The sequence below is a fragment of the Miscanthus floridulus genome, chromosome 16 (assembly GCF_019320115.1).
Source record: "Miscanthus floridulus cultivar M001 chromosome 16, ASM1932011v1, whole genome shotgun sequence".
Lineage (NCBI taxonomy): Eukaryota > Viridiplantae > Streptophyta > Magnoliopsida > Poales > Poaceae > Miscanthus > Miscanthus floridulus.
Window position 1 is genome coordinate 114,934,737 of NC_089595.1, and position 72,089 is coordinate 115,006,825.

General features: G+C 43.6%; 3 protein-coding genes and 1 pseudogene across 5 annotated transcripts; 2 read left to right on the forward strand and 2 right to left on the reverse strand.

Annotated features, from left to right (window-relative positions):
- The first annotated feature begins 5,408 nt into the window (after positions 1-5,408).
- On the forward strand, positions 5,409-6,611 carry LOC136513196 (uncharacterized). The gene has a single exon (XM_066507184.1). The coding sequence runs from the start codon at positions 5,529-5,531 to the stop codon at positions 6,246-6,248; it is 720 nt and encodes a 239-aa protein (XP_066363281.1). The 5' UTR covers positions 5,409-5,528; the 3' UTR covers positions 6,249-6,611.
- A 2,487-nt stretch (positions 6,612-9,098) lies between these two features.
- On the reverse strand, positions 9,099-13,247 carry LOC136513718 (protease Do-like 1, chloroplastic). The gene is made up of 8 exons (XM_066507671.1): positions 12,418-13,247; positions 12,169-12,291; positions 11,214-11,385; positions 10,658-10,695; positions 10,366-10,564; positions 10,063-10,215; positions 9,526-9,660; positions 9,099-9,416 (listed from the first exon to the last, which is right to left on the reverse strand). The coding sequence occupies exons 1-8, from the start codon at positions 13,059-13,061 to the stop codon at positions 9,339-9,341; spliced, it is 1,542 nt and encodes a 513-aa protein (XP_066363768.1). The 5' UTR covers positions 13,062-13,247; the 3' UTR covers positions 9,099-9,338.
- Positions 13,248-20,246: 6,999 nt separating this feature from the next.
- LOC136513719 (probable sodium/metabolite cotransporter BASS4, chloroplastic) lies at positions 20,247-32,606 on the forward strand. 3 transcript variants are annotated; one of them, XM_066507672.1, is made up of 14 exons: positions 20,248-20,803; positions 20,912-20,993; positions 26,745-26,852; positions 26,931-26,998; positions 27,267-27,345; positions 27,483-27,541; positions 27,649-27,717; positions 28,549-28,662; positions 29,475-29,496; positions 29,586-29,653; positions 30,351-30,436; positions 30,970-31,099; positions 32,203-32,304; positions 32,387-32,606. In XM_066507672.1, exons 1-14 carry the CDS (start codon positions 20,630-20,632, stop codon positions 32,453-32,455), a joined length of 1,230 nt encoding a protein of 409 aa, XP_066363769.1. In that variant the 5' UTR covers positions 20,248-20,629; the 3' UTR covers positions 32,456-32,606. The 3 variants fall into 3 exon arrangements, 2 of the variants coding, with proteins under 2 accessions (XP_066363769.1, XP_066363770.1); XR_010773432.1 differs by lacking the exons at positions 32,203-32,304; positions 32,387-32,606 and having other exon boundaries at positions 20,247-20,803; positions 30,351-30,562; XM_066507673.1 differs by lacking the exons at positions 26,745-26,852; positions 26,931-26,998 and having other exon boundaries at positions 20,673-20,803.
- A 1,850-nt stretch (positions 32,607-34,456) lies between these two features.
- On the reverse strand, positions 34,457-40,659 carry LOC136511335 (uncharacterized; annotated as a pseudogene).
- Positions 40,660-72,089: the final 31,430 nt, after the last annotated feature.

The window sequence follows — 72,089 nt, forward strand, 5'->3', positions numbered from 1 at the left end:
ATGAATGGCGTGTCTAAATCCTCAAGGTTGTGCGGGGAATAGCCCAGCTGCTCCCAATTGATAGCCCGACCTCTCGGCATTCTACTACCAACAGCATTGGAAAAGAACTCTAGTGCAACTTTAGATTTGTCCTGCTGAGTGACGGCGAGCCCCTCATCACTTTGGATTGTGCTAATATAATTTTTCTTATGTCTAGTGTTAGCGTGTAGCTGAAAAAACTTGGTATTAGTGTCCCCTTTTCTAATCCAAGTCAGCCGGGAATGCTGTCTGGCTCTTGCCCTTTGAATGGCAGCGAGGCCTAAAGATTTCATCTTCAGGTATCTTTTAAATTCCAACTCTTCCGTCGTCAGCATGCGTCTTTCTTATGCTTTCTCAAGTTCTAATAGGATCAAGTGAAGAATGGCGTCTCTTAGTTTCCAATCACTGAGTTGTGTTCGCCTCCATATTTTAAGGGCTCTTGCTGTGCGCAAAAGTTTGACATGCATACGCAGCATCGGGTCCTGAGAGCTTACTGGTTGCTCCCATGCCACCTGGACCGTTTGTGTAAATTCCGGCATGTGTATCCAGTGCGCCTCAAAACGGAAACCTCGGTAGAAGTCCAAATCCGTATCTCCCTGAAGAAATAATGGGCAATGATCAGAGCCCAATGATGCTAAAGCCTGGAGGTCAGTTCTTGGAAAGATTTCCAACCATTCGATTGATGCTAGGAAATGATCAATTTTCGTCATCGTTGGGTTTTGTTGGTCGTTGCACCATGTGAATCGCCTCCCTTTCAACTCCAGAGGTGCTAGCTGCAAATTGTCTATTGTATTTTTAAATCTGTTGAGCATTCGGATGTTGACCCTATCGTTGTTTTTGTCTTCAGCTCTATAAATGAGGTTAAAGTCCCCTATGATAAGCCATGCTGTCCTTATATGTTGCCTGAGGTCTGTAATCTCTTGAAGGAACGCAATTTTTTCTTGATCGTTCTGTGGCCCATACACACCCGTCAAACACCAGGTTACGTTCTCTTCTAGCATCGTGATTTCAGCAGACACAGAATGGTTCGTTGTCTGCAAAGGTGACATACTGAAGAATTGGTTAGACACTGCCATTAGGATACCTCCCGCTGCCCCTATCGATGGGAGAAAACTGCAATTTCGAGCCAAAACTGGACCCACGGTTTCTACAAGGAGACTCTGAGTCCAGCTTTCTATCTTAGTTTCCTGAAGGCATACAATAGTCGCATTGGATGCGCTAATGAGATTGCGCACACTTGCCCGCTTCACCCCATCGTTGAGGCCTCTAACATTCCAACACAAGACAGAGCAATTTTTCTGCGACATTAACCACCATTAGCAACTAAAGCATAGACCAAGTTCCTGACATACATGGACCGAAGGCAGCGAGGCCAGCAGGTCCCTAATATTCGAAATAGAACCGCATGGGGTTTGCCGAAGGCAACAGAGCCAGCAGGCCATAGTCTCCCCCGTCGGTCAATAAACTGAAAGATCCTTGAGATGATCGACACATCCGTAGTGCGAGTCTGTTCCGATGATCTGCATAACATGGGCATACAAACCCCTTGACAGCCACGCAGGGCCCGAACTAAAGCGACATGAGAGTCCCAGGCCACCGATGCCCAGGATGAGATGCCAGTAAGAGATGTCATTTAGAGAAACCGCCCCTACTGTTTCCCGAGGCAAAGTGCCTCAGGCCACCTCCATGCGTGTTGCTGGTCCTTGCTTCCTGGGGTTGCCCCCCTTCTTCATCTTCTTAGCACCGTGCTCCACCAGAACCTGAAGGGCCTCCATACTCTTCTTGGTTAGTGGTTGATCGAGGTGCTGCGAGAACGACTCAATGTTAGGAATATTTGCAGCCTGATTGTCTGGAGAAAGTTCTCCCAATTTCTTGACCAGCAAGTCCTGAGCTATTTGTATAGTATCTTTTCCAATTCTGGACTGCGCTTTGGCTGTAAGACGCACACTCTTCCGCTTGGTGACTGAGGATGCAACTCTGTGGCTTTTAAATTTTGGTTGGGGATGTGGGTTGTTTAGTGTAGCAGGGTCTGGTAGTAGAGGCTGGTCTACCTCTGTAGAGATGGATGCAAGAAAGAGGTCTACAGGGCAGTTGTTCAGCAAGCCATTTTCATTTCCTGATTGAACATGTTCGTCAACTATAGGAGTTTGGTTCTGTATGTCATGGTTTGCATTTTCAGCATGTTCAGGTCGAGGTGTTGTCAAACTGTCTAAAAGTGGCGTGACAAGTTGCAGTGCTACTTCACTTGGGCCAGGATTAATGTTGATCAAGCTGTTTAAATCCCCCAATACTTCCTGCCCCTCTACTAAAACAGTTGAGTCTATGAGTGACGGTGAGGGAGTTGTGGAGCCATCTACTTGTGACGTGTTAAAAAACTTAGTTGTATTCATAGGACTATCTGAAGGTGGACTAGTGACAACATTGATATCCTCCATTTCTGCAACTGTTCCGGAGCGGAAAGAACTCACCAGCAGATCTTGGAGCGGTTCAGCACTGGCCATAGCCCCCTTGTCTTGGACCAGGATGTCCCCTGACTTGCGCTCCTTCAGCAACTCTTGGTCAGCTGTCTTGGTTGCCTTCTTGCCATGTTCACCTTGATCAACATGAATGAGGAACTCATGAAGCATAGGATCAAAATTATCTGTTGGGTTATCATGGCTCGGAACGTCAAGGATTTGGAAAGGAGGCTCACTTGCAACTTTAATGGATTCTCCCAAAAATGAAACAAGCGGTTCAGCGAAGGAGACATGCTTCATGTTCTTACTTGCTTTTGTTGTAGTCGTTGCAGGTGCCACCTTCTTCTTGTACATAAACCTCCTGGGCTCCTCCCAAAGCCTTGACCGGTAGGAGCCTCCTCCGCGCGGCGCAGGCCCACGGAAGTTGGTGCTGTAGCAGTCCGCAACTCCATTGCGGCAGCGAGTGACACGGCCCCAGGCTGAGACGCTTCTGTGTCGGCGGTTGTTGCCGCCACGGCCGTCGTGGTCTTCATCCCTTCTGTGGTTGCGATGCTCTTGGCGCCCACGGTCTCTGCCATGGCGTCCCCAGGCCTCTCCCAGGGAGTCTGGCTCACCATACCTCCAGAGAAACTCCCTGCGCCTCTTGCGGTTTGGGGGCCTCCCTGTCCACCATCCCCATTGATGAAGGACAGATCCTCGACCACCACCAGGTGGGGGAAGACCTTGTAGGACAGGGCATGCTTGAGCCCGGTTGGCGGTTCGTGGTGGACCTGCACGTAGATGCGAGGGGTGTCCACAGGTGGCTGCTCAGCATCCGGGTCGGTGATGGTCAGCCACAACGTCTTCGGGATCTTATTCGGGTCTGCGCACCAGGCCCACACATCGTACGTCCTTGTCCTCTCCCGGCGCCGAGTGTGCTCCTCAACGTAGTGGATGGCGCATGATTGCCCCAGGATCAGGGCAGGGGATGCCCTCGATGCGGATGTTGACATGGAACTCCAGCTGCGCATCCTCTGCTTCCCTGGCTTCATTCCAAGTAGCGAAGTTGAAGACCCTTCCACCATCCTCGATGCTGTGCTGCCGAGTCGCCCTCTGCCTGAAACGCTCCTCAGAGAAGATGACCAAATACTGCTCTGGGTAGTGCTTGACTACTTGGAAGTCCTCAAAGGCCAGGCCAAGCTTGGACCTGAGGGCGTCACCGACGTGGTATGGCTCCGTGTCATGGCTATTCCCTTGGAGCCAGCACACTGCCGCCTTGCCGACCAGCGCATCCCTGCGCCTCTTGATGCCCCCCGTGGCGGTGACGAACACCTGCGCACCATCAGGACGCGCCCTGGGATCGCCGGGGTATGCCGCCATCGCCGCTGGTGCTGGTTCACCGCGTGCCGCCTCCAAGTAGGAGCAGCCCGTGTCTCTGGTTGAGGTGTGGTTGCTAGGAGGTGGTGTTGGAGAGGAGAGCTGCGGGAATGAAAGTTTGCTTGTAGGTGCTGGTTGTTTTACACGGTGCTCCGATAGCTTGCGTGAGCACCCGCTGGCATGGTGCCCTCTTCCTCTGCAATGCCAACAGCAGGTTGGTGAACGACAGTCACGCACAACATGGTCTGAAGCTAAGCAATTGAAACATTTACCACGGGCATGCAGTTTGAATTTTTCGATTCCCCGAAGTGTCACTGGTCGCTGGCTTGCTCCTTCCGACGAACTTGAATATTGCTGTTCCTTCCTCCACCAGTACGGCCCCTTAACTTCTGTCCAGGTTTCCGGGCGTGCTCTGCTCTGGGTCTCGTCCTTCCATGGACCGGGCGGAGGGGATGCATTTGTGGATTCCAGCACCCATTTTTCTTTCTCTACCCTGGTGTATTTCTTTGGCTTGCTAGCTCCGAGGATTGAAGAAGGAGTTCCTTTTGCGGAGGTGTTGCAGCGCTCCCGCTCAGCCTGCGGACGTTGATTGCTACCCTCAGTGCCTTTGCTCTTGTTCTTCAGAGTAGCTCCTATCTCCCCTTCCTGGCAATTCAGACTAGGTGTACTGTTCCGGTCTTCAACATTGGAGCCGTTCTGGTTGCTCAGCTTGGAGATTGAATGCTTTGGTCCGATTTCAGTCGTGTCGCAGAGCTTCGCAGTCTTCTGTGCTGGTTGATTGCTACCTGAAGTGTCCTGACGAGCTTCATCTTTGCTACCTCTGGACTTTGAATCTCGCACCGTTGCCGCTGCTTGGGCCGCGGGCTGGGCGAGTGCCTGAGCAGCCCCGGCCATTGGATCTTGAAGTAGGTATCTGATGTCGCTCGCTAGCTCCTCCAGAATCTGAGCTTCACCCACATCTTCAATGATGCGGTTGGGGAGGCTTGAATCCGCCATGACAGGCTCTTCTGAAGAGCTACTGTTCTCCTCTGCATCGAGCGAGATCTCCGCCATCTGTGGTGTAGAGGCGGCATTGAAGCCACTGGGAGGTAGATCGGAGCTGGCCGCGCACGGATCTGGCGTCGATTTGGGCTGGTTTGCATGCGGAGAGGAGATCTGGGGGATTGGGGGTGAGTCGCCCTCGTTGGGGCAACGGGGGCTGGGTGGGGGTTCGGGCATTGCCTTGGGTTTTTTTTTTGTTTCTTTGTCATTTGTTATTCTGAATTCACGTAACAATCCTACGCGTTTAATGTTTATGCATTGCCATGTGCGGTGAATCAGCGATGTGCGATATGTACTCGTAGCGACTTCGTGCCGATTCTTTTTTCCCAGATCCGTTCCGTTGGCGTTGTTGATGCACTCTCGATCGCACTAGCCAAAGCGCGTAACCACGTCCATGTGTCCATCCCACGGAAAGTTAACGTATGCCCGATGCTGCGATCAGCGATTCAGCGGTCAAGATTATCCCGTCAGCTGATCGCATCCAGGGCGTCTCGATGCGATCGAGCGCCAATCGCCGCGTATAAAAAGCGAGCCCCCCGGCGCCGAGGAGCGTCCAGCCACCGCACCCTTCCGAACATGGGACGCGGCAGTGGCCTGCTGCTGAGTCGTCGTCGTCGTCCGAGCACGGAGACCGAACGCGAGCAGCACTAGCAGAGCATGCTTTGGGAGCGCAGCAGGATCGTCATGGACGACGGCGGTGGCGTTGACGACTTCACCTTCGCCGCCGCCCAGCCGCCTCCTCGTCTACTATCTGCAGGCAGCGGCGGCGGTTGCATGGGCCCGCCGCTGCTGTACCCAGTCTTCGGCCGGCCGAGGTCCCCGCCGCGGGCTGCTCCGGCCCCGGAGCCAGAGACGGCCACCGCGCGGGTGCCGCTAGGACGGCTTCTGCTCGTGGACAGGGATCCGTCGCCACCGCCGCCGCCAGCGCCCGCGGACGACGTCGACGACGACGAAGGCCTCGACTCGGTGCCGGTGGAGATGTTCTCCCCCTGGTCCCCCGGGTGGTCGGCCGCGGCGGCGTCCTCCTCCCCGGCGCGGTGCAAGAAGAGCGGCTCCACGGGGTCCGTGCTCCGCTGGCGGCCCCGGCTCGCCGTCGGGCGTAGCCAGAGCGACGGCAAGGAGAAGTTCGTCTTCTTGAGCACCGCCTCCTCCGGCGGGTGGTTCGGGCGCCGGAACCAGAAGGGGCGAGGCGCCGTGGAGGGTGCTGCCAGCGCCGGCTCCGCTGGAGGTGGTGGTGCCCACGCCTGGAGCTATTACGTCAACAATAATATGGGCGGCGGCGAGCGGCGCCGGAGGTCGTTCCTGCCATACAAGCAGGACCTTGTCGGGCTGTTCGCCAACGCCGCCGTGTTCCGCCGGAGCTACCTCCCGTTCTGATGAACACTACTCAGCGGCATATCGTACGTATTAACGTATACACGTACGTAGAGTGATTAAGTTGGTACAGTATAATATACTGCTATATATGTGATCGAGCGATTGGTAACTTTGGCTGGCTTGTTTATTTGCTGGTAATCATCAGTTTACTGCAGTGTAATGTAACACAGGGCTGGATGACAGCTTTATACCTGGAGCCGGTCAGCCGTGAAGTGTGTGTACTGTGCACACTCCATTAGTCCATTTTATTCAGCATATTTTTAGGATTTGTTTGACCTATTGCTTGTAGAGCACGAGCAGGTGATATATATTTTGGATTACGAGACAGCTGTTCTTTGTTCTTGGTGACAAAAAAAAAGAAAAAGTGGAGTTAGAGAATCCTCTTTACTTACTTTTTTGTTTTTGTTTTTAATCTGAGTTGCTAGCGATGCCGATGCTCTACCTATCTGATCCATGACTACTCGTCGTGCCTGCTTTGTGTACGTAAGCAGGCGCCTACTAGCTACTGGCACGTACTGGTCCTTGACCTACTGTTATTATTAGTTGCCTGACGACGTATTGCAATACGAAGCTGATCAGAGGTGATTAGACTGCTTAACTAAGAGATGGTGCATACCCAACGTACGTATAAACCACCATCCAATTACAGTTTCCTCCGCACAACCACATACTCCGTTTGTTAAAGAGAAGATGAAGTAATTTTAGGTTTGAACCAAATCAAACTTTCTTAATTAAGCTTAACTACAGTTACACGTCCAAATAGATTTATTAGATATATATTATATTTAATTTGGTAATACTTATTCGATATCTAATTTTTTTATATAAATTTGATCCAACAGAGAATTGTTTGATTACTCAACAAGCGAGAATTGTCTCTCTTTTTTTTTGTATAGAGGGAGTAGTAAAGAAGCAGAGTAGATCGATATTGTTCATTCAAATGGAAGCTCACCCTTTCCTTCGAGGGGGATCGATCTCAGATGCTTAAAACCCAGTCGAGGATGTGGATCTAGGCATATCGATCTCTACAATATACACAAAGGAATCAAGCAAATAAATAAAGTTGGAGTCGTTTTCCCTGGCCCTGCGTACGTGCAGCGTGCTGCACCAACAAGTAATTAACCCTCGTTACGTCGCTCATGCATGTCCCAACTCCCAAGCTGGTGCTTCCGTACGCTATGGTGCTGCATCACCATGTTGATCGTCTCCGTCGTCCCTCAGCTGCGCAGGCGGCCGGCAGAGCGTCGTCGTCGTTGTCGAAGTCTTCTTTTTTTCCGAAAGATGTCGTCGTCGTCATCGTCGAGGTCGACCGAAGCGGTCAAGCGGCGGTGTACCACTGTACCACTTCAGCTTGCACTCACCTTTCACAGGCCATTAGCGCTAGGACTAGGACCTAGCTAACAGTGGCCGCTGACGAGAGCGATCCGACTGCATGGCTCCCGGCCACAGCCATTAATCTAGTGGTGGGACGGGGCAGGGGCCGGGGCCCCGGGGCCGGCCGGCCGGCGGCGTGATTAGGAAGCCTGCAGGTTATTAGTGTGGTGGTGGCGAAGGCTAAGCCCGGCGGGCGTTAATGCCAGACGCGGACCCGTCACGCGACCCTAAAACGATGGCGCGGCGCGCCTGTCCTAGCTAGAGGCTCCTAGCAGTGTACGGTGTTCTTGATCAGTTGCGTCGCCCGCCGGTTTGCTTTGTTCGTCGCCGCACGCGGCCTCCGAGTTCAGATCATGCGTCACGTACGCAAGAGCCAAGAGGTTTACGCTTGGATCGGAGGAAACCGCCTGCCGATCTGTAGCCAAGAAGAGAAGAGCTGCGGAGCTCTATAGCAGACGCGACGCAATGACCAATGCGAATCTTCGCCGTTCGCCAACGCTACATGCGCCGTACCAGCTGCTGTCTGTGGAGATCACTCTCTAGCACCATCTAGTCTAGACGATCTAAATAAAAAATAAACCCCTTCTCCTCCAGCACAGGCTATAATCTCGGTTTCGAAGGGAGTTTATTAATAAATACTCCATCCATTCCCAAAAGAGCACAATTCTAGATTTAGAACGAGCTATTTTTTTTAAAAAAAATATCGACCAAGTTTATAAAAGAAATATCAAGATTCATTTGTTCAGATAGATTTACTATAAAAACATATTTCACATTTTCAAATAAATTTTATTCAATATCATAGATATTACTACAGTAGTTTTAGATTCGATCATCCTTAAAATTGTTTGACTACTCGAAACGATGATGATTGCATTTTTTTAGAACTTATTAGGGAGTAGTACACGGCATAGAAAATCCGAGAAAAACCACGTGACATGTTCTCTGTACTTGCAGTTCTTACTCTTTTCCTCTGCGCGGACATCATTTTTTTGTCTTGATTTCAAATTGAGAGGCGATCGCTCCTTTCCGAGATTTTCTGATGCAAAATTTTAGCAAGTGACTATAACGCAAACTACTTTCCCAGCCCTTTTTTTCACCGATAGATATATTGTCGCGCGTAACGAGACATATCCTGCAGTCCTCTCCTTCTCCGCAACTGTTTTGATTTTTTCAAATTCCACGATAGATATGTAGGTAGGAAAGTAGCCCAGCGATCTATGGCACGTCACGGGTCACGGCATAGCTATCACATTGATCCCTGTTGTGTTCCGGGATCGCACCTAGGATTTGCAACGGTGCCAACTGCTCCTGCAAAAAAGTCAGCACGTATTTTTTTTGGTCAAAAAGGTTTAGGTGATCTGTGATATCAGAAGTCCATTCATTCATCGACCTGCAGTTCCCTTCCCTGGAGGGTCATCTGATGAACATCTCGTATTAATAAGGTAGGCCATCTATAAACTCTAAAGCACTGTAGGATGCGTGCATGCTACAGCACACACAGAAAATGCGGGCATGAACATGATTACACGACGGCATTACGGCAACCTGGATACCCATTTCCCACCAGACCAGAGAGTAGATCTTCTACTACAGGCATGAATTATGTACAACGAACGAATCCTGTGATAGGCGAAAATGCTAAGACGCCTTATGTATTTGCGCCTCTGCGCCTACTTGAGAAACTGAGGCTATGATACAGAAGAACCTGGTTTACTAGGATTCGTCAGCCTTCGGTTCCAGGACCACAGGGATCTTCTCTTTATGATCGCCACGCAAGACTTCCACGGTCACCTTAAACACCATGCAATTCAGTATCTTAGCAAATAGCAACTATCAAGCACGTCAAATTTCTTCTTTTGTATACAGACATGTATAGGTAAAAAAAACCCCCAAAGCTTACCGTCTCCCCAACTTTACACTGATCCAATATCCGATACAAGTCGCTTCCGTTTGTTACCTTTGAACCATTCACAGAGGTAATTATGTCACCCAGGATAAGCCGGCCATAGGGATCTCGTTTGGTTGATTGCAGACCCTGATAAACAACATGGGAAGTAGAACTTTTAGCCACAGTAGCAGTATTGATGCAAAGACATGATTTAGAAATGCATCATGTTAGACGAAAGGTACAAAGGAGGAAAATTTCTTTGAAAAAATTATTTTTCATGTCCAGTTTGTTTTCTGAGTTGTTCTTAGTTCCAAACACACATGAAAGCTCAACAGAAGCTACAGTCTAGTGTATTAATAAATAATAGCTCAAGGTTTTCCCATGGTTGCATGGGTTGTAACTGGGCATAGAGAATGAATAATCTGAAAATAATAATGAAGTCCAGAACTCAAAGTGAAACTGAAGCATAATTACAGCATCCCCATTCTAAGAAATCCCTGCTTTCAAGTTAAGTCATTACCAAATCAGGAAATACAAAAGGCATCTCACCGCTTTGCCAGCTGGTCCGTTTGGAGGAGCATCCAAGACAAGCACTCCACTTAACCCAAGCTGCTCTACAGATTGATCAGGGGCAAATTTTATTCCCAAAATAGGTCTTGTCACCTTGCCAAATTTTATAAGTTGGTCCACAATGCCCCCAACCTGAAAATAGGTATTATTTGTGTCGTTATCAAAGCATGTGAGTTAACTGCAAGGAAGAATGAAACCAAACTAAACTGAATTTTGGAACTGACTTGAGTGAACTGCTACTGTCAACAGATTTTTAGAAAACAGAGTTGAAAATGTACATACTGTATCAACTGGAATGGAAAACCCAACACCAGATGATGCTCCTGAGGGTGAGTATATAGCAGTGTTTACACCTATCAAGTTTCCAGAACTATCAAGAAGTGGACCACCACTGTTACCAGGGTTGATAGCAGCATCAGTCTGTATCACATCTTGTATAGGACGTCCTGTGGCAGCTGAACTGATTTCTCGACGCAATCCACTAGGGGCATCAGCAGAAACAGTAAAACAGAGTCTCAGTGCATTCCGATATGAATCAGAGAAAGATGAATCAGCTTAACAAACAATGTTCCACCTGATAACACCTGTTGTAAGAGTGTGGTCAAGGCCAAACTGCAAACACAAAAAAGTAATAAATGTTTAAGACTATGGGTAAATTGGTAATAAGTCTGCAGCGTATTAACAATCGAGAGAACTCGCCCTTGTTATTGAAGTTCAATAATTTTCCTAGCAAAGCTAAGATCATATCTTTCCGCATTGGAATTGTGTCAAACTTTGATCTGTGGAGCGCGGAACAAAAACGATGCACATCATTTTTTTTATGATCACATTAATGTTTGCTGTAACTCTAGTATGTTATTACCTTTAAACACTACCTAACAACATATTCATGAAACAAGAACAGCAGCTGGCCTTTGCAAATGTTTATCATGGATCAAGAATTCAAGGTTAAAATAAGAAAAAATTTCAGGAATCATAGTAGCAAGTACATAAAAGTTAGAGCACCAACCAAAGGCTTTAAGATACCACATCTATCTCTAACTTCTAAGGTACAAATCAACCATGCTGTACACATAATCTCATTATATTATAAGCAACACAACAAGAAGAAAGGTGTTTTTAGCACTCACTGGGTTTCCAATGGCATATACTTTCTGACCAACCAGTAGGTCTGCTGACATACCAACAGGTATAGGTCTTAGTTTATCCTTCGGTGCTTTGATACGCAAAACAGCAACATCCTTGTCCTGGTCAAATCCAACAACTTGCGCTTCATACACTGACTGATCAGCAAGTGTGACCCTGCATAAAACTATCAGTTGTAACTTCATTTCGCCATTATATATCTATAGGCATCACTGACATCTAAAAGACACGAAAAAATATATATAAACACATATGGATGTTTTGCATTCGTGTATCTGACCATGTGGAGATCTAGCAGTGAGATGGGCACAACTGCAGAGCATTGCCAACTAACACAAAAACGTGGTTAGCAAAAGTCAGAAGTTTATGCCATTGCTAGCCTGAAGAATTAGTTCTTTTGCATTAAAATACTCAAAGTGTAGCATTAAGTTTCACTTCTTGAAATTGGGATGCAAGGAACTTCTAGAGAAAGTAGTATCTTTTCTAAAACTTTGTGTAATGCAGAGACATTCCATAACTTCTAACAACCAGATAGTGAAGCTGTTGAACAAGTGTCATGTTGCTTCCGCTACACTAAAATATCGGCCTTTTCGACATACTACTTTTGCTACGACCAGGTCTTCTAGGGAGCCAAATTGATAATGAACCATTACAGATGGGCCCTGTGCCCCTGTTTGTAGTTTGCTGGAGTGTTGTCAATCAGTAATTGCGCTGCTCCAGCTTACCAATAACACATTGCAGCAGCAGCACCACAACTCCTTTCCCCCCACTCTGTCCACTTGAAATTATTGGAAGGCTAGAGCATATTTTAATGAAACACCATCGACCGTAACCTTTAATACTAGAATTGACAAGCTTTGATGTTTGATCTGAACACAACCAATCGGCTAAGGAAGCGTAGTAGGAAAGCAATCCAGCCGTCCGAACCAACCAACTAACCTGAGGTCTGACGCGCCACGGATGACATGGAAATTGGTGACGATGTGGCCGCTCTTATCCCAGACAAAGCCCGACCCAGACCCCTGTGGCACCTCCAGCACGTCGAGCGTGAACGCGTCCTGCCTGCACACGCAGCACGCGTAAGAGATTAGAGCATCCTCTAGCCTCTGATTGCAATCCGGAGGAGCTGAGCGCTCCCGAGTTCAGACACACAACGCAGAGGCAAGGAACGGGGACGGGGAGGCCCACCTGACGGCGAGGTTGGTGATGTAGACGACGGAGGGCGTGTTCTCCTGGAAGAGGCGCACGGTGGCGAGCTCGTCCGCCTGCAGCTTCCGGGGCGTGGAGACCACGAACGCGGATGCCGCGCCGGCGTCGCCGAGGACCAGCGACGCGGAGGCAAGCGCCACGATGAGGGAGCCCGCGGCCGACGACAGCAGCCGCCCCGCGGCCTCGGCGGGGACTAGCTCGCGGAGCCGCCGTAGCCGCGCCCACGGCCACGGCGAGGGGAGGGCGAGCGAGGAGGCGGAGGCGGGCGCGGGCTTGGTGGCCGCGGCGCGCGCGAGGTGCCTGAGGAAATGACGCGGGCGGCGTGGCGGCGGGAGCGGGGAGAGGAAGCAGGCTGTGGCGGAGGACGCGGTGGCGGCGGCGGCGGCGGCCATCGGGGCTGCTGTTGCTTGCGTTGTGCGCGCGGGGGGCAGGACAGTGGAGCGAGCGCAGCCGCCCGCGGCCGGGGGTGTTTGGACGATGAGTGGATGCGCTGCGTTGCTGCTGCCTGGTGCAGTGCCACTGCTTGCCTGGCGCTTTCCTACTGGCTGCTGGCTCGTCTCGCTTCTTCTCGGCTCGTGTATTTCGTTTCGTGCTCCGTCGTCTCCCAACGGTCCATGATGCATGATTAATTAACCATTGCTGGATGCTTCTCGAGGCCTCAAGCTTTGTATGTGTAGTTATTACATGAGTCACTGTGGAATTGGTAACATCGATGAGTATCACTGTGGATGAAGGATCAATTTATTATAGTTCCCAATTTGTAATCTGTAAAGTAATAGAAGGGCATCTGTTAGGATATTATTGATGGTTGTGCCGATTATTTTTGCAAGTTCACTGTGTGTAATCTGCAGAGTGCAGACTCGATGCACACGATCTCCGTGAGTGAGTGAATCTGAGTCCTATTGTTTGTGTACAGCTGGATCAGTAAGAAGTGACAAAAGGATGGATTAACAAAGCATATGACTCCATTACACCACCACTGGTTCACCAAATGCCCCAAATAATTCCGTGTCAATTTTAGCATGCAAGAGTGCCCCTTGCCGTTTTCTTTCCTATTTTCACGGTGCTTTCTAAATTAGCCAACCAAAATACAAATTTGATAAACCAAATTAAACAAACAGAGCAAAACGAGCTGATGAAGTAGAAATACTGATGAACTGACAATAACTAAGCAAATAAGCAGGAACCAGGAAGTAGCAATGCCAGCGGGCCAACGACACTTAGGGCGTGTTTGGTTCACTTCCTAGCCCAGCCTAGCTCGCATTAGCCAGCCAGGCCCCCTTTGGCCAGGCTGAGCGCATGCAAGGGGTGGTTGTTTGGTTGGCTGGCTCCCAGCAGCCTGGTCACATGCAGTCGGTGTTTGGTTTTTTGAACCTGCATCGGATTCAAATCAAGAGGATGCAGAAACCATGTTTGGTTGCCTGCATAGAAGCTGGTGGAGTTACCACTTTGATTTAGTGGTAAGGTTACCACCAGCAAGTCCAAAGTTTGCTACAACACTTTGTTTGCAATGAATATTACATCATTTTGGAAAGCTAAATTAAAATTACTAAAGCCCGGACTAATATTATTACACCCTCCACTAAAAATTACATCATTTTGCTACAACACTTTGTTTGCAATGAATATTACATCCTTCTTTGCAATGCATACCGCATGCTCCACTACGAACACGCCATCGGCTTTATTTTTTCTTCAGCTTTTAGACCATGGAATGACAAACAAAAAATTAAAGTTCATCAATGACATAAGGCATGTGCTCAGTATAATAAACCAAAACATCATTGGCATAAGGCATGTGCTCAGTATATATAAAAAAACCTTATCATTGGCACAAGGCATGTGCTTAGTTTTAAAAAACGTCATCATTGGCATTAGACAAAAGCTCATATTGAAATGGTCACATCATTGGCAAACAAGATCAGATTAGTTCTCAGATCATCAAGTTCACATCAATGTCAACACAGGCAAAAAGAGATGCACTAGCTAGGTAAAGAATGCAGTCTCAGGTATAAGAAAACAAGCATCACAGGCAATGGACATGTGCTCAGATATAAGAAAACAAACATCACAGGCAATGGACATGTGCTCAGATATAAGAAAACAAGCATCACAGGCAATGGACATGTGCTCAGATATAAGAAAACAAACATCACAGGCAATAAGGCAAGTGCTCAGAATAAAATTGTGCAAATCACAGGCACAGGCTGGTGCCCATATCAAGTTCAGAACCACAAGGTTCACACCATTAGCAATGGACTCATGGTCAGATTGCCACCACTAGGTTGATCTAGGTTGTAGGTGCAGGGTTATCTAAGACACTAACTATATGTTAGTGTTAGTAAGTAAACTATGCAGGATCAGATCAACTGCACAAAAGAGAAGGTCAACCCACTACACATCCACCAGCTGTAGTTAGGTATGCAAAAAAGAGGCACTGCACAAAAGGATCAACCCCAAGCTGTGAAGCCTTCACATGTAGTAGTGCTTGGCCAAGTAGGTCCTTAGCCACAGCTCACGGTGGGAGTCAGACATCTTGACAAAAGCTGAACCCAAGGCCTTGTTGTCCAGCAGATGGCCATAAGCACACATCAGTGCTTCTTCAGTGAAGCCTGGCACAAACATAACAGCACCATACAGCTCAGGGTGGGAATCCTCAACCTTGGTCGACCTAATAGCATTAGCAACATCCTTCACTGCCTCTGCCATGCCAGTGAACAGAACAACATCCTCTTCTGCCAGCATGGATCTCTTCCTCTTGTTACCAACTCCTCCCTCACTCTTGGTATCCTCAGGAGTCACAGTCTTGTCACTGTTCAGGATCTCAGTCTTCAGTGAGCTCTCAGCACAGTCAGATGGTGTGCCAAGTGGCTCATTGGAGCCCATAGCCCACTTGCCTGTTGCCTGACCATTGGCAAAGATGACCATCATCTGCTTGTAGTGTTGTATGGGCTTGTTGAGCAGTGGAGCATCATTGGGGTGGTCCTGCATAATGAACTGTCCCTTGTTAGCCATAATGACAAAATATTTCAAAGAGTCATCTAACAAATCAAGTTGTAGTATCACAGGTTCTTGCTCACCTTGGTATGACCATTGTAGTGTTCCTCCTCAAGAACAATCATGCAGTTGTCCTCATCCCACTGAGCTCCACTAAGGTCCCTCAGCTTGGACAGTTTCACCCACCTCTGCCTTCACTTCCTCAGGTGGTTGTACACCTGGGTACCACTAACTTCATGACCACAGAACTCTTGTAGGGCCTTTGCCACCTTGTTCAGGTGCACTTCTTTAAAGCCCTTATCAGTCCTCACTCCAGTGGTAATGAGCTGGCACATCTGCTTCAGCACAAAGGCAGACATGGGCTCAGTCCACCTCAGAGAGGTCCTCTGCTGAGCAGGTTCCTGTGATGCTGGTATGAAACCAGTCATATCATCCCTAGCAACCACATTGTCACCAGCCAAAAGACCACCATCCAGTCCAGGGAACACAAGCTCATCAGCAGCCATCATCTCCTCAGCCATAGCCTAATTCATCATTGCACATGCCCAGAGCCTCAGCACAGGTGTTTTGTATCATAGAAAAAAACATCATTGTACATGCCCAAAGCCTCAGATCAAGTGTAGTATCACAGAAAAAAACATCATTGCATATGCCCAAAGCCTCAGATCAAGTGTAGTATCACAGAAAAAAATATCATTGCACATGCCCAAAGCCTCAGATCAAGTGTAGTATCACAGAAAAAACATCATTGCACATTGCCCAAAGCCTCAGATCAAGTGTAGTATCACAGAAAAAAACATCATTGCACATGCCCAAAGCCTCGGATCAAGTGTAGTATCACAGAAAAAAAAACATCATTGCACATGCCCAAAGCCTCAGATCAAGTGTAGTATCACAGAAAAAAAACATTATTGCTATTGCCCAAAGTCTCAGATCAAGTGTAGTATCACAGAAAAAACATCATTGCACATGCCCAAAGCCTCAGATCAAGTGTAGTATCACAGAAAAAAACATCATTGCACATGCCCAAAGCCTCAGATCAAGTGTAGTATCACAGAAAAAAAAAACATCATTGCTATTACCCAAAGTCTCAGATCAAGTGTAGTATCACAAAAAAACATCATTGCTATTGCCCAAAGTCTCAGATCAAGTGTAGTATCACAGAAAAAAACATCATTGCTATTGCCCAAAGTCTCAGATCAAGTGTAGAATCATAGGAAAAAAACAACATTTGTCCATGAATAAAATAAATTATAGGCAACTTAATGATATATAATAGAACTCTAGATTCTAGAAAGACCCCTATTAGCCCACATGTGATTAGCCCATTCATCCCTCTGAAGTGCCCAGGCAGCATTGCCATCCATATGAGCAGGATGGGGCTGACTATTTGTGTCATTTGGTACCCAAGAGAACTCTTCTGGAATAACCTCATCAACCCCAAAACTAAGGATCCAGTTATGCATTATACAACATGCAAGCACAAGCTTGATTTGTGTCCTCAAGCGATGGAATGGTTTGTTGGTGTCAATGATGCGAAAACAATTCTTCAGAGTCCCAAATGCCCTTTCTACAGTTACTCTCAAACTAGAGTGCCTCAAATTATACAACTCTTTTGGGTTGGTTGGGTAGTTCCTATTTCCATATTCTTTAAGATGGTACCTACAACCTCGATAAGGAGGAAGAAATCCAGGCCGACAAGCATATCCAGCATCTACTAAGAAGAATTTGCCTAAAACAAATGTGGAGTTCAATTAGATTCATCATTTTGCAGTTACATTTGCTTCTTATTATCACAGTTGATTTAATTACCTGGTGGAACCCTCAACCCATCCTCTCTCTGTAATGCATCAACAAGAATTGTGGCATCATGAGCTGATCCCTCCCAACCAGCCAGCACATAGGTAAATTTCAAGTCAAAGCTAACTGGTGCTAGCACATTTTGTGTGGGGGCATTCTTTCTACCCCTAAATGCAGCTTGCATCTTGGCTGGAACTTTGGCAAATACATGAGTCCCATCAATGGCCCCAATGCAGTTCTACATGGCATCCAAAATTGCATAGTAAATTGACATGAGCTAATGCAACAATATCCTAGCAGCTATATGACAGGTTTTTTTTACCTTAAAGTAAGGATACCATCTATGGCTGTTGCTAATCTTTACTGGTGTCTCATTGCTTGAAGGTCTAATCATCTCTTGTTTAAGCTCACCAATAGCATACAACACATCTTTAAAATGGCGGTGGACTGTCTCTATAGACCTTCTCCAGTTTTGCTTTACAACTCTAAATCGTTGGTTATGACCAACAATATGGAGAAACATTGCAACTTGCTCTTCAACACAAGAATTTATGTTGTCAGCAAGTAGCTTCTTCTCCCTAAGCAAGTTGCACAAACTAAAAAAGGGTGCCCTTCTCATTCTAAGCATGTTCACACATTCTATATCATTATAGTTGTAAATTAAGTTCAAGTTCCTTTGGCGCTCCTCATCCCTAATGCTCATTGAACCATAACTGATCTGAGGCCGCTGACTCTGTAGCATTCTAAGTCTAGCAAACAGCAGGGCATACATAGCAGTGATAAGAGCAGCAGCACGAGCAAAAAGAATGCGTCTCTTCTCTTCCAAGTCCATCTAGAAAAAATGAATGGAATTTAAGGACAAATGCTCAGAATGACAATGTCATCATCATGGACTTGGACAAAAGCTTAAAAAAAGGATTCATCATATACTAGAACATGCTAAAAATAAGACTTTCATCATCACAGACTAGGGCAATAGCTCAGAAAAAAGGCATCATCATAGACTAAGGCAATAGCTCAGGACAAAAGGAATCATCACAGACTTGGACAATAGCTCAGACAAAATGGCAACTTCATATACTTGCTCATAATCTCACAAAGTAGGACATGCATCCGAATCCAAGAACACAGAACTCACTATCGCACGGTACAGATTAGGGGGGAGGCGAGAGGGGGAGTAGATATACAAAATACCCACGTCAACAAGCAGCAGCACCAGCAAAAGCCCAACCTAGCAGGTGAGGGAGCTCAGATCTGCAAGCACATAAGCAAAGAAAAGAGGATTAGCATACACAAAATAGGATTTTTACTTGAAAAAAACAAGAAAACAAAATAAGACCTAAGAACAAGGATCCATACCGCAATAACAGCCAAGAAATCAGATCTGGTGTGCCTGCAGCGAGATCAACAAACAATGGTGACCTAGGGTTTCAAATCGCACAGAAAAATGGAGAAAGAGGAGGGAAAAAACTCACTTGCTTCGAGAGGACGCAAATCCACGGCACCTGCAACAAATCGAGATATGGGGTAGGCATTAGGAGGCCACGAATCCATCAAGAACATCGAGGGGAGGAGGAAGAGGAGGTGGAGCTTACCGGCAGCGTAGACGGGGAGCGACAAGAAGAAGAAGAGAGGGAGGCGGCGGGAGCGAAGATATATAGGCGGTGAATGGCGGGAACGGGAGAGGTAACCCTAGGATCTTTGCGCCATCTCCCCGCGCACCGAATCGCCAGGCGCGCGAGCTCGCGGGAGCACGGAGCGAGCCAGGATGAAGAAAAACGGCCGATTTGGGCGTTCCTCGCGAGCCAGGCCAGGAGAGGGCTTTTGCACGAGCGGAGCCTGGGTCGGGAGGGTGGCCAGGGAACCAAACATGAGCAGGCTGCATCCGGAGAGCCTAGTTTGCCCTTATGCGGGCAACCAAACACGCCCTTATGGCTTGTTTGTCTCGAGCCCTGGCCTAGGAGCTCTAGCTCGCGCAGGTGCATCTAAACCCAGATAGTCAAAGGACCTGTTCGCTATAATTTATACTTTTTAGCTTGTTTTTTTGAGCTAAAATAGTATTGTTCTCTTATAACAAATCAACCGAAACAGTGTTTTAGTTTGTTTTTTCAGCGAAGCAAACGGGGCCAAAATTGAATAGATGCCTGGACCAGGCGAGATTCCCAGGTCTGCATCCAAACAACCGTTTACATGTTGAGTATTCAAGTGGAAGTAGAGTGGCCATGTTCGGTGTTTGTTAATTCGTGCCTTGTCCGTTTGACGGCTGATGCGCGCATGGCGACCGGGAGGGTTGGGAACGCACATGAGCCCAAAATATTTAGAGCTTGTGAAAAGTATACTTAGAAGCTTTCATAAAATAGATTTAACTCTAGAAAAATGAGAAAATATCTAAAAATCTAGAAAAAAACCCCCTAAAATATTATAGTCAATGTCTAAACATGCTTTATAAATTTTCTACAACAACAAAAAAGAAATGCAATAGATGTTAATGCTGAATTCATTAATGATGGTTGCATCTCGTGTTTTTGTTGTGAATTTTTTTTCATAATGAAATTAGACATCGATTTTATTTTTTAATAAAATTTTAGTTTTTTTTGGATTTTTTTCCATTTTTCTAGTGCTAAATCAAAATTTAAGAAGAATATTTTTATAAGGTCTAAATATTTTTTTTGAGTTGATCATGTCCCAATCTATCCCTAAAGTTTTCTTATTGTTTTTATAAGCCTTAGAGACATTTTTTGTGGTTTAAAAACTTTATTAGGTGTTTAGCGATATCTTTTTAAGAAAAGGATAAAACCACTTCTAATCAACTTAATGAAATTTTAATTAGTTTATTTTGATCTAGACAGAAAATTGTCTCTCTCTCTTTCAGTTCAGAAATGCCTTTTTGAGCATGCAAATGTGTCCGGTTTTGAACTTAACTGGACTGATTTGCGCCTTTCCCGTCGTTGCTAAACACTGCCACAGCCAGTCGAGCAGAGTGGCAGCGACGTCGGCGGCGAGCATGTGCGAGGCTGCGACGGCGAGGAGCTGCCCAGCTCCAGCTCTAACTCGCCTGTGCGCAAAACGAGCATTTGCGGTGCGGGACGCAGCGGTGGCATCAAGACATCCAGTGGCCCGGGATACGGTGGCGGCGCGGCGACCACGTGCGAGGCGGCGGCGGGTAAACGACACATCTCTATCTCCAAATCTCTGGCGCAGCACGCATTCGTCTTGTTAGCCATTCGATCTGTCAAACCTGCGATGAGGATCGTTGGATCTCATAACGAACCGTTGGCCGGAGGCCCCTCGCCGGCCGCTGCTAGCCCGATCCCCACCACTTTTTGGTGGCCACGCGCGCCGGCTTCTCCTTCCGCTTCCGGCCTCCGTCTCGTGTCTCGTCTCCGATTCCGCGATGGTAACCTACCATCCCTCCCTGTCCCTGCTCCGCCCATCCGTCCTCACCGCCCGGGCCAGCGTCATCGGCCGGTGCCCAACACCCAACGCCTTCGTGTCCACCCCCGTCGTCTCTGCGGTGCCCCTTCGCCTGCGGCCTCTGCGCGCCGCCGCCGGTGGAGCAGCCTCGCCGGTAACGTCCAAACCGAGACCCCCTCGCCTCAAGCTACACGCTCCTCGCTACTCCTAGGGGTATGCTTCGGTCGAGTTGTAAATGCCTGCTTGCTCGGTTCCTCCGCAGGTCGGTGGCGATAATGGAGGCAAACGCGCGGTTCCGCCTTCCGCGCTGCTCGACTTCGCGCGTAGCAACTTCCTCCCGCTTGGTGAGTTCCCGCTTCTACGCGATCCCAGCTGATGCTTAATCGCGTATCGATGGGCGAGTTCGTACTGCTGTTTGTGTATGTAAAATGCGATGCTTGTCTGCTTATATATCAGGGAAAAAAAGTGACGCTTGTCTATTGTGGAGTTGGACTTTTGTACTTCATGGCCCAATATAGGCACAATTGACAATGGTTTAATGCACTTATTAGCTCCAAATCCCAAATAGCATTTGCATCTGTGCCATCCTGAAATTTTACTATAGACAGCTGAAACACAGTGGAGTAGGGATAGGTGGGTTTATTTCTCGAATGCAGAAAGTTTCGGTGTAAATCAAGGATGATCTGATTTTAAAAGATTGAAGTTGATGTATAGAGATTAGTATGTGTTGTTATGGAAATATCTGGAAGTCTCACTCTTTCTGTTTTCTAAGTACACATACAAATATACATCAATATGGGCCTCCTCTTGGGTCTGAACCAATACATACAACCCATATACAGCTCAACACTTCCCCTCAAGATGGGCGATAAATATCAATCATGCCCATCTTGTTACAAGCTGATATACATTCTTTAACTCCTAACCCTTTTGTTAAACAATCTGCTACTTGTTCACCCGAAGCTATATGACTCAATTTGAGTGTTCCATTGTCGAGTTTCTCCTTCATGAAAAAGCGATCAATCTCCACATGCTTGGTTCTGTCATGCTGAACTGGATTATTAGCAATATTAATCGCTGATCTATTATCACACCAAAGCTTCATGGGACCTTTCCCTAGCTTCAACTCGGACAAGAAGTTCGTCACCCATAACATCTCACTTAGACACACAGATACGGCTCTATATTCTGCCTCTGCCGTTGATCGAGACACCACTGGCTGCTTTTTGCTCCTCCATGATACTAGATTTCCTCCAACAAAGATGCAATAGCCAAACGTCGACCTCCTGTCATCTAGACAGCTTGCCCAATCCGCATCACAATAGCCTTCCACATTTAGGTGATTATTTTTCTTGAACCATAATCCTTTCCCAGGACTACTCTTCAAATACCTCAAGATTCTATAGGCTGCATCCATATGTTCACTCCTAGGATCATGCATATACCTGCTTACCACACTTACTGCATATGTTATATCGGGCCTTGTATGGCATAAATAAATCAAGCGTCCCACAAGTCTTTGATATTTCTCTTTATCTATTGGCTATCCAGATTGAGCACACAACTTGTGGTTTTGCTCGATAGGTGTAGAAGCAGGGCGACATCCAAGCATACCTGTATCATTTAGCAAATCAAGAACATACTTTCGTTGTGAAAGGACAATTCCTCTAGCAGATCTTGCTATCTCAATGCCTAGAAAGTATCGAAGTTGACCCAAATCCTTGACCTCAAACTCTTTGCTTAGGTTTTCCTTAAGTCGAGCTATTTCCAAAGTGTCATCACCGGTAATAATAATATCATCAACATACACTGCAAGAATAGTAATACGATTTCCAGAGTGACGATAAAACAGGGTGTGATCACCATTACACTGCCTGTAGCCCATACCACACATTGCACGCCTGAATCGATCAAACCCAGGTGGGATTTCTTCAGTCTCAATACTTATCCTTTGGTTTGTGCGGTAGCAAACCCAGGTGGGATTTCCATATAAACTTCTTCATGAAGATCTCCATGCAAAAATGCATTCTTGACATCCAATTGGTACAATGGCCAATCAAAATTAGCTGCACAAGAGATTAGTGTCCTCACCGTGCTCATCTTTGCAACCGGCGCAAATGTCTCGTCGTAGTCAATTCCATAAGTTTGGCTATATCCTTTTGCCACCAGTCTTGCCTTATACCTCTCTATCTTACCATCAGAATTCTGCTTCACTGTGTAAACCCATTTGCAGCTAACTTTCTTCTTTCCCATAGGAGAGGGTACAAGTTCCCATGTCTTGTTCTTCTCAAGTGCTGCTAACTCCTCGAGCATGACATTATGCCACTTAGGATCTAGTTTTGCTTCTTTCCAATCTTTAGGGATTTTTGTGGATTGTAATGATGCAATAAATGCTCTATATGTGGGAGACAATGATTCATATGAGACATAATTACTTATATCATGCTGAAACCCATATCTTGTTGGAGGTTTTCCAGCTGTACTCCTTGCTTCCTTTCTTAAAGCAATAGGCAAGTTAATAGAAGGTTCGACCTCTTCTCCCCCTGTTTCTGTAGAGCGTTCGACCTCTTCTCCCCCTGTTTCTGTAGACCGATCAACCTCAGTACCAGTAACATCAACATCTAAACACTCTGGTTGCTCCTCTTGCTGCTCTACCAATTGTGGTTGCTCAACTTGCTGGTGTACTGGCTGCACTTCAACTGTCTTCTTTCTTCTAGTATAAACTCGAAGAGTGCCTTGTTCTTGCCTTGCATGTATATTTATATTGCCCATATTTTCTTGCCTCTCATTTACTTGGGCATTACCCACATTGTATGGAATCAATCCTGTGATAGTTTCTGATCCCCTTGATTGATTTTCTTCCTTGTCTTGTGGCACATCTATGTCATCCTCCCCCTCTTGACCATCCTCACTACTTTGATCATTAAGCTCAAACAAGGAACTCAAATCAGTCTTCTCCCCATAATAGGTTTCAGATTCTCGAAATGTCACGTCCATACTTACAAATAGTCATCTTTCAGTGGGACACCAACAAGTATATACCTTTCTACTTGATGAGTACCCCACAAATATACACTTAACTGCTCGAAGGCCTATGATCCCTGACAAAGCAAGTTCATCCAAATACCTTTGGTGGAACAATAAATTCATTCTTTACTTGCAACATTTCAAAAGGAGTTTTCCAACCAAGCAATCTTGAAGGCATACAATTAATCAAATATACTGCCGTCATCACTGGCTCACTCCATAGGAACTTCGGCACATTCATGGTAAACATAAGTGAACGTGCAACCTTCAAGATACGACGGTTTTTTCTTTCAGCTACTCCATTTTGTGGAGGTGTATCAGGACACGTGGTTTGGTGCAATATTCCCTTGGTTGATAGAAAATTGACAAACTCATTGTTCACATATTCTGTTCCATTGTCTGTCATCAATACTTTAACTTGAGCATCATATTGATTCCCAATACAACAACAACAACAACAACAACAAAGCCTTTAAGTCCCAAACAAGTTGGGGTAGGCTAGAGTTGAAACCCAACAGAGCAATCAAGGTTCAGGCACGTGAATAGCTGTCTTCCAAGCACTCCTATCTAAGGCTAAGTCTTTGGGTATATTCCATCCTTTCAAGTCTCCTTTTATTGCCTCTACCCAAGTCAACTTCGGTCTTCCTCTGCCTCTCTTCACGTTACTGTCCTGACTTAGGATTCCACTACGCACCGGTGCATCTGGAGGTCTCCGTTGCACATGTCCAAACCATCTCTTCATTTAAGTACTTCACTCTTGTGCTTCATGAGATATATCCAAGTCACCCGCGAATAACAATCAATAAAAGTAACAAAGTACCTCATTCCACTAAATGAGGTGATCGGGCATGTCCACACATCAGAGTGCACAAGCATAAATGGAGATAAGCTCTTTAGACCCCTGCTTACATATGTCGATCTTGTATGCTTTCCATATTCACATGCATCACACACAAGCTTTCTCCTGTCCACCTTCCTCATCATCTCTAGGAACACTTTTACTATAGTATCAAATGATAAATGGCCTAATCGACAATGTTGGAGCATCACTTTAGCTTCATCTTCATTCATACTTGCTGTCAGTGCAGTGCCCAAGAACTTGTCATCTTTCTTTCGGTCTAGGAACCATAGCCCACCGTACCTGATGCCAATTCCAAGTTCTTTTCCAGTCTTCTTGTCCTCAATGATGCAATTTTCCCGATCAAACGAAACCTGACAGTCCATTTGATCAACTAAAGCACTTAATGATAGTAAGTTAACTAGAAAGGAGGGGACATGCAAAACCGATGACAGTGTAATTGATGGAGAGCATTTTACTGAACCAACACCTTTAATAGGTTGGCATGTTCCATCAGCTGTTTGAGTAGTCTCACTATGTGTGGATGGATATGCACTATATGATTCAAACTCACTAGATGCACCCGGGACATGTCTAGATGCACCTGAATCAAGTATCCAATTTGCATATGTACCTTTGTCAGGACGAGCGAGATTGATGAGATTGTCGAGCATAGTTGCCTTTTTATTTTCATTTGGAAACTCGCTCCCCCTTGAGCTTCCTTGCAATTGTTCCATCTTCTCCTTCACATTTGACTCTTCTGTAGCTGACATTAGTTCAGAGGTCCTCGCCAAAAATAATTGAGCCAGCTTCACAAGTTCCTTAACGGTGAGGATTTCAGCCAACTTCTCAAACATCTGCTCAATCCTTCCACTTTCTGCCATTACTTAGTTGCTGCTATCACCACACTTCACCTCCTCTTCCTCAAGCACTCAAACCTCCACTAGCTAGCAGCAGCTCTACTACAGAAGCTCGATTTTGGAGCACAACTACAATATGCTCCAACACAGCTGCTCTCTTTCTTCCCAGAAACCAGGAAGAAATATCAAATCCACAGGACGACAACAATTTCTTGCTTATTCTCCCTCACGGTGCTCTCCTCTATTTTCCCCAAATCAGAAGGAAGCACCAAATCCACCCAGCATTACCTTCAATTGCAGTCCTGCCGCTGTCAAGCAGTAAACTGTCGCCAAATTTCTCTCCTATTAGCAAACCCAGCGCCTTTCTCCAGTCCCTGCTCCAATCCTCCTCCTTTACCGCTCCCAATCAGTACACAACCGCAGTGCCTCCCTGTCTACTCTCGAGCAAGCAAGCCACCACCAGAACCACCACTCTTTATCTCCCTTCAATCCACAGCTCGAGCTTCCCTTCTTTCTGATGCAGAGCACTCGAAAATCAGAGACTTGCGGCAGCTCTTTCTTCACTGCGCAGCAGCCCACTCCACCTCACTTCCTCCTTGCAGCACCACCGCTCGATTTGGAAGCTCCTCTCGCAGATTCCAATCAGCTCCGCCACGGTCCTTCTTGCCTGCTCACGCACACGCCGTTCCCTCGGACAACAGGCGCCTGCGCCTCCTCTCGGGCTTGAGCTCGCGCGGCGGCCTCCTCCTCCACCTGAGCAGCTTGCTTCTCTGCCTCTTTCACGCCTCTCCGCCAGCCACCGTCACGCCGACGAGGTAGAGCAGGTGGTCGCTTCCGCCATCCCCCAGGACAGCTCCGACACCATGTTGTTATGGAAATATCTGGAAGTCTCACTCTTTCTGTTTTCTAAGTACACATATAAATAGACATCAATATGGGCCTCTTGGGCCTGAACCAATACATACAACCCATAAACAGCTCAACAGTATGTCTACAATTGGTTTTCACGATATTGCTATGTACTCCCTCCCTTCGTCCCAAAAAAGAGTGTCAGTTTTTACTTTTGGACATTTTGTTTGACCATTTGTCTTATTCAAATTTTTTATATAAATATCATATATTTTGTTATGACTTATTTTATCATTAAAGATACTTTAATAATAATTTATTTATTTTATAATTTATATAAAATTTTTGAATAAGACGAATGGTCAAACATGATGTCTGAAAGTAAAAAACATCACTCTTTTTGGGATGGAGATAGTAGTTGACAAGAGCATGCAAATGTCTCCATTTTTTTTTTTTGAAAACAAAAAATGTCTCCGGTTTTGAACTTACGTGGACTGATTTGCATTTTTCCCATTGTTAAGCTCTCATTAGTGGGGTCATACTCGGTCTCCTAGATCCTACTCTTGGATGCCTTGCTCACGAATACTCCCTGTCGAAGTTCAGCACTTTTGGGATATTCGTTATGTCAGGTTTGGTTGCTAAACCTATTCGTGTGAATCCTTGTGCTGTTACTTCTGTAAGCTAATAGCTTCCTATTGGCTTCATAGGACTGACCCTGCGAACTAAGGAGCTTGGTACAGCATTAGAAGCTTGGCCTGCTGGATTATATGGACTAGTATGACCTTATGTTTATTCTGTGGCTGTCGGACTTGCATGCTCTAATACTGTTCTTTGGTCATAACTGTAAATATGTTGAATGAAGTGCTCAATCCCGTTTTGAACCAAGATATAATTTCAGGAAATTCCATAGCATTTATTTGTTTACCAGGAGTAATAATTGCCTTTCTGGTTGTTTCTGGAGATGCCAATTCCCTACTTCTATTGGTCATTCAAGCACCCTCAATAAGTTTGCTAACATCTTATTTTACTGTGTATAATTCCAGGGATCTATTTTGCTGCTTACACCCTTTGTTTCTCAATTTATCATGCAAGTTCAGTTCTTCCCTCGTGAATTTATCACTGGTAAATGGGTCAAGCACATGTATGCTTTTCTGATGGATTTCTGTTCTCATTCTGTCATTTCTTATTGCCATGAGGTTTTACCTCATACATCTGTGCTCCTAGTACCTTGTATGTTTGACATATTTTGCATCTTACAGGATTAGCTATATTTTGCTGCATGCCAACAACATTATCAAGTGGAGTCATACTAACACAGGTACTACTTGTCCCCAAGTATCTACTAACATTTAATACTACACATAGTTTCTTATATGGCTAGACTAGCATTACAATCTAATATATCTTTAATTTTCTACTATGCAGCTTGTTGGTGGTAATTCTGCACTTGCTCTTGCAATGACAGTTGCATCCAATTTACTTGGCATTATAATTGTAAGCAAGGCTTTACTGTATTTTTTTATTTATTTATGTGCAAATGGCATCAGTGACTAGGCAAATCCACTCAATATGAAATTATAGGCTTAGCTTGGTTGTTTATAGTGACGCAGCTTTGATCCAAAGTCATTGAACCTAAAATGCTGATGGATCCATAGCAAAGGTGTTACTTTTTATTGTCTTCCAAGCTGAGTTTGATTGAAATCATGTGTTTCTTTTTTGTTTTACATGTCAAGTGATTATCCACTGACATGATAGTTTCTTAAATATAATCCATCAGTCCCAGATGTGTAAAGGAATTGGATTATTGATAAAAAAATGCACTGTAATGAATCTCTTCTGTTAAGCTTGGCATGGACATGTTCTGTTACAGATGTTTCGTTGTATTCATCTGAGTTTAGACTGGTTATTCACATTAGGCCTCCTAATTTCCGCGTGAGTCAAATAGTAGTAATATAAGTTAACTGCGGCCTGAACCCAAGACCACCCACTGTTTAGGGGCATCTCGTTTCATTAGGACAAGGCTTTGGCCTATAATTACTCCATTAATATGTCATTTATGTAATACAAAATCATAATCATAAGTATTTTTTAATTGGAATCTGGTAACATCAATTTGGTGCCAGAAAGTTATGTATTAAACTATTAATAAAGTAATTACTGGTCAAAAGCTTGTCCTAACGAAACAAAATGCACCTTGTAATTTCAAATGGAGGATGTGTAGATTATAAGCCTGCCTAGTTTTCTATGTAAACTAACTTTTCGAAAGGCAAAAAACCATTTCTATTCTGTGCAATCAGGTCATTCTTCTTTGTGATCATGGATTAGGTACCTCTTTCTCTTGCAAGATATATTGGCACTGGAGCTGGGGTGTCTTTGCCTACTGAGAAGTTATTTAGAAGTCTGGTCACCAGACTTCTAATCCCTCTTATTATAGGGAAGGTATGTGATTATTCATATCTTTGTACTCCACACTGCATCTCCTTGTTTCATCTCAATACAATAGGATTGCACCCATTATGCGCAGACATCCTTTCAGTTTAATATTTGGCAGTGAAAAACAAGAGGGCTCATTCTAAGTTTCTTGTAACTGCCTTTCATGATTAATATAGTCTGGTAAACATGATTTGTGTGGTGGCAGTTTAGGAGTACAGTTTTGGCGAAGTCTGCATTTTCCTTTAGTAGAATGTGAACTGAATCTTCTGACTAGGATATGCAAAGAATAACCAGAATAGTTTTTAGTTTGAACTAATCTATTTTAAGTGCTTGATAATGCTTTTCTGTTTTTAACTTTGGATTACACATTGAATTTACCATCCCTCCCTATGTTTGTCTTAGGCCTTGTTTAGTTCCTCCCCCTAAAGTTTACTCCCCCATCCCATCGAATGTTTGGACACATGCATGGAGTATTAAATATAGACTAAAAAAATAATTAATTGTACAGTTTGCGACTAATTTGCGAGATGAATCTTTTAAGCCTAATTAGCCCATGATTTGACAATGGTGTGCTACAGTAACACGTGCTAATGACGGATTAATTAGGCTTAATAAATTCGTCTCGCGGATTACTGACGGATTCTGTAATTTATTTTTTTATTAGTATCCGAACACCCCATACAACACCCTCATATGACACCCAATATGACACTTCAAAACTTTACACCCTGGATTTAAACAAGGCCTTAATACTATAGTGCAAGCCTGAAATAACTGAAGCTTCCCGGAGATACTCATGATGATTCATTCTTTGTCAGGTTGCTCGAGAAGCCTCAAAAGGTGTGCAGAATTTAATACCTTCCATTTATTGACAGTCTCTCCCCTCCAGGTTATGAATATTAATTGCCATTCGTGTATCTCTTATGTAGGTATTGCTGATTTTGTTGATAGAAACCAACAAGGATTTTCAGTTGGAAATGCAGTTCTTCTCAGCCTAGTATATCTCTAATTCAAAACATAAGTCAGTTGACATGTTCTTTACTTGCATGACTAGTCATCATTTGGCAAGTACATTTGTTTATTTTATTGGACTGTTATATTCTACACAATTAGGTAATAGAACTGCGTCCAGCGATGCTAACTTGAGCTTACAAAAAAATAAAAATAAAAATTTATATATGCTTGGTTTATTGGTTGTTTCAGGTGCTCTATTTATTATGCTGCTTCTGTAGAAAATGTTGGTTGTAGACCTGTAGTCAGGCTAATTCATAGAGTGAAGAATTGTTTTCGTTTTTGATATATCAGTAATATCTGGCTCCCTTGATTCGTCCTTCAACATGTCATGTGTTTTGGGTTCATATGTAGTGTTTCCAAGGCAATTAGCCAGCTCCTTTTGGAGAAGCAAGGACAAGAGTGCAACTTAGTAGCTATATGCATTCATAGACGTATCCTTATTGAAGTTGAGCATTAGCAAGTGCTGAGTGGGCTCTGCGTTGATCCAACCGTATAACAAGAACACTACAGAAGTCAACCTTCAAGTTCAAATAGAGCAAAACTGAGAATATTTTGGTTTGGGAGAAAGATTTTTGGAGTTGCTCTTTAGATTATGTTGCTTTGCAGTTTGTGTTCAATATATTACAAATTTGCATGTCTCTGATGTTTGGACTTCAGTTCTGAAACATTTCATTTGACAGGTCCCATGGATTCAAATAAGTAGATCAAGATCATTGATCTTATCTGTTCAAGTGGAAGCTTTTGCTGCTGCTATTACTGTTGGAGTGTATGTTTGTCTTCTGAGCTTATCATAATGAGAATGTTTGTAGATCTTGTTATGTGGATATTGAACAAATTCTCAAGGGAGGATGAAAATCCATTTTTCCTATAAAAAAAGCCTTGACCTGTGGGGGTAAGACAACCCTGGGCATTGCATTAAGACAGCCCACCTACTGTTATTCAGTATTATATCATAGTGGTGGTACATATAACATTATTCTGTCATTGCTGTGCTGTGTTGGATTTTACACTGGATTGTGACACTTGGCACTCGCTACTCGGATTCACAGCCTTACTAAGTAATCAACAATTAAGTCGAGTCAATACTCTCTGTCCCAATAAAAAAGAAACAAATTAACAAGGATTACCCTGCTTCAATGGTTCTTAACAGTTCTTTTTTTTAAAAAAAAAAAATCTTTCTTGCTTGTCGATAGTGCTGCATAGTCTTTTCCTTTTCGTTTTACCTCCAATATAAACTGCAACATGACTTTGATTTTATCTACACCTTAATATCTAACAGGAGCACATTTGTTGTCACAGGCTTATACATCTTGCACTGTTGGCTTTCAACATTGCAATGTTGCATATCTTGTCACGTCTTGGAAAGAAAGGGGATTCAGTCTTTGCAAAGAAAGAGTACACACGATCTGTCATTTTGGTGTCCAGTCAGGTCAGTCATCATCACTAAAATAAACAGAAAGCCTGTAAATGACACTAACCAAACTCCTGCAGGCGACCATATGGTTGCCTGTCTGATATTGCCTCTAGCTCGGGACCAAGGTGTTAGCAACTGTGTACCATCATGCCCTGGATTTGCAGTTTAGTGTGTAGTTGTATGTAGTGGATGGTCTAGAGGGGCCTTCCAACAAATTGAACTTATGCAGAATCCAAGCTATTTAAAATGATCTTTTATCTCCTAACTTATCCTAAATTTGAATTACCAACTTAACGGGCAAGGCATAGCATAGTCAAGCGGCCAAGCCATTGACAAGTGATTGTAATCAGTTATTCAGTTTTGCTAGCTGAACGTTAGCATGCCAACTATGGGAGGATGAGGGTATGCTTTTCTCTTCTGGGATTGTCTATGTTATTACAGTACCGTTTAATAATTGATTAAGGGTAAATTTCAGAATTTTATGGTAAATAAACACAACTTCATATTTTTATTGAGACGAGAAACAAATGGGAAAAATGCCTTTACTAGAAAAGGCAGACAGGAAAATTACTGCCCATTTGACCGGGTTAGTGTTGACAGAAACCGATCTAATTGGGCAGTTGGCATGCTTCCCGTAAAGTTTGCTACTTTCTTCTATCCATTACTGGGCCAGTTACCGCAAGAATGTCTACTGGCACATGCCTGTTACTAGATTTGAAGTAACTTGGAAAACCTGCTTGGAATGGATCCATTTGAGGGCTTGTTTGGATACCCTCGTATCTACCTCAATCCACATGCGTTAGAAGTAGATTGGGATGGAACTTAGACTTACACCTCAATCCACTTCAATACATGTGGATTGAGATGAATACGAGAGTATCCAAACGGACCCTAAATCAAATTTTTTATTGAAGTTGTTCAAAAACACGAGTAGCTAAAAGTGAAATTGCTATTCTGCTTTTTTTTCCTCAAACATGCAGGATAGCTGTGTGCCATTGTAAAAAGATAAGAAAAGTACGAGACGCAAAACCGTTTGTGTGCATGGAAAACAAGATGATTTGTTATTCTGCTCTCATGACATCAAAATATTTTGTCTGACTTTCTTCTTATTCCTGTAGAAAACATTGCCAGTGATGATAACTGTGGTTGAGCAGCTTGGGGGAGCCCTCGGGGAGTCCGGACTTCTAGTCATCCCTTGTGTTTTTGCACACATTAACCAGGTTCTCATTGCAAAGACATAATTGCTATGTGTCACTTGCTTTCTCCGGTGGGGTCATTTCTAATGTCCAAAACACTCTGCAGATCATTGTCGATTCTATCATAGTAAATTGGTGGCGCAGGAGGGATCAACAGTTTAGTAATCCAAAGTAACTCCATAATTCAATTTTGGCGTGCAAAACAGAGAATTAGTCAGGAATTGCTGACTGCAAAGCTGATTTTGTGAAGATGTAATTGTACTTGTCCTCCAGCAAGTCCAGTAATGGACGAATTGCTGACTGCAAAGCTGATTTCGTGAAGGTCATTATATGTCTCGACTTCAAAGCAGGAAAATGGATTAGGACCTGTTTGGATTTCCTCCTCTAAACTTTAGAGCTAAAACTCCAAACAAGTGGCCTAAAGTTAACTCTAAACTTTAGCCCACCTCATATTAGAGCTTTAGAACTCAAAAGTGAGCTAAAGTGCTCTAAAGCTTTTAGACCTGTAAAGTTTAGAGAAAGGGATCCAAACAGGTCCTTAATCTCCAATCGAGAGGCTTGTCTTTCGAGGCGTGAATGGGTGCTGTTGTAGTGGATGTTATGTTTTCCTTCACTTCTAAAACTGAGATGTTATATTTTGTTCGGATGTAACCTATTCAAACTTATATTTTGCATTTTTGTTCGGACGTAACCCGTTCAAGAGGCGGTTTGAGAGCATGACCCCGAAGGGGAAGGGGAAAAAAAGACATAGAAGGAACAAGTATGACCGGGCCGCGGCAGCTTACTTTATCTTGTTTTGGTCCTTTTGGATGACTGGTGTGAGGTCCGCTGATACATGCTGGGCATGCTGCCCACACACAGAGAGGTACCGCTTGTTCTGCTTACAGGCACCACGCGGCAGCCCGAAGTCCATTGTGGGTGCTTTTGGCAACAAGTCACAAGACCGAGTCAGAGCGCTCGTTGTTCAGTCTTGAGTGGCGACAAGTCACAAGATGAATAGTGTTCAGTTGTAGCAACAATTGTGCCATGAATATTTTTTCCTTTTTCTTTGCCAAGGTGGACGCATCGCATGTGTGGTGGTTTGGAAAGCCATACAAGATTCTCTTAGAACGACCCAAATGTGGAAAATAATTTATCCAGCTAAACATACTCTTAGCATGACAAATGACAAAGAAATATGATAAATATCGGTGGTATCAATTAAACACAAAAGAGGCCCGACTACCATTGTCCCTTACTGTTTTTTTTGGTGGTGGATCTTGATTTTTTTCCTCACCAAGTATAGTACAGATCTCACACAATCTCTATAAGTATATTAGGGATATCTTAAGGTTAACAAAGTTGTCACAGACGATTTCACTATGGATAACCACATTTACTATCACTAGAGAAATTATTTAAATTTGAGCATCAAACTAGATAGGAGGCTTCGCTGAATAAGTAGGTCTCCACTATAACAAAATATCCACGCTCAGTTGGCCTTGATGGCTAAGTTTGCTTGATTACGCACTTGTGGTTTGAGTAGCATCCACCAGGCCTGGGTTCGACTCCCATGAGAGTGAATTTAAACAGGTCTGGAATAAAAAAAAAATAGGTTGAGGTTCCCCTACTGACTTCGGTCAAATAAAGTTTGCTTGATTACGCGCTCGTAGAATGTTTTGAACTTGATAGGAATTCAAGGCTCCACATAAACGCTATAACCAGTCCAAATTTAGGTTGAGCAAAATCTATGCCCCTCTTTGGTAGTGTTCCAGACGGATCTAGCTCTCTCTTCAAGTAGCTAGTGAATCCAAGGTTTTTAGGTTTCGTTGGTCTCTTAGTGTGAAGTGTGAACTATACTGTCGGAACTTTACTCAGCCACAAGGCCTATACGGCTATACCAGTTGCGTAGGATTGTGCATATATAAGAGCCCGGATATCTTTTTTTTCCAATCTTGTTATTATTGTTTAAAAAAAAGGAAGCAGCTAAAATACGGCCGGCCGTAATTTGGACTATCCGCACGGCCTTACCGTTTTTAGTAAATTAGAACTGTTATATCCCTTTTTCAGCAACAATGCTAATTGCTGGATTGTGTTGGCGCACGGAAGAAAAGTTTTTCCGCCGTTTTCATGCAAGCTTATTGGCTTGCGCGGCCCAGGCCCAGATACTGACCACGGTTATTGTGGAAAAAGCAAATCAGGCCCAGACATATGCTTTTAGGTACTGCAGGTGAACGTTCAAAAAAGGGGCAATTTGTATTCAGAAAAAAAAAATACATGCAGTAAGCTTCCCATCTCAGAAGAACACATTTTGCATCTGCAGTTTTCTAGAGCACAACGCTATACATATAGTCCCTAGGAAAGCACACATTTGCACAACTTCTCTGTACATGGCCTACATCTTGTGTCTACATGGCCTGCATCCTGTATGTTAAAACAAGGATAACATATGTCATAAATTTGTTGCTAGATGGAGATAAAAAAGGATGCATATGTTAAAAAAAATCAAAACCTTATGTTGCCTATTTGAGAAGACATTATTGTCTAAAAGTAGTAGTAGTATTGCTTAATTGAGGTGCCTATATTGCCCAAATCAATATTGTTATTGATATCTTGTGTTAAAAACAGAAATATCATTGCACTAACACATTATCTTTTCATTGTAGGCGACAAATACCACAAGCGTTATGGACTTGAATAACCCACCACCAGAATTTGACTATGATTTCTTAGATACAATGTTTCAAGAGCCAACAGATGCAGCTGAGCCAATATTTTGCACTCAGCAACTACCAAAACCAACAGGGTGTACCAAACGAAAATTGAGAACACTGACTGAAACTAAACAAACTACAGGCCGAGTTACAGCTGATGATCACATCAATTTCGGTCCGATTGAACTGCTACTGGTAAACTAAAAACTGCAGAGAGACATTACCTGAACTCCTGAACTGTTGTTGGACAGCTGATGTTTCAGTAGAACTGCTGCTGCTGCTGCTACAAAATTACCAAGCACTCAAAAAGAGCTAGTAGGTCAGGCAAAAAGATAAATAAATCCATACAAACACCAAGCAGCTGCAAAAAAGAACAACATGGCAAGCCGCTGATCAAACCTGAAGAAAACAGAGCTAAGCTATGTAGTGCCAAAATGCTGCTTATGCTGGAGGTGCTAGTTGAGGCTGCAGGTGCTATGACCTGCAGAAAACTGGAGCAACCAATCACTAGAGAAAAGCAAGGATCCGAAAAAAACACAGCAAGCTGCATTTTCTTAGGCAATGCTGTAGTGGATTGCATTTTCTTAGGCATTTTAAGTCTCATTTGTTAGGCAACAATGTCTTCCTTAATAAGCAATTTATGTATTCTGAAAAAGCAAGTATAGTGTTTGTGTCCATTTGCAACCCACAGCCCTACCCCACCCCCACCCCCACCCCCACCCCTGGTTTATTTGCAAAAAAAAGTAGAGATTCGATTAAAAGAAGCAGGCGCCTAACTGACATGGTTCTAAAATCCAACCCAATCATCCTCCAAAAATATAAATTCCTCTCTCACCACAGATGTACTTATTTACATATATTGCACACATCATACCTGCTTTGTGCTTTGTACCTGATCTCCCCCTGCTAGATAACTTGGAACCTGAACAGAAAAAACAGAGAGATTACAGAAGAATGATATAAAATTGCCTAATCATTTGCATTATTTTGCCTTGATCTTGCCACAATATTGCCTGGTCAGAGTATATTTAGTTGCCTATTCCCAATGAAGTTCAGTAATTAATCAATGCACATGTAGTCACATCAATTCGTGGTATCATGCTAATTGGGAGAATTTTTGCTAACTTTGTGGAACTAATCATGACAGTAAGTGGCACAATTTTTGCTAGGTTTAAAAACATGGATGCAAAGTAAGTCAAAGCTGTAAACATTAATATGTGTCAGACTGATCCTAAGATGATCTGTCTCATTTAGAATGCACAAACCACAAGAAGCTAGGCCCGACTTTGATTAATTTTCATCATTGATATTTGAAATGTGTGAACGCTTCATATTCATTGTCATCTAATTTGTTTGTAAAGAAAACAACGCAGTATCCAATTCTAAGATAACAGAAATCACCAGGTACAAATATCTTGGATGCCTCCTTTAGAGTTCCCAAATCAGTTATATATTTTGCCTGCGAACAAATATTTGTGGAACATCATTTAGAAATGGTCATGCGCAGACCATATAAAGTTCCTTCATGGTGAGCAAATCAGTGTCAGCATCAATGCATCTGATAATATAGGCCTTATTAATTGACTCTTTCTTTACAAAGAAGGTTTCGGTCATACTCATACCTATGCTAGTATGCTCTTTTATTGTTAAACACTCAAAACTCAATAAACTTTGAAAATTCATCGCACTAAAAAAGTAATAAGAGCAAGTTCAACTGATGATATAAGTGCTCTTATTTATATAGTAGTCACTGACCCAACTCTTGCTATTTCAAATTTCCATTGTATCATTGCTATTATAGATGCATAATACATACAAGTCATGATTGCTTAAAGGTACATCACTGTATCATGAAATTCAGAACACTGAATGAACATAAAAAACTGCAGGCTAAGTTACAGCAGCTAGCTAGTGAATAAAAATTATTAAATCTTTAGCTGAGAGGAAGGAGTGATCACATAAACACATCAATTTCGGTCCACTGAACTGCTGCTGGTAAACAAAAAGTTGTACCTGAAGTCCTGAAACTGTTGTTGGACAGCTGATGTTTGTGGCAAAACTGTTGGGCGTACCCAGGGCAGAGAGCTCCCGCTCTGTGCGGGGTCTGGGGAAGGGTGTTAGTGACAACCCTTACCCTCGCCTGTGCAATGCGAGGAGACCACGACTCGAACCCGGGACCTTCCGGTCACAGGCGGTAAGACTCTACCGCTTGCACCAGGCTCGCCCTTCAATGGTTGCTGCTACAAAATTACCAAGCACTCAAAAGCTAGTAGGTCAGACAAAGGATAAATAAATCAATACGAACACCAAGAGGCTGCAAAGAAGCTAGGGAGAATATGGCAAGCCACTGCTCAAACCTGAAGAAAACAGAGCTAAGCTATGCAGTGCCAAAATGCTGCTTATGCTGCCCAATAGTGGCCTAGCTGAGGCTGCAGTTGCTATGACCTACAGATAAGAACAGAAGCAACCAATCAACAGAGAAAGCACGGATCTGAGAAAGCACAAGAAGCTACATTTTCTTAGGCAATTTAAGTGTCAGTCGTTAGGCAACAATGTCTTCCTAAATAAGCAATTTATGTATTCTGAAAAAGCAAGTATAGTGTCTGTTCATTTGCAACCCATAGCCCCACCCTCACCCCCGGTTTATTTGCAAAAAAAATACACAACTCTGTTTTCATTTTTTTATGCATTGCACCTGTTTGTGTAATGAGCAAAAATACAGATCAAATGGAGGCAAGGTGATGATGTCAAAAAACTAGTTTTGTACAAAAGGCAGACTAGTTTAATGACTGAACATAAATGATCAGCATTGATCTGTCAGCAACAATATGTCACCTGCATTAGTCAGCGCACCATCCTCCCAATCTGCATCTCCCAAAATTTTCTTAGGCAATTTAAGTGTCATCCGTTAGGCATCAATGTCTTCCTAAATAAGCAATTTCGCCTATACTTACTAGTCAAAAAGGCCACCCATACATTGTGATAAAACAGGCATTATGATAGACACAGAGCTGTAGGCATGAAAAACTAATGTCTACATAAAGCAAACATAAGAGAGTCAGAGACATTAGCAGAGCTTTCTCTTACTAATATCAGTGTCAAAGAGCTTGCACAATCCACCAAAGATGAACCAATGCTGCAAAACGGTTTCCCATCTCAACTGGAGGACAACGAATGCCAATAAAACGAGATCACGTCAGGTTGCCACAAGAGAACGGGTGCGTGCAGAAATTGCAGAGTTTGAAAATAAATCGTGCTCACCTTGCTGTGAAAACACAAGAGCCTGAACCTGAAATGCGTTAATCTCTTGATCTATTGATGCAAAAAGTGCAACATAAGTCAATGAAGCAGTAGCTGAAAATTACATCCCACATTCCGACTAAGTGACTTTAAGGTCTGTCCTATGATAGATGTCTAGAGTAAACAGAAAGAATGTGTCTTCTATAAAGAAGCAAGTTTTGCATGAAACAACGTGTCTTCTATAAAGGAGCAAGTTTCGCATGAAAAATTCCGGAAGCTGCCTGCCCTGTGTTCCATTTACAATTTTGATCCAATCGAGTTTAGCTCAGATGTCAAGAAACAATAGTACTTGCATCTGATCTAAATCGGAGTTCAAAATAATAAGTTCAACTAATCATCTTTTAGGAACAGATTAAAAGAATCATCTACAACAATGAACCTAAGACAGAAACACCGCATGACAAGCACAGAGATCAATGACTCATAAAACCTTCAAAACAGAAAAAAAATTCTAACTTTCAAGGAAAGAGTGAAAGATGTTATTCTCCAGATATATAACAAATGTCTGATCAAACAGTAACCTAACTTGGCTTGCTGCCTTTACTGAATATATATATATGATTCTGGGCAGAGCCAACAGGACATCTAGTTACTAGTTAGAGACCTATGTCGAATTTGCAACAGAAGTTAGCCAGTGATACAGCTTCCTCTGTAAGCAGTAGCGTAATCATATTATATTTTTCTACAAGCAAGAGAAATGGGAAGAGGAGACATTTTGTACATTAAAAATAACAAATGTCAATTCCTGGGTATGATCTCTGGTCATCAGGGATCTGTATGATACAAGAACTCGGAACTGAACTCTAGAAAGGCAAAACCGTGTCCATTTGATGAAGACTCCGAACCACAGTAGCACGAACAGAAAACACATGATATTCCAGATGGGCAATATATTGGGGACAACTGACAAGCAAGCTCCCAGCTAGTCAGAACGACATGTAGAACAATGTGGTCTTGAACACATATAGAAGGGTTAATATGACAACAAACTTTACAGAATAACCTGAGATAAATTCAAGGGGAATTACAGATGTCTGGAAAAAAACACTAAAATGGCAAAGCTCTTATAACCTCTAGGAATGTGATCTCGAGCCTGATTTGACGGCTTAATCACCACACTTATGAGCTCACCCCTACATCAAACAAAGGAGTAGAGCACTCCGCATTTAGCATGTGCAACACGTCACCACCAAAATTCATTCCCACAGCATCCTTGTGAAACTGAGACAAATGTACAGAACTGGAATAGCCGCAGTTCATGGAGTAGAGCGAGGCCTTACCTACCTACCTATCTGGAGACGCGAAGCGGGCGGCGTACGCCCGGGGCTTGGCCTTGTCGCCGTAGTATGTCATCCCGGCGTTGTAGTCCTGAGACGCGGAAGGACTGAAGGAGTCAGCATTCACCAATTTGAAACCAAACACTGAGCTCTAACGCGGCAACCCCCCCCCCCCCCCCCCCCCCCCCCCCCCCCCCCCCGCGACGGCAAGCAACCCTAACCGCAGGAGGAAGATGGGACGTAGGAGAGAAGAAACAGTCCAAGTTGCTAATTACCTCAGGCTCGAGGATGTCGTCGAAGGCCGGAGGCACGCGGATGGAGAAGCCGCTGCCGTAGTACTACGACCAGGACCTCGTGTTCGCGATGCCGCCCAGCACCGGGGATCCCGGTTTAGAGGACGGCGTTTGCGTTGGCGGCGAGGGTGGCGGAGATGGGGACGTCGCCTCCGCGCCCGCGGTGGGGGCGGAGGCGGAGGCCGAGGCAATGGCGATGGTGGTGTGGACGGTGAAGCCGCGGCGCGAGGCCCCGCAGCGGCACAGAGGTCGCCGCTTGGGTGATGCGGCAAAGAGGCGAGCGGGAGGAGCGCGGCGGGGCCATGGCGCCACACCGAGCTGGCGGATCTGAGGGTTGCTGGATCGCGGAGAGACGAGATCAGGGAGGTGCAGATATGGTTCCAAAACTTAGTTCAGTTAACAAGATAGTAGAAGGAGCTTGATTTTTGTTACCTGGATTTCATCGTGAAAGTGTTCGCTGACCAAGAGGGGCTTTTTACATATTTACTATTATTACGATCGCCACTTATAGGAATCGTACTCTTATATTGATGCTTACAAATTTAACCGTTTTAGTTCGCGCTCCTTTCATTTTTACCACTTTCGCCTACGTGGCACGCCAGCTCGTGCTGACACGCTTGCACCGGCACGGGAAATGACCCCGCTGCCCCCGGTCATCTTTCAATTAGATGCGTCGTTGCCCTCTCCCTTTTCCCCCTCTCCATTTTGTTCGCCGCCGCCTCCTTCCTCTGCCCGCCCGTCGCCTCCATCCTGCTCGTCTCCACCGCCACGGCCACCACGGACGACAACCTTGGTGTTCTTCAGCACATCCATCATCGACGGATCGAAGGTACGTGCCCTACTTCGTAACTGGGACACAGAGCCCGCGCCGAGTAGGGTTAGGGATTAGGTTAATGTTTGCTGATTTCGTCTTGCTCTGCTATTTTCTTCATAGACGATTGATGTAGTACGTCTCTATCTGATACGTGTCGTAATGGCCACTGGTGATTGCCCTCCTTGGTAAGCACTTTACCACAGTAGGTGTGTAGTACTTAGTCTGTACTTGATCATATTTTTCCATGTCTATGATGATGCCAGGATCGATTCTGGCAGTGCATTTAGGCTAGTTGTTAAGGTTGGTCCATATGTTGCTGATGAATATGGTCCAGTGGATATGGCAGAGCAGCAGCATGACATCTGGTTTGATAGGAACGATCAGTATTCTCTTGCTAAATTCCATGATGATTTATCAACAAAGACTATTTGGGGGCCTTCTCAAACACTTGCAGTCTGGGTTGTAGACCAAGAGACTGGTTCTGAGTGGAAGCTTAGGAGGGATCAACATGTGCAGCAAATGATTAAGGACCATTAAGATGAGAGGGTGGCTTTTCTTATAGTTGATGTTGTGAAGAAAGGTGTGTGTAATGACAATGCTAGTTCAGCTGCTTCTAGAGCTAGATGTGTCTCTGGTGTGACTAATGAACATAGTGCAGAGCCTAATGATGTTGAAGGCTGTGGTGATACTTGTAGCACCCCACCCCCCATGACGAACAACCTGTAGTAGTAGTTGATTGGAGCATTCTAACCATTCAAGAGAACCCTAAAGATAATGGTACTGCTACACAGCTTGTTGATGAGGATCAGATATATGAGGCTATGGGATTCAAGAAAGCTGAGGCAAGAGAGGAAGAACATGGTACACAAGAGGTGCCAATTCCAGCTATGTCAGCACAGATGCATGAAGACATGAATGCAGCAGCTGGAGATGTTGATGACATTGCTCATGAAGAGCCACTGTATGAATGGGATAGGGACAATCCTAATATGAGTGTAGGCACTGTGTATCCTAGCATGGAGGAGCTTAGGCTAGCAATTAAATAATATGCTATAAAAAGGGAGTTTGAGCTTGTTACTGAGCATTCAGACACAGAAAGATACAGGGTCTGCTGTGGTGCTCTAGGCTGCCCATGGAAACTTAGAGCCAGAACCCAACATGATGGCAGTGTCAGGGTACATTTTCTGATTTTATACACATGTTTGTTGTAGTTTTTGTTTGCATTGCATCTTCTCCATTGAACTGGTGGTTTGAAGTCTTTCAATTATACTTATGTATGGCTTTTTTATACATGCAGATTCAAATAAATAAACAAGATCATAAGTGTGCATCTACACAAAGGGTTGAAGCTAACACTATGGCCTCAATAAAATGGGTGGCAGAGAGAGCAGTTCAATTCTTAAAGAAGAAGGCCTCAATAATGATCTTGTTTGCTAAAAGAAGGAAGATTTCTATAGCATTGCCTCCTGGTATATTGCCTGCTGTCATCTATCAGCTCAATATTGCCTCTAGGGGACTAGGTCACATGCATGTTTCCAAAGGCCACCCTACTGAAGCTGAGGTCACTGAGGTGTACAAAGATAAAGAAATTAGAAGGCATGTTGTGTACTTACCTCAGAAAATTTGCACTTGTAGGCAGTAGCAACTAACTGGTAAACCATGTCCACATGCACTGATAGTTATCACCAGCATGAGGAACCCTGACATGGGATCCTTTATGGACAACTATTATTCTGTGGCCAAGTTTCAAGCAGCATATTGAAAGGTCCTAATATGGCTAGAGGGGGGCGTGAATAGCCTATTTAAAAATCTACAAATCAACTAGAGCAATTTGATTAGTATGACAAATAGCGTAATGCAAACTTGCTCTAGCTCTACAAGGGTTGCAAGCCACCTATCCAACAATTCTAGTTGCAATGATTACTTAGGCATACAAACTTGTTATGTAAACACTCACTAAGAGCTCTCAATCTTGCTACTCTAAAGAGCTCAACTAGATGAATGTAAATAATAAAGCAAGCTCTCAATTCTAATTACACTAAAGAGCTTGTGTCAACTAGTTTGCAAGAATGTAAATAAGTAAGTAGGGTAATTATACCGACGTATAGGGGATGAACCAATCATAAGATGAATATATAGCCAATCACCGGGAGAATGCTAAAGACAAGAGACAATAGATTTTCTCCTGAGGTTCACGTGCTTGCCAACACGCTATGTCCCCATTGTGTCGACCAACACTTGGTGGTTCGACAGCTAAGAGGTGTTTCACAAACCTCGTCCACACGATAGGACACCGCAAGAACCGACCCCAAGTGAGGTAACTCAATGACATGAGCAATTTACTAGAGTTACCTTTTGGCGCTCCGCCAGGGAAGGTACAACTCTCCTCACAATCACCGGAGACGGCCACGAATAATCACCAACTCGTGCCGATCCTCCATCGCTGCTCCAACCGTCTAGGTGGTGGCAACCACCAAGAGTAACAAGCGAAATCTGCAGCGCAACATGAATACCAAGTGCCTCTAGATGCAATCACTCAAGCAATGCACTTGGATTCTCTCTCAATCTCACAATGATGATGGATCAATGATGGAGATGAGTGGGAGGGCTTTGGCTAAGCTCACAAGGTTGCTATATCAATGAAAATGTGCAAGAGAGCTCCCTTGAGCTGGCCATGGGGCTATAAATAGAGCCCCAATCAAATAGTCGTTATACCCCTTCACTAGGCAAAACGCGCTCTGACCGGACGCTCCGGTCATACTGACCGGACCCTGGACTCAGCGTCCGGTCGCCCGATGGACGCCACGCGTCACTTGCTTCAAACGCTGTTCATCAGATTCCAACGGCTATGAAACTGACCGGACGCACCGGCAAAACTGACCGGGCACTGAAGCCCCAGCGTCCGGTCATTTCCAGTAAGCTCCCCGAGGCGTATTTCTTCGACTGGATGCATCCGGTCCACTTTGACCAGACACAGACCAGTGTCCGGTGCAATACCCTAGGTACTATGCCGATCGACCAGTTTGACCGGACGCAAGCAGCCAGCGTCCGATGCTTTCAGACCCAGCGTCCGGTCAGTTGACCGATGCCAGCGTCTTCGCGACCAACTCGTTTTCACTTCTAACTTCTTCACCCTTGCTCCAATGTGCCAACCACCAAGTGTATCACCTTGTGCACATGTGTTAACATATTTTCACAAATGTTTTCAAGGGTGTTAGCACTCTACTAGATCCTAAATGCATATGCGATGAGTTAGAGCATCTAGTGACACTTTGATAACCACATTTCGATACGAGTTTCACTCCTCTTAATAGTACGGCTATCTATCCTAAATGTGATCACACTCACTAAGTGTCTTGATCACTAAAACAAAATGGCTCCTACATTTTATACCTTTGCCTTGAGCCTTTTGTTTTTCTCTTTCTTCTTTTCCAAGTTCAAGCATTTGATCATCACCATGCCATCACCTTTGTCATGATCTTCGTCATTGCTTTATCACTTGGAGTAGTGCTACCTATCTCATAATTACTTTGATAAACTAGGTTAGCACTTAGGGTTTTATCAATTAACCAAAACTAAACTAGAGCTTTTAATCTCTCCCTTTTTGGTAATTGATGACAACCCTTATACAAAGATATGAATTAAAGTTTAATCGAATCCATGTTGCTTGCCATACATATTTATCATGTGTAAAAGAATATGGACAAGTTTCATGAACTCCAAATGGTAGCAATTGCTCCCCCTACATATGTGCTAAGAGTTTGGATTGTAGCTTTGCACATATGATTAGATAGGAAATATAGGAGTCAATTTCTACCAAATGATGCTAAGGTATAAGATATGGACCTTTGAAGCGTGATACCAATCGGAGTGCACTAATATATCATCCTTAGCACCATTAGTAACTAGACATATACAAAAACTAGAGTACTCTGTGAGATCAACATTACATACAAGGGTCTAATTTCCATAGAAAGAACATAAGTCTAGTTACTTAGCCTATGCATGCTAGTTTTTTATTTCAACATTCAAACCTACAACTAGCATACACCACACAAGTATGGATATTTGAATTTAAAACTTATGCCATGCAAGCAAACATATGTAATGCTCATTCAAATGCACCATACAAGTTTATGAGCTTGCACCCCCTATTTGTATGCTCAAAATTTTAATTGATCCCTTTCTTTTATCATATCTCTTCCCCTATGTCAAATACTCCCCTATCACTCATATCTTTGTTTTCTCTCCCCATTTGTCATTAATGACCACAAAGGCTTGAAGTAGAGATAGGTTCAAATTATAGATAGATTGGGGTGAAACCATGTGAAATGCGGATCATTTTCCCAATTTGGTTCAATCTAGATTACTTGCAAAAGATATTTAACTCGGTTTGATCCAAGGACAAGCTTCTTCACACCTCCAAATAAGGGTTATCTTGTACCATGTTGAGTTAAACACTTATAGCTCATTTTCTAAATCAAACACTAGGTTTACAAGCCCATAAATATGTCATATGCTACTACTAGATTATTTTAAACATACAAGCAATAGTGGTACCGTACAAGCATCAAATTCATTTGATTTTCATGAATGAGCCTATTCAAATGTGAAATATGTCTAGATGCACTAATCATGTCCTTAGCAAAGATGTATGTCATGCCAATCAACTTTTACCTTGGATTGCTCGAAGGAGAGGCATGTCATATAATGGGGTTGCATCAACACATATTGGAGAAGTCAAGTATGTTTAATTCATTCCTTAGCTTGCAAAACCTCTTCTCATCAAGTGGCTTGGTGAATATATCGGCAAGTTGATCTTCGGTGCCTACACTCTCTATGCAAATGTCCCCTTTTTATTGGTGATCTCTTATGAAGTGATGACGGACATATATATGCTTTGTTCTTGAGTGTTGAACCGGGTTGTTGGTGAGCTTTACGGCACTTTCATTGTCATATAGCAATGGCACTTGCTTGAACTTGATTCCAAAGTCACTCAAAGTAGCCTTCATCCAAAGTAACTGAGCACAACAACTACCGACTGAAATGTACTCCGCTTCGGTGGTTGAAAGTGCTATACTATTTTGCTTCTTTGAAGACCAAGATACAAGTGATCTTCCCAATAGTTGACATGTGCCCGATGTGCTCTTTCTCTCAACTTTGCATCCCGCATTGCTCCTTTAGGATACCATAATCCAACATGTTGTGTATGCTTCAAATACCTCAATATTCTCTTAGTTGCCTTCAAATGACTTTCTCTTGGTGAGGTTTGAAATCTAGCACACATGCATACACTAAGCATCACATCCGGCCTTGATGTGGTCACATAGAGTAGGCTTCCAATTATAGACCGATACATCTTTTGATCCACCATGTTGCCACTAGCATCACTATCTAAGCTTTCACTTGTCCCCATTGGTGTACTAATAGCTTTACTCTCATCCATTTCAAATTTCTTGAGCATGTCCTTGATATACTTGCCTTGACTCACAAATGTGCCATTCTTCATTTGCTTGATTTAAAGACCAAGGAAGTAACTAAGCTCTCCAATCATAGACATCTCAAACTCACTTGCCATCATCTTGCCAAACTCCTCACAAAATTCTTGATTTGTTGATCTAAAGATGATATCATCAACATAGATTTGCATTACAAATAAGTCATTTCTAAGCTTCTTGGTGAAGAGAGTGGTGTCAACCTTTTCCATCTTGAATCTCTTAGAGAGTAGGAAATCCCTCAATCTCTCATACCATGCTCTAGGTGCTTATTTCAATCCATACAAAGCCTTTCTCAACTTGTAGACATGGTTGGGTTTCTTCTCATCTTCAAAACTGGGAGGTTGTTCAACATACACAAGCTCATTGATGTACCCATTGAGAAATGCACTTTTCACATCTATTTGGTACAACTTGATGTTGTGGGCATAAGCATAAGCTAGCAAGATCCTAATAGCTTCCAATCTTACAACCGGGGCATATGTTTCTCTAAAGTCAAGACCTTCAACTTGAGTGTAACCTTGAGCCACTAATCTTGCTTTGTTCCTTATTACTATCCCATCTTGATCTTGCTTGTTCCAAAAGACCCACTTAGTTCCAATCACATTATGATCCTTAGGCCTCTCAACTAAATCCCATACTTGGTTTCTTGTGAAGTTGTTTAGCTCTTCATGCATAGCATTTATCCAATCAACATCTCTCAAAGCTTTATCTATCTTCTTAGGTTCAATGGATGACACAAATGAGAAATGCTCACAAAATGAGGCCAATCTTGATCTTGTTTGCACACCTCTTGAAATATCACCAATGATAGTGTCCAATGGATGATTTCTTACAACATTGGTTGGTTGAAGCACTTGCACTTGATTGCTAGCATTTGATTGATCACTTGGTTGAGATGATGAACTAGCTATTTGTTGATCTTGCACATTACCATTACTAGTGCTTGCTTGGATTTGATCATGAGAACCACTAGCTTACACATTTGAGTTAGAGAGCACTTGATTCTTGTCATCTTCAACATCAATCACCTCTCTAGGCCTTAACTCATCAATGTCCATGTTCTTCATTGCATTGATCAATTGAGTGCCTCTTACATCATCTAGATTCTCATCTTCCTCTTGGGAGCCATTTGTTTCATCAAACTCCACATCATGAATCTCCTCAAGAGTATCACTAGCCAAATTCCAAACTCTATAAGCTTTGCTAGTAGTGGAGTAACCAAACAAGAAACCTTCATTACATTTCTTTTCAAACTTGCTCAATCTAATGTCTTTCTTTAATATATAGCATTTACAACCAAAAACCCGAAAGTATGCTATGTTGGGCTTTCTTCCATTCAAAAGCTCATAGGGTGTCTTCTCCATCATGGGGTGACAATAGAGTCGGTTGCTATAATAGCAAGCCATGTTGATTGCTTCGGCCCAAAATGAATGACTCATATTGTACTCACTCAACATTGATCTTGCCATATCAATCAAGGTTCTATTCTTTCTTTCAACTAGCCCATTTGATTAAGGAGTATACTTGGTCGAGAATTGATGTCTAATTCCAAATTCATCACATAACTCATCAATTCTAGTGTTCTTGAACTCACTACCATTGTCACTCCTAACTTTCTTGATAGTTGTTTCAAACTCATTGTGAATACCCTTGACAAAAGATTTGAATATTGCAAACACATCACTCTTGTCACCAAGAAAGAATACCCATGTGTATCTAGTGAAATCATCTACAATCACAAATCCATATTTGTTTCCACCAATGCTAGTGTATGTAGTTGGTCCAAACAAGTCTATATGCATCAACTCAAATGCCTTGGATGTACTCATCATGCTCTTCTTAGGATGTGTATTCCCAACTTGCTTTCTGACTTGACATGCACTACATAGTTTGTTCTTCTGAAATGTGACATCTTTCAAGCCTCTAACTAAGTCATGCTTAATCAATTTGTTTAATTGTTTCATTCCAACATGACCAAGCCTTCTATGTCATAACCAACCTATGCTAGACTTAGTGATCAAACATGTTGACAATTGAGCTTCTCTAGCATTGAAATTAACTAAGTATAGATTCTCATATCTAAATCCTTTGAATATCAAGTTAGAGCCATCTACACTTATGATCTCTACATCATCCACACCAAATATGCACTTGAAACCAAGATCACATAATTGAGCTACCGACAATAGGTTGAAGTTCAAGCTCTCTACTAGTAGCACATTGAAAATGCTCAAATCATTGAATATTGCAATCTTACCAAGCCCTTTGACCTTGCCTTTGCCATTGTCACCAAATGTGATACTATCAATCCCATTGCTCTTGCTTTCATTGATTGAATTGAATATTCTTAAATCACCGGTCATGTGTTGTGTGCACCCACTATCAAGCACCCAATGCCTTCCTCTGGCTTTATAATTGACCTACAAAAGAAGATCAATTTCTTTTAGGTACCCAAACTTGCTTGGGTCCTTGTAGATTAGTCACTAAGATCTTTGGTACCCAAATGACATTCTTCTTTGGGCCCATAATTGGTGTACCAATGAACTTAGCCTTCACACCATTAGCACCCTTATAAAGCATATAACAAGAATCAAATTTGATTGAGGATACATTAGGTAGCTTGTTCTTGTTGGTCTTGCAATTTTGCTCTATATGCCCAACTTGCTTGCATCTATTGCAAAACTGACCATTGCCCTTCACAAAGCTAGCTTTGTGAGTGACAAAGGCCACCTTGCCTTTATTGGGGGTATAGCCTAATCCCTCTTTGTTGAGAAAAAATCTTTGGCTACCCAAGCACTTTAGCAAGTGGGCTTCTCCACCATAGGCATTGTCTAAGGCACGAGTGAGCTCATTTACCTCCTTCTTGAGGTTTTCATTTTCCACCATTAGTGATGTATCATTCATAGGTGGAGTAGTTATGATTTTGCTACAAGAAGTATTAGTGGGAGCAACAAAAATAGATTCATCAATAAGATCACATGTTAGTCCCACATCACATGATATGGTCACTTGATCCTTCTTGGCTTCCTTCACTTTGACTTGCTCAATGAGAGAGGAGTGAGCCTTTTCAAGCTTAGAGTGAGCTTTGCCAAGCTTCTCATGGGCTTCCATTAGCCTCTCATGAGTGGCATTGAGCTCATCAAAGGATTGCTCAAGAAATTTTAGCTTCTTGTGCAATTCTTTGCACTCCTTTCTCTTCATCTCATTACAAGCGTGCACTTGCTCACACATGTCCAAGAGCTCCTCCTTGGAGTATTCCTCCTCCTCATGATCATCATCATTATCATTCCTACAAGAGTCATTTTCATATTCATCATCATCACTCTTATCATATTTTACCTTGGTAGGCTTTGCCATGAGGCATGTTGATGGAGTGTCGAAGATGGAGGGCTTGTCGTTGATGGCGATGCTTGCTAGTGCTCTCTTGATAGACTTCTTACCATCATCACTAGAGTCATCACTATCCGATGAGCCATCACTATCCCAAGTGACTACATAGCCTCCACCCTTCTTCTTCTTTTGGAAGGTCATTCTCTTCTCCTTCTTCTCTTTCTTTTCTTTCTTATCCTCTTTGTGCCTTTTCTTCTCATCCTCATCATTGTCACTATTGTATGGACAATTTGCTACTACATGATCGGGGCTCTTGCAATTGTAGCATCTTCTCACATACTCTTTCTTCTTGGTGTGATCTCTTCTCTTTCTTGCACCATAGCCCTTCTTCTTCATGAACTTGCCCATCTTGCACACAAAGAGAGCCATAGCCTCATCATCAATATCACTTAGATCTTCATCATCACTTGATTCTTTCTTGGACTTGCCCTTGTTTTTGTATGATGATGAACTAGCCTTGAATGCTATGCTTTTCTTCTTCTTGTTCTCTTCTTCCTTCTTGTCCTCCTTGTCATCCCCCTCCCTTTCCACACGGTATGTTTCTTGTGTCATGACATCACCTAGTACTTGGTTAGGGGTAATGTCCTTCAATCCTTCTCTTATGATGAGCAATCTTAATATCTTAAATCTTAGAGGTAAGCACATCAAGAATCGATGGGAGACATCATCATCCTTGATTTCCTCTCCCAATACCTTCAAGTCATTGACAATGACTTGCAATCGATGGAACATCTCCGGAATGCTCTCATCTTCCTTCATCTTGAAGCTTGTCAATTTATCCTTGAGGATATACAACTTGGCACTCTTCACCGTCAGTGTGCCCTCGTATGTTTCCTCCAATCTCTTCCACACCTCATTTGCTCTATCACAATCCTTGATTTGCTCAAACACCTTGGAATCAATGGCATTATATATGGTGTTGAGAGCCATTGTATTGCATTACTTGTTGATCTTATCTTGATTGGTTGGATCATCGGGATCAATGATAGTATAGTCATTCTCGGTCACTTCCCATACTTGATCATTGATTGAATGAAGATACATTCTCATCTTTCTCTTCCAATAACCATAGCATGTGCCATCAAAGAATGGTGGTTTGCCCCCCACATAGTTAAACACAACTTGAGCCATAATTTGACACCGAGGTTGTTAAGCCTTTAATCAAATGGTGACCACGGCTTCGATACCACTTGAAAGGTCCTAATATGGCTAGAGGGGGGGTGAATAGCCTATTTAAAAATCTACAAATCAACTAGAGCAATTTGATTAGTATGACAAATAGTGTAATGCAAACTTACTCTAGCTCTACAAGGATTGCAAGCCACCTATCCAACAATTCTAGTTACAATGATTACTTAGGCTCACAAACTTGCTATGTAAACACTCACTAAGAGCTCTCAATCTTGCTACTCTAAAGAGCTCAACTAGATGAATGTAAATAATAAAGCAAGCTCTCAATTCTAATTACACTAAAGAGCTTATGTCAACTAGTTTGCAAGAATGTAAATAAGTGAGTAGGGTGATTATACCAACGTGTAGGGGATGAACCAATCACAAGATGAATATATAGCCAATCACTGGGAGAATGCCAAAGACAAGAGACAATAGATTTTCTCCCGAGGTTCACGTGCTTGCCAACACGCTACGTCCCCGTTGTGTCGACCAACACTTGGTGGTTCGGCGGCTAAGAGGTGTTTCACAAACCTCGTCCACATGATAGGACACCGCAAGAACCGACCCACAAGTGAGGTAACTCAATGACACAAGCAATTTACTAGAGTTACCTTTTGGCGCTCCGCCGGGGAAGGTACAACTCCCCTCACAATCACCAGAGATGGCCACGAACAATCACCAACTCGTGCCGATCCTCCACCACTGCTCCAACCATCTAGGTGGTGGCAACCACTAAGAGTAACAAGCGAAATCCGCAGCGCAACACGAATACCAAGTGCCTCTAGATGCAATCACTCAAGCAATGCACTTGGATTCTCTCCCAATCTCACAATGATGATGGATCAATGATGGAGATGAGTGGGAGGGCTTTGGCTAAGCTCACAAGGTTGCTATGTCAATGAAAATGTGCAAGAGAGCTCCCTTGAGCCGGCCATGGGGCTATAAATAGAGCCCCAATCAAATAGAGCCGTTATACCCCTTCACTGGGCAAAACACGCTCTGACCGGACGCTCCGGTCATACTGACCGGACCCTGGACTCAGCGTCCGGTCGCCCGATGGACGTCACGCGTCACTTGCTTCAAACGTTGTTCGTTAGATTCCAACGGCTACGAAACTAACCGGACGCACCGGCAAAACTGACCGAACGCTGAAGCCCCAGCATCCGGTCGTTTCCAGTAAGCTCCCCGAGGCGTATTTCTTCGATCGGACGCATCCGATCCACCTTGACCGGACATAGACCAGCGTCCGGTGCAATACCCTAGGTACTGTGCCGACCGACCAGTTCGACCGAACGCAAGCAGCCAGCGTCCGGTGCTTTCAGACCCAGCGTCCGATCAGTTGACCGACACCAGCGTCTTCACGACCAACTCGTTTTCACTTCTAACTTCTTCACCCTTGCTCCAATGTGCCAACCACCAAGTGTATCACCTTGTGCACATGTGTTAGCATATTTTCACAAATGTTTTCAAGGGTGTTAGCACTCCACTAGATCCTAAATGCATATGCGATGAGTTAGAGCATCTAGTGGCACTTTGATAACCGCATTTCGATATGAGTTTCACTCCTCTTAATAGTACGGCTATATATCCTAAATGTGATCACACTCACTAAGTGTCTTGATCACTAAAATAAAATGGCTCCTACATTTTATACCTTTGCCTTGAGCCTTTTGTTTTTCTCTTTCTTCTTTTCTAAGTTCAAGCATTTGATCATCACCATGCCATCACCTTTGTCATGATCTTCGTCATTGCTTCATCACTTGGAGTAGTGCTACCTATCTTATAATTACTTTGATAAACTAGGTTAGCACTTAGGGTTTCATCAATTAACCAAAACGAAACTAGAGCTTTCACATATGCAGGTATAATTCCAAGCATCACTGATAGGAATCAATGGCCTGAGGTGGCCAAGGGGTACAAAGTCCACCCTCCACTATAGAAAAAGAAAGAGCCTAGCAGATTGAGGGAAAATAGGATGAAACCAGCAAGGGAGACAGGAAGCAAAGCAACTAGGCAAGTCAGGTGCCCAAACTGTAAAGAGTATGGTCATAGGGCTAGTAGCTGGAAGTGTCCCCACACTAGAACAAAGAAAAGGTGCCTTCTAACTGTGATTTACTTGTTTTTGTTTTTTTTGTAAATGATAACCACTGACCCTACACTTTGTAGGAAGAGAGCAAGTAAGAAGAAACTAGCCAAGGTTGGGAGGAAGAAGGCCAAGACATCTAGTGGTGATGAAGCACTAACTCCAAGAACAAGAGCAGCATTGGCAAGAGAAGCATCAGCAAAAGCTAAGAGGGAGGCCCTAGAAGCACAAATGAAGGCAGAAGCAGCAAGGGAACTAGCAGAAGCAGCAGCAAGGGAGGAAATGGAAGCTACAAGAAATGAATTTGCAGCATCAAGGGAAGAAGAAGGAGGCCTAGAACTAATGGCTTTGGAAGCTGTTCTACCAGAAACACCAATTAGAAGGTACTCATTTCATCTTCTTTAAGATGGTTAATTGAAACTATGCTGGTAACTAAATATGTTTTTCCTATAATAGGGCATTGTTTGCACAAGATGAAGTCCAACTTGAGCCTGTGAAGAAAATTACACCAAGGAGGAAGCAGTTAGCAACTAAAGTGAAGAAAACTCCACCACCTAAGAAGAATGGAGAGAAGGACAAGGGGAAGGGCAAGGCCAAGGCCAAGTGACCATGGATGGTCTTTTATGTAATGATCTGGAACTTTTGTGTTCAATGGCATGTAATTTATGTTATGTACTTAAATGGGCACAGAAACAGTAAGCATGGTGCCCTTATTTTGGTAGTGAAGAACATCTCAGTTATGTGATGGCAAACCAGCCCCTATTTGAATATCAAGAACATCTTATTTATGTAATGTAATGGCAAATAATTAGCCCCTATTTCAATGTCAGCTTGCAGTTGCTCTTTTTCATTACAAGTTGGTTGTAACTGCTCATTCACTGAAAACAACTTCAACTGCTCATTCATTTGAAACTGAGAATGCACAATTCCAACTGCTCATTCATTCAAGCATACTGGAGAACCAATTTCATTGAAATAAAAGGGTTCATTGTCATACAAAGTCACTACATCAGGTCATCATAGATTTGAAAACTACTCCAAACACAACAACCACAAGACAAACAATGACATAGTTCATTTTTGACATCATCTTCTCAAGCTTCTTCTCCAGTGCCTCAGTCTTCAGGTCCTTCAAGCCCTCCACCCCTAGATGGGCGCCTTCACTGTGCTCTTCTCCTCCCTCCTCCACTAGTTCCTCAATCTCCTCGCAGCAGATCCTGATGATCTTCTTGTCGACTAATTCATCGAAATAAGCCTTCTAGAACCTATAGAAGCTACAGAGTTGCGGATTGTGCAAAAAAAAAAAGAAATAAATAAGACAAGCTAGGGCTAGAATGAAGGAAAAAAGAAAATCACCAAAACTCACCCTGTTTCTAGAGCATTTGAAGAAGCTACGACCCTTGTTTCGAGTGTCCTGCACCACGCAAAGCTAAACCACACGAGCGAGCTTGCAATCGGGGCAGAGAATCAAGGGGAGCCCTGTTTCCGTACCAACCGGATAGGCCACAAACCTAGCGACCGCGGAACTCAGCCTCCTCGCTGGCCTACTCGAGCTGGATGACTCCGCCCTATGCGACATGGTTGTTGTCCGTGGTGGCCGTGGCGGTGGAGACGAGCAGGATGGGGGTGGCGGGCGGGCAGAGGAAGGAGGCGGCGGCGAATGAAATGGGGAGGGGGAAAAGGGAGAGGGCAACGACGCATCTAATTGAAAGATGGCCGGGGGCAGCGGGGTCATTTCCCGTGCCGGTGCCAGCGTGTCAGCACGAGCTGGCGTGCCACATAGGCGAAAGTGGTAAAAATAAAAGGAGTGCGAACTAAAACGACTAAATTTGTAAGCGTCATTCTAAGAGTGCGATTCCTGTAAGTGGCGATCGTAATAATGGTAAATATGTAAAAAGCCCACGAAGGAGCATGGTGCCATGTTCATAGAGATCAGTGAAAAACTAGGTTCACCATCAACGTAAAGACTCATAAGTAAAAGCTCTTGGTATCACGCCGATCAAACATCTAAAAAATAAGTTTACCGTAAAATACAAATTCAGCCTAATTATTTTAACCAGAGTCTGATCATTTACGTTTCCACCTTTTGACATATTATTACCTATGGTCTTTATGGTTCTACTTGCTTGAAGTTTTGATTGGTACATCTGGCTGATATATGTTGCAATCCTTCAATTAAGCTGCATAAAAAAATAGTTAAATTAGGAGTCGGCGATTTTGAATAGGGTTCCCACTTTACTAAGTTTTTATGAGAGATGGAATTTCAGTTAGTATTAGAATGATGATGATGTTGGGTTATTATAGCATATATGCCTTTGTGCTGATGGGTAGATTGATTTCAGAAATATTATGGATAGCCTGATTAGAGGGCGGCGTCACAGTGATGCAAGATGCGTGTTCTCTTCGCAAGGGATTTTACCAGACCAAGAACATGGAGCACAAGGGTCAGGTGTCCTCTTTGTCACTTTCGCACTCATCGATCTGTTGATTTTGGTCTCCATATCAGTTTTGAATGTTGATGCACCATTGCATCCGATATCATTGTTTATTTATCAAAGAGAAAATATTTTAATATATGAAAAATATATATCCACTTGGCTTATTCTCGGTATCTATTCTGTGTTGACCCTGGTAATTTGAAAATACTATACTGGTAAATTTGATGTAAGGCTTTCTCTTTATAAATCTGATGGTACATAATTGTTTTATCATAAATGTTGGATGTTTGTTAGCATGCAAATTGATATTCTGGTTTACACAATACAACTAAAACATATAGATTGTCAACGTCTACCTGGCAGGACCAAACACCCCTCAACACAGGTCCACCCGGCAGCACCAAAAAGTTCCCATATAATCGCTTCCCTACCAGCGCAATTAAAGGAAAGAAACCCAGAATGAAAGGCAATGCCGTGCTTGAGGAGGGAAAAAGAAAATTAATATGGAAGGCAATGCCGTGATTGACTGATTGAGAACGGGAAAAAATAGACCATAATTGGGAAGGAAATGCCGTGATTTTCCTGTTGCAACACACGGGCACAGTCCTAGTACAACTAAAAAGAACAAAGCGTGGATATTTTTTAGTGCGACATTCCAACAAGGCTCCGTTGTTCTGCCTCCTGCGATCCTCCACCCCCTCATGTCTACGCCCCTCGCATGAAAAAAGGAAAGAAACCTCGCTTGTCTACCTCTTGTGATCCCGCAGACCTGAACCCCTCGCGCCCTCGCTTGCCAACAGGAAGGAAAGAAACTGGGAGCGTGCCCCCATCGTCACCCTCACTGGCATCTATGAGCGCGCCACCGCCCTGCGCACCACTCGCCCACCGCTGCCCGCGCACGCCCCAAGGCCACCTTCCCGGCAGCGGAGGCCGGAGGCCGCGCGACGTCCCGGCGGCGCAGCGTCCCGGTGGCCCCCTACGCCAATGTCGAGCCCCGCCGCCATCTTGCGTTTGCTAGGTGCCCAGGTTGCTCGTGATGGTGGAGGGCGGGCGAGCGGCAGCGGAAGCCGGCAGGGCGTGCTCGTGGCCCTCCACCCGTATCCGGCTCGCCCACATCCGCGTTGCCAGAACTTCATCGGGGCCCTTCACCGGCGATGAAGACCCGCGGCAGCGGAAGCCGTCAAGGCACCCACGCGTCCCTCCCCTCGATCTGGCTCGTGTCTTCATCGATCCTGCTGTGCTGCCAAATCCTAGGCTCCTGCTGCACTTCCATCTCCTCCCGTCCTGCGAGGAGCACCACCAGGTGTGCCAATCCATTATCTTCCCTTCCTGCTGTGCGAAACCGAGCACTCAAACACATAGATGGGGACGATTCCTGCTTGTTGTTACGGGAGTGTTTTATAGTAGATTTTTGTTCTTGAAGTGCAAAACGGGAGGTCAGGCTGCTATGCTTCCTTTGTTCTCTGAGCAGAATTTGTTTCTCAAAATATGCTTTATGAAAAATGGTTTGGCGGTGATGTAGATGAGTTGTTGATATATGGAACACCTTTATATATAATGTAATTTATAGTACATATTATGAAAATATGCAATATTTCTGGGCAGACAATTTGGTGGTGTCAGATGCTAATGTTTCATTGCTCTGAAGAGGTGTGACCTAGGTGAGAGCACAAGCACCCAGCATCCTTCAAGTGATTCTAGCATGGAAGGTATGTCCCATGGCACGAGCTTTTCCCTCTGGCAATGATTCAGTTGATTACTTGATTATTTTTCCTTAACTTTGTATTCTAAAAGGTGTTTTAATCAGATCTTACACCTTTTTAATGAATTATGGTTCCTCAAACGATTTTATGATTTTTTCTAATTAGGTTAGTACAAGAGCAAGGCTTGATTGCTTTAGAATGGAGTCGGCCGAATGTTGTACCAATTTACTTGTTATTACATATATCGGCGCAAAAACGTGTCGATGCGCCTGGCACACAGCAAGCCGAAAGGATCTATTTGATGGAGCAAGGCTAGAGATCCGCTTAACGCAGGGCTAGCCGATCCTACGAATTCCTCCCGAGGCGTGCCAGTCAATTTGACCTGCAATTGACAAAGAGAGAAAGTTTATCAGTAATTTAAGGTAGAACATGCCGGTCTTTGCCTAGACAATTCCAAGTGTGCCGCTTTGGGAGCAACCAGACGGGAAAAATCGACTAAACGGCCGATACGCGAAGAAATCGGATGTTTACGGACTGTAAAGCTCGTGAATCGTGATTGATTTTATGTTCACAAGTACAATACACGTAGATTTAAATAAAATCATCAGCTAGGTGGGTATTACCAGTGTAAAGCATTGAGCCGATGAATCTAACGAGAAAGGATATAACATGCGAACAGATCGACTGTTTAGTACAAATGGATCTACAAACGCTCTGAATCTAATATGTTACCATCAATAGTGAGGTTCGACCGGATGGATGGCAGCTATGATGATAATAACAAACCAAAACCGAAGAATCCGTAAAACCATTTATACATTGACAGGCATTTCCGAAAGACGTGCTATATGTGTGAAAGCTCATGCGAATCGGCTAAAATAGTCGATTCAGGTGGAAAATGGACTACAGCATGTGAACAATCGACTATTTAACATGGACAAATCTATGAACTCATCAGACTTAACCTGCTATCTCTAACAGTGAGGTTCGACTGGATCAATGACAGCCGTGATAAAGACAATAAATCAAACATTTAAAGTAAACAGATCTATTCATATTTAATAGAATCATGGAGACACACTGTAGTGTCTGAGAAAGAGAGAGGAGTGAACCCTAAGTCATCTTCTATTTATATTTGAAGACGTTTATTGGGCTCGCCTAGCCCTGTTGGGCCTCGGCCTTTTTGGAGACGGACATCTTTAGCCAACTGCTTTCGAAAATAGATTATTTTTGGAGACAGTTGTTTTAAAGAGGACCGCCTCCATAAATCATTTTTTGGAGGCGGGCAAAAGTGACCGCTTCCGTAAATAAAAATGCCCGTCTCTATTAATCGTCCGGTATTTTCCGAGGCGGTTGAATTTTTTACTGTCTCTGTTAATTAAAGTGCAACATCATGCAAAATCAATTCTGTAGTAGTGTGAGGGAGGTTAAAAACCGGTTTTATAGATAAGAGAGGAAAATCGGACAAACGCGATAGTTGAGAGAGGTAAATTGGATTTTTTTCATTTGCATCGGCACATGTATATGCTTGACAACAAATGCCGACCTTCAAAAGAGTGACTATATAATATAAATAAAAGAATGCAGAAAATATGGAAAAACAAAAGTCCCTCTCAAATTTGTCGTGCGAACTAAATAATATTTGTACTTGTTTAAATAGTATCCATTCGAGGAAACAAATTTTAGGCAATTTCCAGGCCCTCGGATTCAAATTATTAGACATTTTTGTTTTTAGATTAATAATTTTGAACAGAGGAAACAATTACGTTTCGAATTGTCAGATGGTGAACAAGCAAATTATTTCAAGCTTGGTCACATCTTAACAATTCGACTTTCTTTTCGATAATAAATACCTCGAGCATTCCTCAAAAAGAAAACCTTGATCGGCATGTTGTTAGGCGACATGACACCTACGCCTAGGCAAAGCAGACTTGGAGTAAAGCTAGTGATGCCGAGAATTTTTTCCAGGCCTCGTAATCGGATCGGATCCTCGAATCCTCTCATGAAGTTCTGATAGCAATCGGCAGTTCGACACCGATGTCTATCGACTATTATTATGCATATATATACGCTTATATACACATTTAATTGCATACGGAGTACTTATTAAAACCGAGATAGTAGAAGCACAACGTACGCGCCAATAATCTACTAGCCTACTAGTAGTAATCTAGGGCACGGCGGCGCGGCGTTACGACGATATGATGGAGGTGTCTGGTGGCAGCATCGACGCTCTTAGTGACGACAACCTCACCGACATCCTTGTCCGCCTTGACGCGGTGTCCGTGCTCCGCTGCCGCGCCGTCTGCAAACGCTGGCGCCGCGTGGCCACCGACCTGTCCTTCCTCGCCGCCCACGCCGCCAGCCGCCCGCCCTAGATGATCGTCGAAACTGAATACGGCTTCATGCGCAGCACCGTCCCTCTCTCTCCAACAGACATGCCAACGATCGCTGGCGACGACGACGGGCGTCATCGCTACCTTTTCGAACCGCGCCCGCTAGCCGCGGACGGGAACGGCAAAAGCGCCGACTTCGATCTGTACGCTTCGCTTGATGGCCTCCTTGTGCTGAAGCAGTGGCGGTACGACCCTCAGAACCTCTCCACGTTTACTTACGTCATCTGCAACCCGGTCAGGAGACAGTGGGCCAACCTACCTGTGCCCGTGCCCCACCGCGGCGCCACCGACGTCGTCACCTGCGGCTTCTACTTCCACGCCTCGTCCGGCGAGTACCGCCTCCTCCTCCACTGTGTCGTATTAAGAGATCGGCGCGGACACGGCGGGGAGCGCTATTGCTGTGTCGTCTCGGTTGGCAGGGCACTGCCTCGGCGACTGCCTCACGCTCCTCCTTCGGACGATAAGCGTATTCCCTACTACGAGAACCCCGTGTCTTACCGCGGGACCCTCCACTGGTTGTCTGGACACCCCCAAGGCAGCAGCACCGGCAAGATGCTGGCGTTCGACACGGCTTCCGAGACGTTCCGGCTGATGCCGCGGCCGCCTGCAGTTCCGGAGCCGACGACGACAGAGACAGATGCGGCGATGAGCGATCTGCTGGAGCTGGACGGAGAGCTCAGCGTCGCGACTATATACGGCGCGAAGACGCTAGACATTTGGGCACTGCAGGACTATGAGGCAGAGAAGTGGACGCTGCGCCATCGGCTCAAGGTGCAGCCGCCGCCGCCACCGCCGCCACGGTCATTGGGCGGCCGACACCCCACTATCATGGGCAATGCACCCCGTGGGAGCAGCGCCATACTCGTCGGATTCCCGCCCACTGGGGCGGTCATGGCGTACTCTCTTAATAAAGACAATAATAAGGTGGACAAAGAAATCAATTTTGGAGGTTTGGTTTCCTTCAAGGTATTCAGCGAGAGCCTCGTGCCGCATGCTTTCTTCGACTCGCCTGACACGGTGCCACTAAACTTTTCAAATCCTCTGTTGAATGAGAGGATGGGCAGCGCTGCCTAGCTATATATATCTGCATCGAGTTATTTTACTATTACCCGTTGATGAAGCCTTGAAAATCTGCATTGATGGTCAACAGGACGGGCTCTCCATGGGCTAACCATGCCCATAAGACATCAGAGCCATTCATTGGTTAGGAGTTATTAAGTTTGTAGTTCTAACTTTATCCAAATCTCCTTTTTGTCCCTTAATTTGGTCAATGATTTCTGGATATTTGTAGAGTTTAATAATAACGTTGTAAGATTTATGTTTCTATATTAATCATGAGAAATATGTTCATAATACGTGTGTAATACACCTCAAATTTTCTCCTTTCGAAATAGATACAAATTGATTTAATTTTGTATTTTTATGCTCATGAAAACGTAGTAAAATAATATTTTTCACTAAATTAAAATTTATCTTAAGGTGTAGCAACATTGTTGTGCATACATGCTGATGCATATTATTTATTGTACTAAGTGGCTTTGACCAAATCTAAAAATGATTTCAAATGTTTTTGAAATGAGTTTGAAAAGGCTTATATATATATATATATATATATATATATATATATATATATATATATATATATATATATATATATATATATATATATATATAGAGAGAGAGAGAGAGAGAGAGAGAGAGAATCCTTGCTGTCTAACTTCTGGCCCGCACAGCCAGCCTGCTCCCTTCCCTCGGGCCCAAGGCCTTCGGCCCCCCTCCTTCTTACGCACAGGCCCGCATGCCGGCCTAGCCGGGACAGCCCAGTACACGCACTCCTTCCTCTGTCTCCCCGCGGCCTGTTTCCCCCACTCCGTCGGCCCAGCACCTTCTCGCGGCCCCAATCCGCGCAAGCCCGCTCACTCGCCCCGCACAGGCCCAGCGAGCCCTCGGCCCAGGTGGAAGCCGCCCATGCTCCCCCTCTGTCTCTCTGCCACGCGGGCCAAGCTGTCCCTCTCGCTGACGCCGTGTCCCCACTAGTCTTCCCGGCACTTTCTCCTACCTCCGTCCGAGCTGCGGACTCTCTCTCTCCCGTTTGGAAATCTCCGTGGCCGATCCTGATTTCTTTGGGATTTGACGTGTTCCGCAAGCCTATCCACCCATATAAGAAGGAGAGGACTCTACCGCCGCCGCGCACGCCGGATCCCGTCGCAAGGAGCAGAGCCGCCCGCCGCCTTCCTTGCCGCTCTTCATTGCTCCGTCAATGCGTTTCACCCGCTGCTGCTCTCCGCTTCAAGGTTCAGAAGTTGTAGACGCCTCTCTTCCTGAATCGTTTGCTCTGTAACTCACATGCGCCGCCGCCGAACCTTTGCAGGAACTCGCCGCCCGTCCCGTCGAGCCCCACGCCGTCTCCATCTCGTCCCCGACCTAGAAAATCCCTAGGGTGGGCTCGCCATCATCCCGGATACCTCCCTGTGCCTTCTCTTCGCTCCACCGTGGCCTGTAGTCCCGTATCCGAGTTCACCGGCGAGGTTGGTCGCCGCCGGCAATGGCTGCCGCCCGCTGGTCTCTGTTCCGTCGGTAGATTTAGCTTCAATCTGCCGCAGCCGTCCGATCTGGATCAGACGATCCAAAACAGAACATACCCCTTCGCGGTTGTGTTTTTCTAAAGAGACCCTCGGCTTCCTGAAAATTAACTCTCCACCCCTTTTCTGATATAAAAACCGGATTTTATTTTAATTTATTTTAATTCGTAAACTAGTTTGCAGTAATTACAGAATTGCCATTCAGAGTTTAGTTCTAGCACGTCTTCGCTGTTTTAGCTTCGATTAGTGTGCTTTTCGTGTCTGTGTATTCATAGCAACGTCTAGAACATCTTTAAAACTTTTTTACTTGTTGTTTCGTATGTTTGGTGTACTATTCTAATTTAGTTGTATTGTTTGCTTCGTGTATAATTGCATGGATTCTTGTGTGGTGTTCTACGATCATGTCCAGTCGGTGAGCTTTACGTGGTGATCAAGAAGCATCCTTTGGAGGTTACAAATCAGAATAAGATATGAGTTTAAGGCAAGCATAGCATGGACCATTCTTGTTTTCTAATAACCTTTAATTTAAATTAATCCATCTTGCATGTATCTATCTTGTTGCCACTAAGGATATCTTAGCTTTTGCAACTTGTACCTTGATACCTGTGGGATAATTGCATTGGGTAGTTTTTGCTAGTGCTCGAGATAAATAACCATGATCTATAACTTGACTAATGGTATATGCAGAGCATTGAGTTTTTATGGTGCTCTAGTTTCTCTTCCTAAGGATTTGTCTATAAGTGGATTATCCCGGTACTTACAGTACAACCACAAGCTACATGGCTATGGCTTTATTCAGTAGTAGATTTTTACTAGTTTGTGGCAGCTTACCGCAAGAGGGGCTCTAATTTGTATGTTCTCGGCCTGCCAAGAGGGTGCACTTTGGTTTCTTTATCTTTTTGTTAGTCACCCCTCGGGGAGTTCATGCTTATTGATGGGGAAACCTTAGCAGGTTGTACATATTAGTGAAACCTGTGAACGGTCTTGTAGTATACTCTGCCACACTCCCTTGGAAGAGGTGATGGCATATGGGAATCATGACTTATGGTGAAAGTGTACAACCTCTATAGATTGTAAAACTGGTATATCAGCCATGCTTACGGTCATAAGTGGCCCAGACTTCTTATGGAATAGATGAACACTAATGATTATTATTATTGCTATACATTATTTTTGTTTACATGTCATGTTGTTATTATGAGCTTGTGCTAAACTTGTTGCTACTCAATTGCTAAAATTATGACTTACTAAAAGCTAATCGCAATAAACCAGTGTCAATCTTTTGAGCCTCATGAACCCCAATGTTATATTGCTGAGTACGATATGTACTTATGTTTGATTTACTTTTCTATGCTTTGGAAAAATACTGGATGAGTACCAGATTGCTAGAGTGTGGAGGAGTTTAGACTTATGATCAACTAGTCAGTTGTTCCTGTGGATTTGGATCTTTCACCTAAAGAACGGATGTCTTTCCGCTGTCTACTATCTAAGGTTGTATTCTTTGTAATAATACGCTATGTAATTAAGCATTATCTTTTGATATTACCCCTATTTGTATCAATATGTGTGATTTGACTTTCTGGGCTCACATATGGTGTGTATCTGGTTTTGTCCTTAAAACCAGATGCTACAATGTGTAATTCACATATTGTTAAATTATATGTTTTTTATTATAAGTTTTAATAGAAATATTCAATTTAGTACAAAACTAGAACTATAATGCTTGTGAAATTGAGGGGGCAAAGTTTTGTTTCATAATGACTATGGATGTACTTAAAAGCATTTATTTTGGAATAGAGATAGTACATCCGTTTTTACTACATATAAAGTATTCAAGCATCCAAATATGTCTCGAATTGTAAGTTCTAGTTGAAGTAAATTGTGACAGAATGACGGTCATTCCAATTTTAACCTTCGCCCCCTCCCCCGCAGAAAAACCCAACACCCAATCATCACCTCTGTGTCCCAAGGTGTGAACCCAGTTAGGCTCCGAGAACTCTTCTTGTTGTAAAGGGAACCGTTGTTGTGGATGTCCCAATAGAATACTTGAATCTCTTTAAATCAAATCCGTCGTTGGATTTGAATTCCTTGTCCCTTGTTGTAAAGGGAACCCTTGTTATTTAAATCTTCCCTTGCAATACTCCTCTGCTTATGTGGTCTATGACCCTACCGCCTTCATGATGTGTAAGTTGATAGTAGTTGCATGATTAATAGCTTATGGTGCCACGACAAAACCGAGGGCCCCTGTGGAACATCTACCACATGGTGACGCTGCTCGACACGCGCTGGTATCAAGGTTGTTGACCAAGTACCTTTATCAAGTTACACCGCCGTACCACTTTTGCTATAAATATTCTTCTTGAAAATATTTGGGTGTTTGAACGGAAAATCCACAACGGGTTGATGAAATAGTGTTCTCTCAAAGTAAACAAAAGAAGGTGGTTTTGGAGGAAGCATGTATGTCGTGCTCTCAGTTCATACAGAGGTTGGTACATATGGTGGATAAGGAAGGGAAAGCAAAAGAAGAGTAGTAAGGAAAGTTAGCCTCGGTAGTAGAGAGCGATTGGAAAAGCCTGAGTGGACGTCATGTCCCAAGCCCTGTGTTTAGTTGACCACGCTACGCATGCCGGGTTATTTCACCGTGTGCCCTGCGGACATCGTCTGTGTCGGGCCCTTTTGCACCCTATTCTCGCATGGCCGCAGCATCGTGCCACACTCGTCGTCTTCGTGCACTGTGCGTTTCTCTTTTTCCCAATATCCGGTCGGCTCTCGACCCCCATGCTTTGTCTCCCATACCAAACCCCCCCTTCCCCTCCCTTATTTCTTCTTTTGGGGACACGGTCGCTCGCACGCCTGCCTCATCGAGCGGACCCCCTCTCCTCTCCTCTCCCTTATCCTCTGCCCGCTCACGCAGGGAGCGCACCATGGCCAACCTTATCCCTACAGCATGACCATCTGTGTATCCCATTCATGCCGCCTCCACTTCTGGTGTGTTGCGACCCACCTCCGTTCGCCACTATAAGATACCCTTGGTCCTTGCTCTTCTTCTTCATCCCCATTCCCCTTGCATTCGGAGCAGAGCTATGAAACCTAGTCGTTGTTCATGGAACTAGGTTCGTCAGTCGGAGGTGATGGTTGAAAGATCCTAATGGCTAGAGGGGGTGAATAGCCTAATAAAAATTTCTACAACAACACTTAATAAAATGGTTAAACAATTATGAGGTGAAGCAAGAGTTGCGCTAGCCTACTCAAAATGCAAGCCACCTTCCATAATTCTAGTTTAGATAGTATCTATTCACACAATAGCTATGACACTACCCTATGTTAGTGTGCTCTCAAAGGCTAACTAAAGAGCCATACCAACCAACCAACCAAGCTCTCACAACTAGCTACACTAAAGAGCTTGACAACTAGTTTGCGGTAATGTAAAGAGAGTGATCAAGAAAGTTATACCACCGTGTAGATGAATGAACCAATCAATCACAAGAGTGAATAACAATGAAAACCAATCACCTCGAAATCAAAGGATGAACACAATGATTTTTTTACCGAGGTTCACTTGCTTGCCGACAAGCTACTCCTCGTTATGGCGATTCACTCACTTGGAGGTTCACACGCCAAACCCTCAATAGGGTGCCACACAACCAACACAAGATGAGGATCACACAAGCCACAAGCAATCCATTAGAGTACCTTTTGACGCTCCACCGGGGAAAGGTCAAGAACCCCTCACAATCACCACGATCGGAGCCGGAGACAATCACCACCCTCCGCTCGACGATCCTCGCTGCTCCAAGCCATCTAGGTGGCGGCAACCACTAAGAGTAACAAGCGAATCCCACAGCAAAACATGAACACCAAGCGCCTCTAGATGCAATCACTCAAGCAATGCACTTGGATTCTCTCTCAATCTCACAAAGATGATGAATCAATGATGGAGATGAGTGGGAGGGCTTTGGCTAGGCTCACAAGGTTGTTATGTCAATGAAAATGGCCAAAAATGTGAGCTTCAACCAGCCATGGGGCTTAAATAGAAGCCCCCATGAAATAGAGCCGTTGTACCCCTTCACAGGGCACAACGCGGGCTAACTGGACGCTCCGGTCATGTTGACCGGATGCTGGACCTCAGCATTCGGTCGCCCGATGACAGCCATGTGTCCTGAACTCAATGGTCACTTGAGTTGACCGGACGTTGTACTATAACTTACCAGACGCTGAGCCACCAGCGTCCGGTCATTTCCAGTAAGGTTCCAGAAATGCATTTTGCCCACCGGACGCGTCCGGTCATGCACGACCAGACCCTGCCATCGTCCGGTCAGAGACCCTAGCCTCTGTGCGCTGCCCAACAACAGGACCGGACACACCCTTCCAGCGTCCGGTCGTTCAAGACCCAGTATCTAGTCGTTTGACCGACGCCAGCATCTCTGCTATTACAACTGACCGGACACGCCTGTTCCACTAGGACCAGCGTCCGGTCACCTTGTGACTAGCGAGACTAACTCCTTTTCACCTCTAACTTCTTTACCCTTGTTCAAATGTGCCAACCACCAAGTGTATCACCTTGTACACATGTGTTAGCATATTTTCACAAACATTTTCAAAGGTGTTAGCATTCCACTAGATCCTAAATGCATATGCAATGAGTTAGAGCATCTAGTGGCACTCTGATAACCGCATTTCGATATGAGTTTCACCCCTCTTAATAGTATGGCTATCAAACCTAAATGTGATCACACTCTCTAAGTGTCTTGATCACCAAAAACAAAATAGCTCCTATGATTTATACCTTTGCCTTGATCTTTTTGTTTTTTCTCTTTCTTCTTTCCAAGTCCAAGCACTTGATCATCACCATGGCATCATCATCATCATGCTATGATCTTCATTTGCTTCACCACTTGGAGTGTGCTACCTATCTCATGATCACTTGATAAACTAGGTTAGCACTTAGTGTTTCATCAATTCACCAAAACCAAACTAGAGCTTTCAATCTCCCCATTTTTGGTAATTGATGACAACCCTTATTCAAAGATATGAAATAAAATTCAATTGAATCCATGTTGCTTGCCCAAGTATATTTACCATGTGTAAAAGGATATGGACAAGTTTCATAAACTCCATATGGTAGCAATTGCTCTCCCTACATATGTGCTAAGAGTTTGGATTGTAACTTGCACATATGCTTAGATAGGAAATGTAGGAGTCAATATCTATCAAATGATGCTAAAGTATAAAAGATGGACCTTTGAAGCATGATACCAATCGGAGTGCACCATTATACCATCCTTAGCACCATGGTTAGCTTTATACTACTTGAAAACATACTTTAAAAAGATAACACTTGGAAATACTTGGAAATAAAATCATTAGATATCCTATGCATGCTAGTTTTTCATTCTATCATTCAAACCTACAACTAGCATACACCACACAAGCATAGAAATTGAAATTTAAAAGCTTGTGCCATGAAAGCAAACATATGAAATGCACATTCAAATGCACCATACAAATTCATGAGCTTGCTCACCCTACTTATGTGCTCAAGATTTTAATTGATTCCTTTCCTTTGTTATATCTCCCCCCTATGTCAAATTCTCCCTTGTTGTTGTCTTTTCACTTAGTACTATCTTTGTTATTTCTCCCCCTATCACTTATATCTTTGTTTCTCTCCCCTTTCACTATCTTTGTGCACTATTTCTCCCCCTTTGTCATCAATGACCACAAAGACTTAAAATGTACTACTTGTAGGGTCGAGATTATCAATGTCAATCAATGGGGTGAGGATCATTTTCCCAAATTTGGTCTAATCTAGATTATTTATCAAAGATATTTAACTCGGTTTGATCCAAGGACAAGCTTCTTCATACCTCCAAATAAGGGTTATCTTGTACCATGTTGAGTTAAACACTTAAAGTTCATTTTCTAGATCAAACACTAGGTTTATAAGCCCATAAACATGTCATATGCTATCACTAGATCAAGTCAAACATAGAAGCAATAGTGATACCATATAAACATTAAATACATTTGATTTTCATGAATGAGCCTAATAAAATTAAACCACTATTGAAAGGTCCTAATAAGATTGAAAATGTGACTAGATGCACTAAACATATCCTTAGCAAGGATGTATGTCATGCCAATCAACTTTTACCTTGAAAAAGCTCGAAGGAGAGGCATGTCATATAAGTGAGGGGTGCATCAACACATATTTGAGAAATCCAATATGTTCAACTCATTCCTTAGCTTGCAAAACCTTTTCTCATCCAATAGCTTGGTGAATATATCGGCAAGTTGATCTTCGGTGCCCACAATCTCAATGCAAATGTCCCCTTTTTGTTGGTGATCTCTTATGAAATGGTGACGGACATCAATGTGCTTTGTTCTTGCATGTTGAACCGGATTGTTGGTTAGCTTGATTGCACTCTTATTATCACATAGCAATGGCACTTTCTTGAACTTGATTCCAAAGTCACTCAAAGTGGCCTTCATCCAAAGTACGTGCACAACAACTACCGGCGGATATGTATTTGGCTTCAGTGGTTGATAATGCAACACTATTTTACTTCTTTGATGACCATAAACTAAGTGATCTTTCTAATAATTGACATGTGCCTGAGGTGCTCTTCCTTTCAACCTTGTATCCCGCATAATCCGAGTCGGAGTAACCAACTAGCTCAAACTTTGCTCCTTTGGGATACCACAAACCAACATTTGGTGTATGCTTCAAGTACCTCAATATTCTCTTTGTAGCCTTTAAATGACTTTCTCTTGGTGAGGCTTGAAATCTTGCACACATGCATACACTAAACATGACATCCGGTCTTGATGCAGTCACAAAGAGTAGGCTTCCAATCATAGACCGATATAATTTTTGATCCACCATATTTCCACTTGCATCACTATCCAGGTTGCCATTGGTTCCCATTGGTGTGCTAATGGCTTTACTATCAATCATTCCAAACTTATTGATCATGTCCTTGATGTACTTGCCTTGACTCACAAATGTACCATTCTTCAATTGCTTGATTTGAAGACCAAGGAAGTAACTCAACTCTCCAATCATGGACATCTCAAACTCATTAGCCATCATCTTTCCAAACTCATCATAAAAATCTTGATTGGTTGATCCAAATATGATATCATCAATATAGATTTGTAAGACAAATAGATCTTTTCCAATCTTCTTGATGAAAAGAGTGGTGTCAACCTTGCCCATTGTGAACCCTTTAGAGAGTAGGAAGTCCCTCAATCTCTCATACCATGCTCTAGGTGCTTGCTTCAAGCCATACAATGCCTTCTTCAACTTGTATACATGGTTGGGCTTCTTATCATCTTCAAAACCAGGAGGTTGCTCAACATATACTTCTTCATTGATATAGCCATTGAGAAATGCACTCTTGACATCCATTTGATAGAGCTTGATGTTGTGGGCACAAGCATAGGCTAGCAAGATTCTAATTGCTTCCAATCTAGCAACCAGGGCATATGTTTCTCCAAAGTCAAGACCTTAAACTTGTGTATAACCTTGTGCTACCAATCTTGCTTTGTTCCTTACTACTATCCCATCTTGATCTTGCTTGTTTCTAAAGACCCATTTGGTTCTAATCACATTGTGTTCCTTTGGTCTTTTCACTAATTCTCATACTTGATTTTTTGTGAAATTATTCAATTCTTCATGCATAGCATTCACCCAATCAACATCCTTCAATGTGTCATCTATCTTCTTTGGTTCAATAGATGACACAAATGAGAAATGCTCACAAAATAAAGCCAATCTTGATCTAGTTTGCATACCTCTAGAAGTATCACTAATGATAGTGTCCAATAGATGATCCCTTGCAACATTGGTTGGTTGGAGGATTGGAACTTGATTGCTTGCACTTGCTTGATCATTAGGTTGAGATGATGTAATAGCCACTTGATCTTGTTCATTATCATGAGAGCTTGCTTGAGTTGTATCATCTTGCACATTTGAGTTAGAGAGCACTTGCACTTGATCATCTTCATCATCATTCACTTGCCTAGGCCTCAATTCACCAACATCGATGTACTTCATGGCATTTGAAAGTTGAATGCCTCTAACATCTTCCAAGTTCTCATTCTCTACTTGTAAACCCTTGGTTTCATCAAATTCAACATTATGAACTTACTCAAGAGTACCACTATCCAAATTCCAAACTCTATATGTTTTGCTTGTAGTGGAATAACCAAGTAAGAATCCTTTATCACATTTCTTATCAAACTTGCCCAATCTAGTGCCTTTCTTTAAGATATAGCATTCGCAACCAAAGACCCAAAAATATGCAATGTTGGGGTTTCTATCATTTAAGAGCTCATATGGTATCTTCTCTTTCAATGGGTGACAATAGAGGCGGTTGCTACAATAGCAAGCTATGTTGATAGCTTCGGCCCAAAAAGATTGACTCATATTGTACTCACTAAGCATAGACCTTGCCATATTAATGAGTGTTCTATTCTCTCTCAACAAGGCCATTTGATTGAGGTGTATACTTGGCTGAGAATTGATGTCTAATTCTAAATTCATCACACAACTCATCAATTCTAGTGTTCTTGAACTCACTACCATTGTCACTTTTAACTCTCTTGATGGTTGTTTCAAACTCATTGTAAATGTCTTTGATAAATGATTTGAATATTGCAAATACGTCACTTTTGTCCACTAGAAAGAATATCCAAGTGTATCTAGTATAATCATCCACTATCACAAAGCCATATTTGTTACCACCGATGCTAGTGTATTGTGTTGGCCCAAACAAATCCATATGCAGTAACTCAAAAGCTTTACTAGTGCTCATCATGCTTTTCTTTGGATGGGTGTTTCTAACTTGTTTATCGGCTTGACAAGAGCTACAAAGCTTATCTTTTTCAAACACAACATCTTTCAAGCCTCTAACCAAGTCATGCTTAACCAATTTATTCAATTGCTTCATTCCAACATGACCAAGCCTTCTATGCCATAACCAAGCCATGCTAGCCTTAGTGAACAAGCATGTAGATAATTTAGCTTCACTAGCATTGAAATCAACCAAGTATAGATTCTCATATTCATATCTAAAGCCTTTAAGATCAAGTTAAAGTCATCTACACTTATGATCTCTACATCATCTACCCCAAATATGCATTTGAATCCAAGATCACACAATTGAGCCACGGATAGCAAGTTGAAGTTCAAGCTCTCTACTAGCAACACATTGGAAATACTCATGTCATTGGATATTACAATCTTACCAAGCCCTTTGACCTTGCCTTTGCCATTATCATCAAATGTGATACTATCATAACCATCATTGTCATTGGTGTTGATTGAGTTAAACATTCTTGCATCACCGATCATGTGTTGAGTGCACCCACTATCAAGAACCTAATGCCTTCCTCTGGCTTTGTAATTAACCTACAAAAGAAGATCAATTCTTTTTAGATACCTAAACTTGCTTGGGTCCTTGAAGATTAGTCACTAAGCTCTCTAGTACCTAAATGGATTTCTTCTTTGAGCCCATCCATGGTTTACCAATAAACTTAGCCTTCACACCATTTGTACCTTTAGTAAGCATATAGCATGAATCAAGCTTAAAGGATGATACATTAGCAGTTTTGCTCTTGTTGGTGCATTCATGCTCTTTATGGCCCACTTGCTTGCAACTAATGCAAAACTGACCATTGTTCTGCACAAAACTAGTCTTGTGAGGAGCAAAGGCCGCCTTGCCTTTCTTGGGGTTATAGCCTAGTCCCTCTTTGTAGAGAGAAGCTCTTTGGCTATCTAAGCACATAAGCAAGCGGTCCTTACCATCATAGGCCTTAGCCAAAGTGTGAGTGAGCTTGTTAACCTCCTTCTTGAGATTCTTATTCTCAACCACTAGTGAGGCATCACAAGTGAGACCATCACTACTAGATGAGGTAGAAGTGGAGGTGCTATAAGAAGGGTTAGTAGGAGCAACAATGATAGGCATAGATAATGATTCATCAATTATATCATAAATTAAGCCTACATTGCAAGTTTCAACATGCTTCTTTTTATTTTGCTCATCAAGCAAAGAGGAATGAGCATTTTCAAGCCTTTTGTGAGCTTTGCCAAGTTTCTCATTGGCTTCCTCTAGCCTCTCATGAGATGCATTGAGCTCATCGAAGGCTTGCTTAAGGGCTTTTAGTTC

What these genes read in the sequence shown, in the direction of transcription:
- LOC136513196 (XM_066507184.1), top strand. Translation starts at nt 5,529, where the DNA reads ATGCTTTGGGAGCGCAGCAGGATCGTCATGGACGACGGCGGTGGCGTT.
- LOC136513718 (XM_066507671.1), bottom strand. Translation starts at nt 13,061, where the DNA reads ATGCATCATGGACCGTTGGGAGACGACGGAGCACGAAACGAAATACAC. An exon ending in CGTGGCGCGTCAGACCTCAG is followed by an intron (nt 11,386 to 12,168) that starts GTTAGTTGGTTG and finishes AGTTTTATGCAG; the next exon opens with GGTCACACTTGCTGATCAGT. An exon ending in CTTACAACAGGTGTTATCAG is followed by an intron (nt 10,565 to 10,657) that starts GTGGAACATTGT and finishes TGATGCCCCTAG; the next exon opens with TGGATTGCGTCGAGAAATCA.
- LOC136513719 (XM_066507672.1), top strand. Translation starts at nt 20,630, where the DNA reads ATGGTAACCTACCATCCCTCCCTGTCCCTGCTCCGCCCATCCGTCCTC. An exon ending in CTGCTGGATTATATGGACTA is followed by an intron (nt 26,999 to 27,266) that starts GTATGACCTTAT and finishes GTATAATTCCAG; the next exon opens with GGATCTATTTTGCTGCTTAC. An exon ending in TGCTCGAGAAGCCTCAAAAG is followed by an intron (nt 29,497 to 29,585) that starts GTGTGCAGAATT and finishes TCTCTTATGTAG; the next exon opens with GTATTGCTGATTTTGTTGAT.